At 49.0% G+C, this 72,089-nt stretch overlaps 1 pseudogene across 1 annotated transcript; it reads right to left on the minus strand.

Annotated features, from left to right (window-relative positions):
• Nucleotides 1–6,953: 6,953 nt before the first annotated feature.
• On the minus strand, nucleotides 6,954–46,874 carry LOC309567868 (leucine-rich repeat-containing protein 47-like; annotated as a pseudogene). The gene is made up of 7 exons (XR_014226123.1): nucleotides 46,429–46,874; nucleotides 32,163–32,603; nucleotides 30,304–30,420; nucleotides 22,967–23,082; nucleotides 15,664–15,766; nucleotides 13,134–13,223; nucleotides 6,954–7,211 (listed from the first exon to the last, which is right to left on the minus strand). The product of XR_014226123.1 is annotated as a leucine-rich repeat-containing protein 47-like (transcript).
• Nucleotides 46,875–72,089: the final 25,215 nt, after the last annotated feature.

Consider the following 72,089-nt stretch of genomic DNA (forward strand, 5'->3'; position numbering starts at 1 on the left):
ATGGGGGATCTATTGATGCGGTCTACAGGGAGATCTGTTGTTGCTGCTGGGGGTCTATTGTTCCTGGGGGTATTTTGATGTGGGTGGTCTATTGTTGCTAGTGGGATCTACTGTTGCTGAGGTGGTCTATTGTTTTTGGTTGCAGGGGATCTATTATACTGTTATTCTTGGTATTATTAACACATTCTATACAAATTACCTAGTATCACACAATAATACTTGGTTCTGTATTCTCTAAAAGGGGCGGTACTGGGAGGTGGGAAAGGGGTGGAATCAAGGAAAGGAAAGGAGGAAGGTAGGGGGCGGAGACAAGTGTAATTTGGAAAGGGGGAGTTCCTGCACCTATTCTCTGAGAAAAAAAGCCCTGATGATAATCATTAGCATTCTGTTGCATTGTCACAGCACAGCAGGCGGCTCTCTATGTCTCTCAGTGTCACAGATCTGTTGGGTGCTGACTGTGTTATGGCTGTGCTGTGTTATAGTCTGCAACACACAGCAGATCCATAGAGAACCCGCTGTGCTGTGAGCAACATAATCATCATCATCATCATCATCATCATCATCATCATCATCAGCACACAGTTAGATGCTACTTTACACTTGTGTTTAGGGTGGGGGATAGTAAAAACACACAGCTAAGCTACATTTTTGCCACCCCCTCAAACCACTCCCCTTTTAAGAACCTTTCACCCCAGCTTTCCAATTAGGTTTGCCTGTTAGTTTTTCTGGGGACTGATTGGAAGCTCCATGTAGGTCTAGCGATTCCCCATGTAAATGGGCTTGTGCCTGTTTACCCCCACTTACCCCCCCGCGCCAATTCAGGTCCAAAATAAAATGTGAAAAGTCCGGCGTCCTAAATGTGACCGATCAGAGTTATCCTGATGTAAGAGGACACAAGTCTGTGGTATATGTGGGCGCTCTCTGAACGGCATCCAAACACTGACATCTGTCCCATTCAGCACCAGTTATGATTGGTGGGGGCGCTGGGACAGATTCCAGGCAGGAAAGCTATGGGGGGTGGAGACTGGGGTCCGATCACTCCTGAGCTCCTCCCATCTAATTACCGCTTGTGATAAAAGTTCTAAGATAAGACAGAAGGCTCTGCTGCTTTATAATCGGTGTCATTCTACAATAGGAATGGTTATTAAAGGAGAAGTTCACCATTGGGAACATGTTACATCTTTCATCTGTTTTTAGGGTGGAATATGTAACATGCTCCTCCCACCCGTTTTCCTGATTTTACCCCCCCCCCCCCCGCTGTGACAGCATGGGGTCAGCGGTGAGGTGGAGGGGGGCCCTGTCAGGTAGGCTGTACGGGGCCCCATGATTTCTATCAGCGGCCCTGTATATATATATATATATACAGTATATAATGTGTATTATCCTAGTATATAATGTATATAATAGAAGTGTATAGATTGGTATATAAATAAGTTGGATGTATAGGAATAGAAGTCGGGGACTGCAGATAAATTGGGATAAGAGATTGTGATTGTTATATATTTGTATTATAAATGATGTAAGAACCATACTTTTTCCTACATTGGTAAATTACATGATTATAATTTATATTTTTGTTGTACAGACTTATCTCAAACCCTTAATAAAATAAAAAAAATAAAAATTGGTATATATATACAGTATATAATGTGTATTATCCTAGTATATAATGTATATAATAGAAGTGTATAGATTGGTATATATATATACAGTATATAATGTGTATTATCCTAGTATATAATGTATATAAGTATAAAGATAAATTGGTACATACTTTGCTATGATCAGTAGAAGTAAAGATGGCGGATGTCTCAGTGGAACGCAGAGAGATATGTTCACCAATCACACTTAGAGAACACTGGCTGATTCCAGCTCTGACTCTGCCTTTTATAGCCTGCCCAGCACTATGACAGTTAATGTGACTCCGCCCACAACACACTCAACCAATAGGCATCAAGCTTGAAGCTGATTGGCTGCTGAATACCATTTTTTTTTTTTTTCTCTGTGTAATTTTGTTTCAACTGTTTGGGCACAACAGTCACTTACTTTGGACTTGATATTTTCATATTTGATCACTATATGTTTATTACTACTATATATTGATTAATTTGTAATTGTAAAAGTCACAGATGTAAATTAGGATATTTATCACTTGTCATATATTATTTGCCTATTTTTTTTATTAATTTGTCAGTTTAGTGAACCATTACTTCATTTCACCACTAGGGTTACACTCAGCAAGCGCTGTAGCTGGCCTTATTATTAAGGCTGAATTTTCCTTTATCTCCTTACTCTATAGCTGCTGCTGCACCTTATACTTTAAATATCATAATTGCTAAAACACTCCTTGGCGCGGGGAATATACCTTGGTATATTTTTTCATACATTGATATATTAATATGAGAAGCCGCCAAATATCAGGAAATGTTCAGTGATGAGAATTTATTATAAAAAAGTAAATCAGACCGGATTTACTGTAACTGTCTCTGTAATTACTGAGCAGGTAACTGGCTCCGCCCTCTTCATATCAACGGTTATCACACAGAATTATAGAGCTGACCTCTGCAGTGCCGTTCTTCTGCCAATAGGTGTCCTCAGTCAGCACCGCCTATTCTAACTGGTTACCGGCGACAGCTATGAGGACAGCAGCTCCGCCCCCTCTCTAGCCCCACCCAGTGATTATCACTTGAAGGATGAACAGATGGGGGAGGGGAAAGGGGGGGGGCATGTTTTTGATTATTATGGGATGGTGATAAAAGGTTAAGGGAAAATTATACACTATTAAATGAAAACAAATTTGTCTTTATTTTTACTTGAAGAACAAACAGGTAGTGGAGGGGGCATGTTATTGGATATTATGGGATGGCGATGAAGTAATAATCATACATGGGTAGGGGGGGCATATTATTTATTATTATGGGATGGTGATAAAGAGTTAGGAGGCATATGTTGTATGGGGAGGGGTCCATGTTATAGTTATTGTATTAATCCTTTCTGTCTTGTATATCATAGTTATGAATGGCAACTACGCCTTTCTTGAAGATGAAAAGTGATGGGCGGGGCTTTAGGCGATAACATCATCCCACACAGGAGACCCGCCCACACCGATCAATGGTGGGGCCAATTCCTATACACTGCTGATTTTAAATCGAAAAGCACTTTATACTATGGTGCCCCCTTCTCCTTCATATGGTTTGCATAGATGAGAGTTATGATCCCTCTTATATCGCATCCACAGTCTCTGACCATCTCCTGTATCATGACTGCAGTCTCTGACCATCTCCTGTACCATGTCTGCAGTCTCTGTCTCCTGCCCATAGTCTGAGACTGCAGCCATGGTACAGGAGACGGTCAGAGACTGCAGCCATGGTACAGGAGACGGTCAGAGACTGCAGCCATGGTACAGGAGACGGTCAGAGACTGCAGCCATGGTACAGGAGACGGTCAGAGACTGCAGCCATGGTACAGGAGACGGTCAGAGACTGCAGCCATGGTACAGGAGACGGTCAGAGACTGCAGCCATGGTACAGGAGACGGTCAGAGACTGCAGCCATGGTACAGGAGAGGGTCAGAGACTGCAGCCATGGTACAGGAGACGGTCAGAGACTGCAGCCATGGTACAGGAGACGGTCAGAGACTGCAGCCATGGTACAGGAGACGGTCAGAGACTGCAGCCATGGTACAGGAGACGGTCAGAGACTGCAGCCATGGTACAGGAGACGGTCAGAGACTGCAGCCATGGTACAGGAGAGGGTCAGAGACTGCAGCCATGGTACAGGAGAGGGTCAGAGACTGCAGCCATGGTACAGGAGACGGTCAGAGACTGCAGCCATGGTACAGGAGACGGTCAGAGACTGCAGCCATGGTACAGGAGAGGGTCAGAGACTGCAGCCATGGTACAGGAGAGGGTCAGAGACTGCAGCCATGGTACAGGAGAGGGTCAGAGACTGCAGACATGGTACAGGAGACGGTCAGAGACAGTGGATGCAATACAAGAGATATAGTCTGACTGTCTCCTGCCCATAGTCTGACTATATCTCTTGTATCGCATGCAGTCTCTGACCGTCTCCTGTACCATGTCTGCAGTCTCTGTCTCCTGCCCATAGTCTGAGACTGCAGCCATGGTACAGGAGACGGTCAGAGACTGCAGCCATGGTACAGGAGAGGGTCAGAGGCTGCAGCCATGGTACAGGAGACGGTCAGAGACTGCAGCCATGGTACAGGAGACGGTCAGAGACTGCAGCCATGGTACAGGAGACGGTCAGAGACTGCAGCCATGGTACAGGAGACGGTCAGAGACTGCAGCCATGGTACAGGAGAGGGTCAGAGACTGCAGCCATGGTACAGGAGACGGTCAGAGACTGCAGCCATGGTACAGGAGACGGTCAGAGACTGCAGCCATGGTACAGGAGACGGTCAGAGACTGCAGCCATGGTACAGGAGACGGTCAGAGACTGCAGCCATGGTACAGGAGACGGTCAGAGACTGCAGCCATGGTACAGGAGATGGTCAGAGACTGCAGCCATGGTACAGGAGAGGGTCAGAGACTGCAGCCATGGTACAGGAGACGGTCAGAGACTGTGGATGCGATACAAGAGATATAGTCAGACTATGCCCAGGAGACAGTCAGACTATATCCCTTGTATCGCATGCAGTCTCTGCCCATAGTCTGACTATATCCTGTTGTGGGTCTCAGACTGAATAGTCACTGATTTTTATGTACGGCCCCCTGGTGATGTCAGAATCTGGAGTTGAGGCTCCGGTTCTCCCCCATACCAAAAAAAAAATAAAAAATTTGGCACCTCTGGGGTACATACGTCAACGTCACAGGGTGGACTTGATTAGTGTGATTCTATTGATAAGGAATATTTCTGAACATGGGATGATCACTTTCCTATAATCAGAAGAGGGTTTTATTAGCAGTGCTGCACCACTGAGGGGTGACTGGAGGGCTGTATAGATGCTTCATAATAACACAAACCGTCCCGGATTCCTGAGGAGAGATCGGTGATGAAGAGGATGCTGGAGCCAGACGTCATTGAAGAGTCCAGTAGGGATCGGTCCAGTCCCATTATTATAGACCCAAAACCAGACGGTAGTTGGAGGATTTGCAGAAAGCTTTGATCAGTGAGAAGATGTGACACTTACCCCCCATGGGCTGGGTAGATGGGACACTGAGCCCCCCCTTTGCTGGGTAGATGTGACTCTTACCCCCCCCCACGGGCCAGGTAGAGGAGCTCACAGACAGACCTGGGAAGGCCCCGTTATCTGACCACTGACCTGACAAAAGGATATCAGCAAATCCCCTTCACTGAAAGTACCGAGGAAAAGACGGCATTTGTGACCCCCGAGGGGTCGTTTCAAAAGAAAAATATGCTTTGAAGTTTACAAAATGCCCCCCTGACATCTCAGAGGACCAGAGAGAGAGAACCCTAATACCCTGCCAGCCGTATACAGCTATGTATCTGGAGGATATATGGACAGACTGGTAGCCTCACTTGCCCCGTGTCCAGGAGGTATTAGATGCTTTCTACAAGGAATGTATTCAATCAAATCCCAGAAAGTGCCATCGGTGTAGATCAGTGGTCTCCTAACTGCAACCCTTTCCTTGCCTTTATCCAGCCCTTGGGGCACTATTCCCCCCACTTACACCAATGGTGGGGCACTATTCCCCCCACTGACACCAATGGTGGGGCACTATTCCTCCCACTGACACCAATGATGGGGCACTATTCCCCCCACTGACACCAATGGTGGGGCACTATTCCCCCCACTGACACCAATGGTGGGGCACTATTCCCCCCACTGACACCAATGGTGGGGCACTATTCCCCCCACTGACACCAATGGTGGGGCACTATTCCCCCCACTGACACCAATGGTGGGGCACTATTCCCCCCACTGACACCAATGGTGGGGCACTATTCCCCCCCACTGACACCAATGATGGGGCACTATTCCTCTCCCCCCCACTGACACCAATGATGGGACACTATTCCTCCCACTGACACCAATGATGGGACACTATTCCCCCCCACTGACACCAATGATGGGACACCTCCCACTGACACCAATGACGGGGCACCATTCCCCCCCACTGACACCAATGATGGGGCACTATTCCTCCCACTGACACCAATGATGGGACACCTCCCACTGACACCAATGATGGGGCACTTTTCCTCCCACTGACACCAATGATGGGACACTATTCCTTTCACTGACACCAATGATGGGACACCTCCCACTGACACCAATGATGGGACACTATTCCTCCCACTGACACCAATGATGGGACACCTCCCACTGACACCAATGACGGGGCTGACACCAATGATGGGGCACTATTCCTCCCACTGACACCAATGATGGGGCACTATTCCTCCTACTGACACCAATGATGGGGGCACTATTCCTCCCACTGACACCAATGATGGGGCACTTTTCCTCCCATTGACACCAATGATGGGGGCACTATTCCTCCCACTGACACCAATGAAGGGGAATTATTCCTCATCCTACTGCCATACATGTGGAAGCCCCTTCCCCTTCTGAAAAGCAATTCACAGTTGTGGAATGCTTTTCAGAGGCGGTGAGGGGATGTGTCACCTCCTGACTTTGTTTTAACCTTAAAAAAGCTGCACCGCCACAAATTACTAACACACCATTTCTGAACTGCCATTTTATTTTGGCTGATATCACATTAACAGACAATGGCAGCGATATTTCAGATATCTGCACACGAGGAAACAAAACAGCCAACATATAAAAAAAATGACAATAAAAAATAAATTAGGATTCCTTGTGTTAGTGTATCTCTACAAGTGCTAAAACGCTGGAAATGAAGGATGAATTCAGAGTTTCCTGTACAGGCGCAAATCGTTCTTTCCACTCTCAGCAATCACTCCGTGTCCAATCGTCATTCTTCATTGACAACCGAAGGACGCGATTGGTTACTGGAGGAAAGGAGAAGACATTTCATACTAGCGGACAATCACAAAGGAGGAAGCGCTGAGGTTCAGGTCGGTCTTGGATGGGTACAGGACCTTCAGGTTGCCGTCCACATCAGTAACGCGCACTTGTTCCAGCACCAGCTGGGGGCGCTCCGGGGGTTCCAGGTTCTGAGACGCCAAGACCCCCGGATGTTCTGTATCGGAATCGACTTCCTCCTCTTTGTTCTCCATCGTGAATTTATTGAGTTCTGCCATTTTCTGTGTATAGGAAAGAAACAAAAAACACAAATTAATCATCATTAATAATAATAATAATAATATTAGAATAAAATACATTGTACCCCAAAAAATAATAACTTTCACTCCAAGAAAAAAATCTTTATAAAAGTCCAGACACATCCTCTATATACAAAGCGGACATAACCATTTGCTGACCCGGCTTTTTCTGGCATTTATGGTTTACAATTTTAAATCAGTATTTTTTGCTAGAAAATTACTTTGAACCCCAAAACAATGTACATTTTTTTTATAGCAGAGACCCGAAGGAATAAAATGGCGATTGTTGCAATTTTTTTATGTCACACAGCATTTGCGCAGCGGTTTTGCAAATGCCATTTTTTTGTAAAAAAAAATAAATAAAGTTACCTCAAATTTTTCGTGCAATATAAAAGATGTTACAGCATCGCCGAGTAAATAGATACCACACATGTCACGCTTTAAAATTGCGCACATTCATGGAATGGAAACAAACTACCGTACCTAAGAATCTCCATAGGCGGCGATTTAAACGTCTTTACAGGTGACCAGTTTAGCGTTACAGAGGAGGTCTGGTGCTAGAATTTTTGCTCTCACTTCAACGTTCCTGGCGATACCTCAGATGTGGTACCGTTTATATATGCGTTCGCTTCTGCACGCGAGCATAGAGTGATGGGAGCGCTTTAATTTTTTTTTTTTTTTTTTATTATTCATTTTACTTTTTATTTTTACACTGTCCCTTTATTTTTGATCACTTGACAATTCCTATTACAAGGAATGTAAACTTCCCTTGTAATAGAAAGAAGGATGATGGGTCCTCTTTTGAAGAGATCTGGGGTCAAAGAGACCCCAAATCTCTTCTTTACCTTTAAAAGAAAAAAAAAAAAATAGATTTTTGTACTTACCATAAAATCCTTTTCTCTGAAATTGGACAGACGCAGCTCCATATCTTCTTAGACCATTGGGTTATGCTCCTCCCATCAGGAATAGGAAACAGCTTTACCACGCCTATGGGGGCTGTCCCTGCAGGCATAACCCCACACACGCTGCTACAGCATTTAGTTTTGTTGCAAGCAGTGTGTAGAAGAAAAAAAAAACCCCATTCACTCAGAAGTAGAGGGGCGGGTGCTGCGTCTGTCGATTAACTTCAGAGGAAAGGATTTTACAGTAAATACTCCAGACACACAGCCCCCGCAGGGACAGGAAAGGACACACAGACCAGGGGGGATCTCTTGGGAGGCACAAATCCCATTATCCCCAGGGGAAGGCCCATAACCCCCAAAGGTCAGCAGGGGCAAGGGGGGCACAGTTACTCACCATACTATGGACTGGGTGGGCTCCGCTCCGGGCAGACTGCCTCCCACCCCGAAGTGGTTGCTGCCAGCCGAGGGGTACGCTACGACTCAGGGCGTTCCAGGTCATTGTGTCCCGGCGAGGCATCCGCTCGCAGGCACGTCCCCCTCAGGACAAGGGAGCACCGTCGACCATAAGGCTCTAGATTATCCAGTGCAAAGCCCCAGCCGGCATCGTTGCTTGCAGATCACCAGGAATTTCTTCCCTGAATACTAGCTAGCAAGTGAGTAAAGAAAAATAAAAAGAAAACATTTTCTAAAAGAAATAAAAAACGGAGACCGGAGTCCCAGCAGGAAACCTAGGTCCTACTCCTCTAGGCAGAAAAACTGATGTGCTGGGTTGTGCAGTGGGGGTTTATGCCTGGAGGGACAGCCCCCTGGGTGTGTATTTTCAAATTTTCCTGCCTAGACTACTCCTGATGGGAGGAGCATAAACCCACTCAGCTCTTGGAGATGAGGCTGCGTCTGTCGATGGATAGAGAAATCTAGTTTTCTCTATCGTTCATTGACAGACGCAGCTCCATATCTTAGACCATTGGGATGTCCCAAAGCAGTATTAATATAAGGGGTGGGAAGAAAAACGCAAAATAAGAAATTAACTCCCCAAAGGCTAAACATAGCCAACCAGGTAATGTGGAGCTCAACCAGGAACAACTGGTGCTCACCTAGTAAAAACAACCTCAAAGAGAACAAAAAAGATTCTCTTTATACAGCAGCCTGGAAGACCTTGCGGCCAAAGGAAGCATCTGAAGATGCCAACACATCAACTTTGTAGAATTTTGTGAAGGTATGCACAGACGACCAAGTCGCAGCCATGCAAACTTGCATCACCGATGCCTTATGGCGAAAAGCCCAAAAGGCACTCAGCGCTCCAGTAGAATGTGCCGTCACTGGGAAAGGAGGAACCTGACCCTTCAGTGAATAAGCCTGAACAACCGTCTGCCTGATCCACCTGGAAATGGTCACCGCAGACTAAGCCAATCCCTTACTAGGACCCTCAGTAAAGAAAAAAAGAGCATCTGACTTTCAGAAAGACTCAGTAACCGCCAGGTAAACCCTGATCACTCGAACCACATCCAAAGAATGCAAGGCAATTTCCTTAGGATGCTTGGGACGGAGTGAAGGCAGCACAATGTCTGAAAATCAGAAAGCACTTTAGGGAGAAAAGATTGATTTGTTCGGAGTACCACTTTATCTCTGTGGACCACCAGATAAGGCAAACAGCAGGACAACGCTGCAAATTCAGACACTGCAAGCGGAAGTGATAGCCACCAAAAAGGCAACCTTCTGAGACAACAAAAGCAGAACAAGCTCCCTAATGTTCGAAAGCAGAGAGGCTTTTGAAGAATAGATAATACCAGATTTAGATCCCACGGAGGTAGCGGGGACCGCCTCTGAGAAGCCAAATAGCGCATTCCCTGAATGAAGGTACAAATCAAGGCATGCATAGCTAACGGGTGTATAAAATATATCGCTAAAGCCGACACTTAGCCTTTGATAGTGCCCAAAGCCAACCGCTGTTCAACCCCTTCTTGCAGAAAGGCCAAAACCCTAGCAACCGAAAACAAGCGAGGGTGCACCTTCAGCGATTCGCACCATGAAATGTATGATTTCCACTTACGATGATCTATCTTTCTGGAAGTCGACTTCCTAGCCTTCAAGAGCGTATGAATCACAGAGTCAGCAAGACCTCCATCTCTCAACACCTGGTTTTCAACAGCCATGCCATTAAAGCCAGCGACTGTAAAGCAGGAGGGGAGATCGGACCCTGAGACAGCAGATCTTCCCTGAGAGGACGTCTCCAAGGAGCATCGGCGACCAACCTTACTAGGTCTGTGTACCAAGACCGGCAGGGCCAGTCTGGAGCCACCAGAATGACTGGAATCCCTTCCACCTCTATTCTGTGTAGAAGCCTCGGCAGAGGTTTCAGCGGAGGAAATGCATAGATCAGCCAATACCGACCCCAAGGATCCACCAGTGTGTCTGTGGCGTGGGCCAGAGGATCTCGAGATCTGCACCTTCTTGAGACGAGAAGCAAACAGATCGACCTTGGGTGTCCCCCACCTGACACACAGGAGATGAAACACCTCCGGATGTAGGGACCACTCCCCTTGATCCAACATCTGATGACTCAGGTAATCCGCTTGCCAATTCTCCACACCTGGGATGTGCACAGCAGAGAGGGCTGGGACAAACTGTTCTGCCCAGTCCAAAAGTTCGGCCACCTCCTTGGCCGTTAAGACACTCTTGGTGTCCCCCTGGTGATTAATGTAAGCCACAGCTGTGGCATTGTCCGGTTGAATCCGAACCGGACAAGCTTGGAGACGAGGCGTCCAGTGGCTCAGACAAAGCTGTATTGGTCTGAGCTCCAAAACATTTATCGGTAGTTTGGACTCTTCTACTGTCCAAGTTCCCTGAGCACAGAACCTCCCCAGAACCCTGCCCCAGCCCGACAGGCTGGCGTCCATGGTTACCACTGTCCAAAACATCGGGAGAAAGGACTTGCCCCGGCATAGTGCTGGAGAGTAAAGCCACCATAACAGTGCAGCTCTGGTGTTGCAGCTCAACTGAATCAAATTGTCTAAAGACTTTGGATCCTTGTTCCATATGACCAGAATCTCTTGTTGCAAAGGTCTGGTGTGGAACTGAGCAAACGGAACCGCCTCGAAGGTTGATACCATCAGACCCAATTGGCTGATGAGATTGTGTGTTCCTACTAATCAGGAACACGGATCTCTCTCTTACTGCAGTCAGTCCACTCCCCCCACAGTTAGAAAGCACTCCCTTTGAATGAGGGGTGAAATCTTCTCCTCTTTTCAGATACAACACTTTTTATTGAGTTTCTACTTTTCATCCATCCCCCCGCACCGTCCGCTGAGTTTACTGAACTCGCTGGGAACGGCAGATGTCGCTCTTTGCTAAACCCCCCCCCCCAAAGGAGGAAATTTTCCACTTGGTCGGAACGTCACTCACCATATCAAAAGAGATGAAATTTCACCCGTCACAGATTGTGAGAGATTTCCACCGAAAAGGAAACGGTTTCTATAAATATTCCTCCGCCGTTATCACAGGGAGAGGATTGCCATCGAGTGCCGGGGCGGCAAACTAAAGCGACTCTCAGGTGGATATCAGGCGGATCACTTTCACTGCTCCAGTTCACAACGACAATCCGCGTCATCACATCATCCAATAGTCACCCCGACCTACAAATAATTCTAATGGTCCCCATATACGTTACATTGTGTCCAGTCAGTCCGGCCTTTCCACTTCCACTTTATACTGGATATAAAGCCGACCATTCACTACACCATCGCCTTCACATCTACCACCAGCTCAGCAATGTAAAGTGCAATGTGATAGAGATTGGATTTAGAAGTTTGCACTCATTACACAATTTTTATAAACTTAACCACTTCTGGACCGGAAAGATTTACCCCCTTAATGACCAGGCCATATTTTGCGATTCGGCACTGTGTTAATTTAGCGGACAATTGCACGGTCATGCGACACTGTACCCAAATAAAACCGATGTCCTTTTTTTCCCACAAACAGATTTCTTTTGGTGGTATTTGATCACCTGTGGGATTTCTATTTTTTGCTCTATAAACAAAAAAAAAAAAAAGAGGACAATTCTGGGGAAAAAAAAATTATATATATATATATATTTTTTTCACATTCTGCTATATGACATTCTCTAAAAAAAATTTTTTTTTTTTTTTAAAAAATCAAAATTTTTCAACATTTTAGGCCAATTTGTTTTCTGCTACATATTTTTTGAAAAAAATAAATAAATCACAATAAGCGTATTTTGATTGGTTTGCGGAAAAGTTATCGCATCTACAAACTACGGGAAAGATTTATGTAGTTTTTATTGTTTATTTTTTACTAGTAATGGTGGCGATCTGCGATTTTTAGCGGGACTGCAACATTGCGGCGGACAGATCGGACCCCTAACTGACATTTTTGACCCTTTTGGGGGGACCAGTGACATTACTACAGTAATCAGTGCTATACATATGCACTGTCACTGTACTAATGACACTGGCAGGGAAGAGGTTAACAGTGGGTGATCAAGGGGTTAAATGTGAGCTTAGGGGCGTGATTCTAACTGTGGGGGAGGGGCTTGCGAAATGATCATAGAGACATGTGATCCTATATAGAAGGAGCTCTGTGATCATTCCAGAGAGAAGAACGGTCAGCTGTGTTTACAACATCCGACCGTCCTTCTCTCTCAGCGGGGAACGATCGCGGGTGTCAGACGGCAATCGGAGCCCCCTGCCCCGTGCATCAGAGTCCCCGCAGACGAGTGGGGACGGGAGTGCAGCTCGCCCCCTAGCTGCCTGCGATGGACGTAGGTGTACGCCAATTTGCGCAGCAGAGCCACATTGCCACAGTAAAAAGGCAGCGGCCGGTCGGGAACCGGTTAACAAACTTTTGCTGCCACGGATGTATTTTATTCATTGGCAGCGGAGAATTCTGCAACAGCTGGAGGGCCGCCAGTTTGAGACCCCTGATATAGCGAGATCCAAATGGCCCCAACTATCCAAGCAAAACAATGGAGATGGGCACTTACCTCAATCAGAGCGTCCATGACATCCTTACAGGTCTGCAGGCTGCTGCCACTGGTCACCTCCAACAAGAGGGCCTGGGTGGATTTGGTGATCTGTGGAAGAAGAACGATAGTCATTGTAATCCAAGTGTCTTCCAAATGAGATCAGTGTTCCTTTAAAACCCAACTCCAACCAATAGCTTTTTCGTTTAGGATAGAGTGGGGGAGGGTAGAAGCTATATCAGGGCTCTCCAAACTATGGCCCTCCAGTTGTTCAGGAACTACAACTCCCATCATGCCTAGTCATGTCTGTGAATGTCAGAGTTTTACAATGCCTCATGGGATGTGTAGTTCCACAAAAGCTGGAGGGCCGTAGTTTGAGGATCCCTGACCCATATGTTCTTTATTCTTATAGCGCCATTATTTTTATTATACATTATATGGCCAAAAGTATGTGAACCAACACCCCCCCCCCCCCCCACTACAATGATGGTGTTCAGGTGTCTCCAATGAAGGGTCCTGGTAATACTCCATCAAACATTGTAGGCCAATTGATTTCAACCACTGGGCTGTGGTCCACCGCCAGGCTGGAGCCTCCTCTCTCCTAGGCTTTCAGGCAGCTGAAGATCCCTTAATCTCCTGCAGGGTCCCCCAGCTTGCAAAGTGTCCCCCAATCTGCCATAATGACCCTCAAGTCTTCCTCAATGCCCCTCGCCTTTTCAGAGTTCCCCCAGTCCCATAAAAAACCCAGCCCCATCCAGAGACTTACAACTTTATTGTTTGGGCATGGAAGGTTCTGGAATCATTTACTGGGCACTGGTTTCAAAAAGTGGAGAACTTCTTGTTTAAAGAATTGTGTTCTTCCAACCTTATGGTAGCAGTTTGGTAAAGACCCTTTTCTATTCCAGCATTACCCCTGTACAAAGCCAGCTCCATAAAGACATTGTGTTCCTCCACACCAAACTGGTCTCACCAATGTCCTACACAGAGCCCTGACTGGTTACACCAATGTCCTACACAGAGCCCTGACTGGTTACACCAATGTCCTACACAGAGCCCCGACTGGTCTCACCAATGTCCTACACAGAGCCCTGACTGGTCACACCAATGTCCTACATAGAGCCCCGACTGGTCTCACCAATGTCCTACACAGAGCCCCGACTGGTCTCACCAATGTCCTACACAGAGCCCCGACTGGTCACACCAATGTCCTACACAGAGCCCCAACTGGGTTTACCAATGTCCTACACAGAGCCGCGACTGGTCTCACCAATGTCCTACACAGAGCCCTGACCTCAACCCTACTGAACACCTGATCTCCAAACAAGAGCAAATTCCTATAGACACTACAGTCATATAGAAAGTCTTCCTAAAAGAATGGAGGAACTCGAGACCTTGAGTGTGGAGGATGGTAAACCACAAAGGGGGCAACTCCATAAACACACGGTGTGACCAGTTTGGTGTGGAGGAACTCCAGTGGCCTGCACAGAGCCCTGACCTCAACCCAACTGAACACCTTTGGGATATATTGGAACTCCGACTGCGAGCCAGGTCTTTTTTTTTTTTTGGCGCCCAACGTGGCTCATCATGCGAGTCACCCAACATCAGTACCTGACCTCACAGATGGGCACAAATTCCCAAAGACACCCTCCAAAATCCTGCAGAAAATCTTCCCAGAAGAGTGGAGGAACTCAAAGAGCCCAAAGATCAACCCTCAACTCCAACACTTTTGGGATGAATTGGAATGCCGATAGTGAGCCAGGTCTTCTCACACATCAGTCATGTTTAGGAGGTTCATGATTAAAGAACTCAACCAATAATGGTAATGGGGTCACCCCACTAAAATGTAACACACAGTATACACCCCTCCAGAGTTCAGGTGTCCCCAGTGAAGGGTCCTGGTAATCCTCCATCGCACAAAGAAATTGTAGACAATTGGGCTTTTCCAGCCTTGTGGTAACAGTTTGGTGAAGACCCTTTTCTGTTCCAGCATGGCTGTGCTGCCCCCCCCCCCCCCACACCCACCCTGTACAAAGCCAGATCCATAAAGACACGGTGTGACCACTTTGGTGTAGAGGAACTCCAGTGTCCTGTAAAGAACCCTGACCTCCCCCCTACTGATCACCTGACCTCCCCCCTACTGATCACCTGACCTCACCCCTACTGATCACCTGACCTGATCACCTGACCTGATCCCTACTGATCACCCGACCTCATCCCCTACTGATCACCCGACCTCATCCCCTACTGATCACCCGACCTCATCCCCTACTGATCACCCGACCTCATCCCCTACTGATCACCCGACCTCATCCCCTACTGATCACCCGACCTCATCCCCTACTGATCACCCGACCTCATCCCCTACTGATCACCCGACCTCATCCCTACTGATCACCCGACCTCATCCCTACTGATCACCCGACCTCATCCCTACTGAACAAGTTTGGGACTGAGTCTAAAATACGGTAAGTAATGTAAAAGGGTCTAAAAAACACCTTTCTACTCCCTCTCTTCCTACTCCCATTTCTTCCTATAGGTTCGGGTATCTCACCTTCGTCTTGTCGCTGTTGGTGATTGGTGGGAAAGATATAACCGCATTTTCTGCATCCACCAAGCACGGGTAATTCTCTTTGCCGTCCAATAGATGAAGATATCTGTGAAATGGAATTTTTGTGAATTATTACAAAATTCCCCCAAACTGAAGGCAGCTATGGACACATAATCAATAATGAGGAGGTAGCAATATCTACAAACTAAATCACTTCCTTCATCAAACCACAATTCTCCACCCCAGGACAAACTCCACCCAGAACAAACTCCACCCAGAACAAACTCCACCCCAGGACAAACTCCACCCCAGGACAAACTCCACCCCAGGACAAACTCCACCCCAGGACAAACTCCACCCCAGGACAAACTCCACCCCAGGACAAACTCCACCCCAGGACAAACTCCACCCTGGACAAACTCCACCCTGGACAAACTCCACCCTGGACAAACTCCACCCTGGACAAAAATGACACCAAGTCCAGCAATGCTCTGCTCTTCTCTGGCACATGTACAGACACACTGGGGGGGGGGGGGTATTTTCCAGTTCTATCATGAATATGGAACGTGGTAGACCCCCATGGTGTGTCCATGCATGTGCTGGATCTCCGACACATGTACAGACATGTGCAGTCCTGGCAGACACCGCAGCGGCTTTTGCTCGCATACGGCATCCTCAAAACCCAAACCACCCCCCCTTATCTAAATCACGGGGTGGGGGGGGGGGTGCATATTCCAGCAGAACTGTATTTTAATTTAGTGTGGCTGTTTGTAGCTCCACCTGTACAGCCATGTCACCAAGGTCCGGATTGCTGAATGGAAATGACTACACGTCCAGTGTGCTATGCAGAGTGCTCTGGGGATCCCTCCTCCCCTATGCAGTCCTGACACAACATCCTCCCACCCCCCCACAGCAAGTCCGCTCCACCATACAGACCTGAGGCTGTGGGGGGTGGAGGGAGACATTGATAGAGCCACAGGAAAGGACTGTTCTGCTATGCAGACTGCTCTGGGGAACCCTTATTGCTATGTAGTCCTACCACATGGGCACAAGGCTCACTGTAAATAGGGCTACGGTGCCTGGCAGAGCCCAATGGCATGTCTGTACATTCTGTACATAGATCCGCTTCCCTGCACATGCAGACATACTTGGCAGAGCCCCCTGTGTGTAAGAGGGAAAGGGGGGGGGGTGGACATGCAGGGGAAGGGACCCTGAAAAAAGGGAGCCAAAGTCTGCTTTAAGTATCACTTCTGGGCAGAGTGACCCTTTTAAGCCAATTCTAACTTTTTAGACCATTTTTCATGTTACATCCATATTTGGCGTAAGACTAAGTCTTGGAAAGATTTCATCCAATATAAATCTGCCCTCCAAAAATACAATTCCAGCCTCAACACTGCCAAGCAGACCCAATTTATCACTCATTAACTTATCATCCAGTCCCCGCCAACTCTTCTTTACCTTCAACTCTCTACTTCATCCTCCACTGCCTCCACCTACTACCTCACTCACCGCCCAGGAGATTGCCAATCACTTCAAACAGAAGATCTCCTCACCAATTGTGTCAGATACCGTCCACACTTTACACTTCATGCCCACAAGTACAATCGCTACTTCCCTCATTCAACCCCACCACTATAGACGGAGGTTGCTAAACTACTTGCCAACATCCAGCTAACCACCGGCCCTCTGGACCCTGTTCCCTCGCCAATGCTACGTTCACCCTCTGCCTCTATTCTACACTCTAACCCACATCTTCAATCTCTCCTTCTCTTCTGGCATCTTCCAGAACTTAAAAAGCCCTCACTGGACCCATCCAATCTTCACAACCTACGTCACATTTCCTTGTTCCCCTTTTTATCCAAACTCCTTAAATGTGTGGTCTACAACCGACCAATGCCGAGAATAGCCTTCTTCATCCCCTCCCTTCAGTCTGGATTTGATCCTCAACACTCCACAGAAACCGCTCTCCTAAAACTAACAAACGATCTACTAGCAGCCAAAACCAATGGACACCATTCTGTACTCCTGGACCTTTCTGCTGCCTTTCATACGGCTGATCAAGAAAATCCACATCTTTGGTCTCCGTGATTGTACTCTTCGCTGGTTCTCCTTCTACTTATCCAACCACACCTTTATCATTACTGGCAATTCTACTTCCTCCTCTTCCCTTCTCTGTTGGGATCCCCCAAGGTTCTGTTCTTGGACCTCTCCTATTTTCAATCTACACCTCCTCTCTGGGTCAGCTGATTGCCTCCCATGGCTTCCAATACCATCTCTACGCTGACGATACCCAAATCTATTTCTCTACCCCTCAGCTCTCTCCCTCAGTCTCCTCACGTATCACTAATTTACTATCAGATACATCGGTCTGGATGTCTCACCACTTCCTCAAACTCAATCTATCCAAAACTGAACTTATAATTTTTCCTCCACTGCGAGCCCCTTCCCCCGATCTCTCGGTCAAAATCGATGGCACAAATATTAGCCCTTTCCTGTATGCCAAGGTCCTAGGTGTAGTCCTGGACTCTGAACTCTCCTTCAAGCCCCACGTCCAATCACTGTCTAAATCTTACTGCCTTAACCTCCGCAACATCTCCAAAATACGCCCCTTTCTAACCAATGACACAACCAAGCTCCTAGTTCACTCCCTGGTTATTTCTCGCTTCGACTACCGCAACTCCCTTCTCATTGGTTTACCTCTAGATAGGCTCCTCCCCCCTTCAATCCATCATGAATGCTGCTTCCAGGCTCATCCACCTTACTAACCGCTTAGTATCTGCTACTCTTCTGTCAATCCCTCCACTGGTCTCCATTCAGTGTCCTCCACCCCTCCCTGCCAATCCCTCCACTGGCCTCCATTCAGTGTCCTCCACACCCCTCCCTGCCAATCCCTCCACTGGCCTCCATTCAGTGTCCTCCACCCCTCCCTGCCAATCCCTCCACTGGCCTCCATTCAGTGTCCTCCACCCCTCCCTGCCAATCCCTCCACTGGCCTCTATTAAGTGTCCTCCACCCCTCCCTGCCAATCCCTCCACTGGCCTCCAATCAGTGTCCTCCACCCCACCCTGCCAATCCCTCCACTGGCCTCCAATCAGTGTCCTCCACCCCTCCCTGCCAATCCCTCCACTGGCCTCCATTCAGTGTCCTCCACACCCCTCCCTGCCAATCCCTCCACTGGCCTCCATTCAGTGTCCTCCACCCCTCCCTGCCAATCCCTCCACTGGCCTCCATTCAGTGTCCTCCACCCCTCCCTGCCAATCCCTCCATTGGCCTCCATTCAGTGTCCTCCACCCCTCCCTGCCAATTCCTCCACTGGCCTCTAGTCAGTGTCCTCCATTCTCCCCCGCCAATCCCCCAAACTGGCCTCCATTCAGTGTCCTCCACCCCTCCACTGGCATTCGCTCAGTGTCCTCCACCCCGCTCTGCCAATCCCTCCACTGGCTTCCGCTCACCCAAGAAATTAAATTCAAAATACTAACATCTTACAAAGCCATCCACAGCTTAGCCACCAACTACATCACCAGCCTCGTCTCAAAATACCAACCCAATCAATCAATCATCCTTCTTGTTCCTCTCAAGACCTCCTGCTCTCCAGCTCCCTTGTCACCTCCTCCCATGCTCACCTCCAGGACTTTTCCAGAGCCTCTCCAATCCTATGGAACTCCTTACCCCAATCTGTCCAATTATCTCCTACTCTATTTGCTTTTAGACAATCCCTGAAAACCCTCCTCTTCAGAGAAGCCTATCCTACCCAGATCTAACAACTGTACTTACATTTTCTCCATTAGCCCATCCCCCACAGTTATTACCTTTTTGTTACACTTGACCCTCCCTTCTAGATTGTAAGCTCTAATGAGCGGGGGCCATCTTATTTCTCCTGTATTAAATTGTATTGTAACTGTACCCTCATGCTGTGCAAACTGCTGGGGCTATATAAATCCCGTATAATATTAATATTTAGGGTGTCACATGAAGTGTGGTCAAAAGCCAAACCCCAACCCCCCCATTATATAAATCATGGGGGGGGGGCATCTTTATAAAAATTCCATCATTTTAATTTAGCACGGCTATGTGTAGCTCCACCCAGCGGCATCAAGGTCTGGGATCGCTCAATAGAAAATACGCAGAGCTATGCAGAGTGCTCCTGGGATCCCTTCTCCCCCCAACATCCTCCCGACCTATAACAGCAGGACCGCTCCTCCCATGCAGACTTAAAGATGGGGGATAGAAAATATGCAGAGCTATGTCGAGTGCTCCTGGGATCCCTTCTCTCCCAACATCCTCCCGCCCTATAATAGCAGGACCGCTCCTCCATACAAAGCTAAGGATTGGGGGGTGGGGGGGTTGGGACATTGCTAGAGCCCATACATTGCATCCAGGACGCACTGATGGTGGGTGCAATGCTCTGCAGGCTTTAGAGAATGCATATCAATCAGGAGATGTTGCTACATTCAAACATTGGACTGATCCTGTGAAACAGATTCTCAGTTTTGTATTCACACTGGGGCCAGGCTCACTGTAAATAGGAATAGCGCCCCCTTGTGATACCAGCCTGGGCATGAGTGAAAACTGGTTACTGGTTTGGGTGCCCAGGCTATGGAGTCCATCCAACCCAGACAGGCCAGGGCTGCACATGAATAAGGGATCGGCACAGGTTTTGCTGGTAACAATATATGGGGGGGGGGGGGGTTGTGATGACTATCCGGTGTCAGGTATATGATCTATACGCTCTGAGCACATGGATTAGGAATGGTATGTAATCCGGTATGTACAATATACGGGTGTGGGGAGAGGCGGCACACAATACTGGAGTACAGCCCGACCCTGAGCTCAGCGCTGTGCGTTCTCCTATAGAGGGAATGGAAAATCTTCCATCAGAAGACAAGAGGATTATGTAACTGACTCTGTACACACCTCATCCATTCATATTACCCGCATCGCCTCCTCAATGTACGATCATCACACCGCGTTACCCGCATCGCCTCCTCAATGTATGATCATCACACCGCGTTACCCGCATCGCCTCCTCAATGTACGATCATCACACCGTGTTACCCGCATCGCCTCCTCAATGTACGATCATCACACCGCGTTACCCGCATCGCCTCCCCAATGTACGATCATCACACCGTGTTACCCGCATCGCCTCCTCAATGTACGATCATCACACCGCATTACCCGCATCGCCTCCCCATGTATAATCATCACACCGCGGTCACATCACCGGACAATAAGACTGGTCATAGGACCTGGCCCTGCTGACCGATTCCAACACACTGATGATCCTTCCTGTAAGTGTGCGCCGATCCCCCGCCATTGTCTGCACCGCAGAGCCAGGGGGTTGTGAGTACAAAGAAAGGAAGGCCAATCCTGGAGGCCCCGGGACTACTACTCCCATCATGCCCCAACAATAGATTTCAGGAGCACTTGTAATGTACCAATAAAAACACAATACTGTGAAGTGGTCAGTTTCTGTAAAAGGTGAATTTGGCCTCTAAAGATGGAGTATGGAAGAGTTCAACCCGAGTCCGGCTTTATTGCTGTCTATGTCCCCGACACTCCTGTCCCGGAATCTCCCGACTACAACTAGAGCCTGTTGGTGACAGCTCAGTACCTGGCTGGGAGCCTGCAATAAGTGCGCTCTTATCATAGAGCCCCTCAACCACCATGGAAGTACACACCCACCCTCCACACTGCCGCACGTATTCTGTATACGGTCAGCAAAAGGTTAAAAAAAAAAATAATAGTTGTCACCACATGACAGGTGCACTTTACAGCCCCCCCCCAGCATGCAACATGACAGGTGCACTTTACAGCCCCCCCCCCCCACCAAGCATGCAACATGACAGGTACCCTTTACAGCCCCCCCCCCCCCCCCAGCATGCAACATGACAGGTGCACTTTACAGCCCCCCCCCCCACCCAAGCATGCAACATGACAGGTACCCTTTACAGCCCCCCCCCCCCACCCAAGCATGCAACATGACAGGTACCCTTTACAGCCCCCCCCAGCATGCAACATGACAGGTGCACTTTACAGATTCCCCCCCCCCCAACCTGCAACATGACAGGTGCACTTTACAGCCCCCCCCCCCCCCCCAAGCATGCAACATGACAGGTGCACTTTACAGCCCCCCCCCCCCGGCATACAACATGACAGGTGCACTTTACAGCCGCCCCCCCCCCCCGGCATGCAACGTGAAAGATGCACTTTACAGCCCCCCCCCCATCCCCCAAGCCTGCAACGTGACCGGTGCAATTTACAGCCCCCCCCCAAGCATGCAGCGTGACAGGTGCACTTTACAGAACCCCCCCCCCAACCTGCAACATGACAGGTGCACTTTACAGCCCCCCCCCCCCCCCCCAAGCATGAACATGACAGGTGCACTTTACAGCCCCCCCCCCCCCCCAAGCATGAACATGACAGGTGCACTTTACAGCTGCCCCCCCCCCCCCGGCATACAACATGACAGGTGCACTTTACAGCCGCCCCCCCCCCCCCCTGGCATGCAACGCGACAGATGCACTTTACAGCCCCCCCCCAAGCATGCAACGTGACCGGTGCAATTTACAGCCCCCCCCCCCCAAGCATGCAGCGTGACAGGTGCACTTTACAGCCCCCAGCCTGCAACATGACAGGTGCTCTTCACAGCCCCCCCCCCCCCCCAGCATGCAACATGACAGGTGCTCTTCACAGCCCCCCCCCCCCAGCATGCAACATGACAGGTGCTCTTCACAGCCCCCCCCCCCCCCCAAGCATGCAACATGACAGGTGCACTTTACAGCCCCCCCAGCCTGCAACATGACAGGTGCTCTTCACAGCCCCCCCCCCCCCAGCACGCAATATGACAGGTGCACTATACAACCCCCCCCCCCCCAGCACGCAATATGACAGGTGCACTATACAACCCCCCCCCCCCAGCACGCAATATGATAGGTGCACTATACAACCCCCCCCCCCCAGCACGCAATATGACAGGTGCACTATACAACCCCCCCCCCCCCAGCACGCAATATGACAGGTGCACTATACAACCCCCCCCCCAGCACGCAATATGACAGGTGCACTATACAACCCCCCCCCCCCCAGCACGCAATATGACAGGTGCACTATACAACCCCCCCCCAGCACGCAATATGACAGGTGCACTATACAACCCCCCCCCCAGCACGCAATATGACAGGTGCACTATACAACCCCCCCCCCCCAGCACGCAATATGACAGGTGCACTATACAACCCCCCCCCCCCCCCAGCACGCAATATGACAGGTGCACTTTTTGCCCCCCTCATGTGGGAATACTGACTTGTGCAGTCCGGAGACGTTTTGGCGTTTCTTCTGCTTTCTCTGTTCTTCCGCCTCGAATTGAAGTTGACGCACCAGATCCTTGGCGTTTATTTCCTTCCGATTCAGCGGAACAATCTGTAAAATAAGAAGAATTCCAGCGTCAGTGTATATGAAAAGCTCAGATCCCAATTGGGGGAGGGGAGGGGGGGGGGGGGGGTGAGAGGACGACATCCACACACTGTGCATGACCTTTGAGTCTAGCCTTGATCCTGACCTGGAACCCTATTCTGGCGATTCGATCTTCACATTATACAATTTTTATTCTTATTACAATATTTCCTCTAGGGAGGAGAAAAATACAAATGAATCCTTTTCTCCATTCAAGAGGAAAAAGAAGAGTAAAGGGGCGGGCTGTAGAGTGACCAATCACTGGGATCATGTGATTGAAAGGCGGTCCTCCCAGTGTACAACCTTTAGTAGAAGACGTTGGGCCCAGTCTCTGTGTTGGGGAGTGCGCAGCGTGGCGCGTTCCCAGTACAAACCAGTACACACATGTGCGGCTCCACAGGAAAAGACCCAATTCAGCATGCGCGCGTGTGCGTGTGCGTGTGTGTGTGTGCGCCCACTCAGTGGGAAGGGGGTGACTTTTTTTTTTATCAAAGCTAGCTCAAGAGTCATTTTTTTTCTTTTTAAATTAACCCCTTTGCGCCGATCGCACACATATATGCGGTCTCATGGAAGTGAGCTTTTTTCCGTGGGGGCCGCGTATATGTGTATCTCCCTTTGTGCTGGGAGAGAGCCGCACAGAGAGGGGGAACCCTGGGTCACCTGCCAACGATCCGGACCCGGGACTGTCAGTTACGGGTCACCTGATCGCTGTGATAGCCTCTGATTGGCTATCACAGTGATGAGTCACTGTTAGCCCAACCCCTGGCTTTCCTTCCTCTTCTGAAAAGAAAAATAAGTTGTATACATACAGAATCCATCCTATAATACATTGTATACATACAGGATCTATCCCATAATACATTCTATACATACAGATACATCCCATAATACATTCTATACATACTGTGCGTGGCTGGCTTGGCAAGGTGCACCCTGCTGGGGGTTGGTAGCTGGCAAGGTGCACCATGCTGTGAGTGGGTGGCTGGCTGGCTAGGAGCACCCTGCTGGGGGTTGGTAGCTGGCAAGGTGCACCATGCTGTGAGTGGGTGGCTGGCTTGGCAAGGTGCACCCTGCTGGGGGTTGGTAGCTGGCAAGGTGCACCATGCTGAGAGTGGGTGGCTGGCTGGCTAGGAGCACCCTGCTGTGGGTGAGTGGGTGGCTGGCTGGCTGGCTAGGAGCACCCGGCTGTGGGTGAGAGGCTGGCTGGCTAGGAGCACCCTGCTGTGGGTGGCTGGCTGGCTAGGAGTCCCCTGCTGTGGGTGGCTGGCTGGCAAGGTGCACCATGTTGTTGGTTGGTGGCTGGCTAGGAGCACCCTGCTGTGGGTTGGTGGGTGGCTGGCTGGCTAGGAGCACCCTGCTGTGGGTGGCTAGCTGGCTAGGAGCACCCTGCTGTGGGTGGCTAGCTGGCTAGGAGCACCCTGCTGTGGGTGGCTAGCTGGCTAGGAGTCCGCTGCTGTGAGTGGGAGGCTGGCTAGGAGCACCCTGCTGTGGGTGGCTAGCTGGCTAGGAGCACCCTGCTGTGGGTGGCTAGCTGGCTAGGAGTCCGCTGCTGTGAGTGGGAGGCTGGCTAGGAGCACCCTGCTGTGGGTTGGTGGGTGGCTGGCTGGCTAGGAGCACCCTGCTGTGGGTGGCTGGCTGGCTAGGAGCACCCTGCTGTGGGTGGCTGGCTGGCTAGGAGTCCGCTGCTGTGAGTGGGAGGCTGGCTAGGTGCACCATGTTGTTGGTTGGAGGCTGGCTAGGAGCACCCTGCTGTGGGTTGGTGGGTGGCTGGCTGGTTAGCGTGTCTTCTCTGGTCCAGTTCCGCCATTCGGTGGCATGCACTGTCCCAGGCGAGGGAGGCGATGGCCTTTGCCCTATCCAGGTAGAAGCCGCCAGGACTTTCAGTGCAGCAAACTCTCTCCAGAAGTTCAGTGAGGATCTCTGAATGATCCAATGTTGACCTAAATGATTAATGATGATAAATAGAATCCACCTGTGTGTAATCAAGTCTCCGTATAAATGCACCTGCACTGTGATAGTCTCAGAGGTCCGTTTAAAGCGCAGAGAGCATCATGAAGAACAAGGAACACACCAGGCAGGTCCGAGATACTGTTGTGGAGAAGTTTAAAGCCGGATTTGGATACAAAAAGATTTCCCAAGCTTTAAACATCCCAAGGAGCACTGTGCAAGCGATAATATTGAAATGGAAGGAGTATCAGACCACTGCAAATCTAGGAAGACCTGGTCGTCCCTCTAAACTTTCAGCTCATACAAGGAGAAGACTGATCAGAGATGCAGCCAAGAGGCCCATGATCACTCTGGATGAACTGCAGAGATCTACAGCTGAGGTGGGAGACTCTGTCCATAGGACAACAATCAGTCGTATACTGCACAAATCTGCCCTTTATGGAAGAGTGGCAAGAAGAAAGACATTTCTTAAAGATATCCATAAAAAGTGTCATTTAAAGTTTGCCACAAGCCACCTGGGAGACACCAAACATGTGGAAGAAGGAGCTCTGCTCAGATGAAACCAAAATCAAACTTTTTGGCAACAATGCAAAACGTTATGTTTGGCGTAAAAGCAACACAGCTCATCACCCTGAACACACCATCCCCACTGTCACACATGGTGGTGGCAGCATCATGGTTTGGGCCTGCTTTTCTTCAGCAGGGACAGGGAAGATGGTTAAAATTGATGGGAAGATGGATGGAGCCAAATACAGGACCATTCTGGAAGAAAACCTGATGGAGTCTGCAAAAGACCTGAGACTGGGACAGAGATTTGTCTTCCAACAAGACAATGATCCAAAACATAAAGCAAAATCTACAATGGAATGGTTCACAAATAAACATATCCAGGTGTTAGAATGGCCAAGTCAAAGTCCAGACCTGAATCCAATTGAGAATCTGTGGAAAGAACTGAAAACTGCTGTTCACAAACGCTCTCCATCCAACCTCACTGAGCTCGAGCTGTTTTGCAAGGAGGAATGGGCAAAAATTTCAGTCTCTCGATGTGCAAAACTGATAGAGACATACCCCAAGCGACTTACAGCTGTAATCGCAGCAAAAGGTGGTGCTACAAAGTATTAACTTAAGGGGGCTGAATAATTTTGCACGCCCAATTTTTCAGTTTTTTATTTGTTAAAAAAAAAAAAAAAAGATTGAAATATCCAATAAATTTCGTTCCACTTCATGATTGTGTCCCCCTTGTTGATTCTTCACAAAAAATTACAGTTTTATATCTTTATGTTTGAAGCCTGAAATGTGGCAAAAGGTTGCAAAGTTCAAGGGGGCCGAATACTTTCGCAAGGCACTGTACATGGGATTTTTTCCTTTTTATTTTCAAATAATTTGTAAAGATTTCAAATAAAATTATGGGGGATTGTTTGTAGAATTTTGAGGAAAATAATGAATTTAATCCATGTTGGAATAAGGCTGTAACATAAAATGTGGAAGAAGTGAAGCTCTGTGAATATTTTCCGGATGCTCTGTGAATACAACAAGTGAGGATTTCCAGTGATGACTAAACATCTTGGTGCCGTGCCCGGGGGGTGGGGTGGCTCTGTGTACAGCCTGCACCGCGCTCCTCATAGAGTGAGAGGAAATCAGAGGAGCCATTGTGGGAATACAAAGCAGTGCGGAGAAGTCAGACATTATTAGGACACCTGTCTGCCTCCATAGTAGAGGCTGTGCCCATCCTCCGCCGTTTCTACAACACGTCCTCCGGAGAGAAGGTGACGCCGGCTTCTTTATATCCAGGAGCTCCATGACTGACAGGCCGAGTAAACTGATCCCCTCCTCCGCACAGATAACAGGATCTGTAATTGCATCGGGTGTGAGATTGCGGTACATTGTCCTGTATGAGAGGCTGCCGGAGGCTGAGCAAAGTTCACAACACGAGGCGCTCATTTCACAGGAGCCCCTCACCCACCAATAGGAGGACCTACCTGTATAGTCCATACCTGGGAGCCCGGACACAGGCTGAGTGTACATAGACCCCGGGTATAGGCTCATACCTACAGGTGATTGGACATTGGTAAATGCTTTGCTGGGCACATACCCCAGGTGTCTTCCCCCCGCCCCCCATTTCATAGGTCCTTGGTATAGTAGCACAAACACACAGGAGGACAGCCCATGTCTTACACCGAACTCCAAGATATAATATTTACAGGAAAGTTAAAATTCCTTTTATCTTAATTGTACAGTAAGATACCACCACCCCAACAACCAACCACCACCACCCCAACAACCAACCACCACCACCCCAACAACCAACCACCACCCCAACAACCAACCACCACCACCCCAACAACCAACCACCACCACCCCAACAACCAACCACCACCCCAACAACCAACCACCACCACCCCAACAACCAACCACCACCCCCCCAACAACCAACCACCACCCCCCCAACAACCAACCACCCCCCCAACAACCAACCACCACCCCCCCAACAACCAACCACCACCCCAACAACCAACCACCACCACCACAACCACCACCCCAACAACCAACCACCACCACCACCACAACTGCCACCACCACAACTGCCACCCCAACAACCAACCACCACCTCCACTACAATCACAACCAACCACCACCTCCATCACATCAACACCAACAACCAACCACCACAACCATTACCACCCGCACCACAAACCACAACAACCCCCTCATCAATCAACAACTCCCACCACAATCACAACCAACCACCACCCCAACAATCAACCACAACCATTACCACCTCCACCAAAATAACAATCCCAACAACCATAAAACCACAACAACCACCCAAACCATCACAACAGTTACCACCTCCCCCACAACAACCATCCCAACAAACAACCACCAATGCCATTACCACCTCCACCACAATAACAATCCCAACAACTCTAAAACCACAACAACCATCCCAACAACCACCCAAACCATTAACCACCACAACAGTTACCACCTCCCCCACAACAACCTCCCCAACCAACCAACCAACCAACCACCACCACAAACCACAACAACCACTACCAACTCCACCACAAACCACCACCATACAGGCGGATTATTCATAGATCCTGGGATGTCCCCAAGAAATAAAAAAAAAAAAAAAAAAAAACTAGGCAAACAGAGCTGTGCCAATAAGCCCAACACCACCAACACAGGTCAACAGTCCCTGAAAGAAGCTCGCAGTCAAAGGCCTGGACACCTACCTGGTAAAACTTGAAGAAAGTAAAACCTGAAGGCCAGGCGGTGACCCTACAAAGCTCAGCAACAAGAAGGTAAAAGGATTGTGCCAACAGACCCAACAACAAAAGTCAGTAGACCCAACTCAGGGTGCCACGGAAAGAACTTGGCTGTCTGCACATTCTCCTGGTAAAACTTGGAAGTATGAACTGAAGGCCAGGTGGTCTTACAAAGCTGGAGGACAGATGCATGATGGATAAATACCTAGGAAATGCCGACTGATATGGAGGACTAAGCATGTATAGGTATTGGAGGAACCTTGTCCCTCAGAGCAGGGGTGTCAAACTATTTCATCACTGGCCAAATCAACATTCTGGTTGCCCTAAAAGGGCCGGTTGTATCTGTAAGACTACATAAAACGTATCCAGGGCTTTTTTCATAGAGAACAAGTGCAGGAACTCACACACCCCCTGCTAAACAGCAGCAAATGGTAGGTGTGGCCAAACTGCAGTATTAGAGGGAAGAAGCTAAAGGGACAATAAATACCAGGAGTGCATTATGTGTGGAGTTCAGGGGTGCGCCCCGCATACAGCGTGCAGGGTTACGGGCCGCGCACAGCATGCAGGGCCGCGCCACATACTGGGTTCCAGACCGCGCACAGGGTGCAGGGCCGTGCCACATACTGGGTTCCAGACCACGCAAAGGGTGCAGGGCCGTGCCACATACTGGGTTCCAGACCGCGCACAGCATGCAGGGCCGCGCCACATACAGGGTTCCAGACCACGCAAAGGGTGCAGGGCCGTGCCACATACTGGGTTCCAGACCACGCACAGGGTACAGGGCCGTGCCACATACAGGGTTTCAGACCACGCAAAGGGTGCAGGGCCACGCACAGACTGCAGGGCCGCGCACAGGGTGCAGGGCTGTTCACATCTCACTTTCACCGCTCCCCAGCTCTGACCTCTGCACCCTCCCCCCCACCTCTGTACACATCTCTCTCCCCAGCACTCATCTCACCTACCAGGCCAGGCTCTAGTACCTCCCAGCTCTCTCACTCACTTGCAAGAAGATCACTGGATGGTACCCGGGCACAGATGGGGGTCACAGTGAAGCTTATGTGATGCCCCATCCCATACTGCACCTCCCTTGTCCCCGCCATGAGTGCAGAGCAGACAGGGATCAGTGAGCCGTGGGGAGGAAAGCCGTCCTTGTACATATGGAAGGTTTCTGTAATTACAAGTGTCGGGGGTGAGCGGAGGGCCGGAGGTGGCGGAGTAGGGGAATGATTCAGATGTGTGAAATTCTGGCCCTCTGTACTTCTATTGTCCGTTACCGGTCTGGGAATCTATTTTATCTGCTGTGTGCATAGATGTGACAAAGTCGCCCTCTGCTGGTGAATATTGTTACTGCACTGCTACAAAATAAATTCACAATAGACATCGAATTCATTTTCCAGCTTCCTCTGCTGACTACAAAACACCTCCCCCATATGTCATAAAGAGGAAAGGGAGAGATGCGTGATGAGATTGCTTTTCAGAGACATTTGACAGGTGGTGGGAGGTAGCAATATATCCCACCACCTACTTTAACCCTGTAAATGCCACATCTCCTTGCTGCAACTGTATTACACATGGTTGCAGGGCGGCCCCATTCACTTGAATGGGTGGTAATGCCCATCAATTGCGGCAGCGGGTTTAAGTTTTGATGTGGCATACATGTGTACACCCCCGTTCAGTTGCCTGTGCAGGGCAGTGCCGCGTACAGGGTGCAGAGTCCAGGGTGCAGAGTCGCGGGCCCCCCTCCCCCCAAGTGTGGAATTGCCCCTAGGCTGATGTCCTATGGTTGGATGTGTTACTGGCAGGATCACTATGTGGAAATAAATGGAAAACATCTTTGGGTTTTGATACATTTCATTGGTTACTTTACAAAACGTCTCCATAGGTTACAAATTATCTCACAGATTCCCAGACCCCGGCGGGACCCCTGACCTCCGACCTCCCTGCAGAATGTAATACAGTCACAGCTCACCTTGAACTCTTTGGGGGGTCTGGCATCGTACAGAAGGGGCCCCTTCACCAGCTGCAGGTCATGGGTGGCAATGGTGGCCAGCGTCCTCTTATCACAGATCTCATCATGGAGTTTGGTCTGAAAAAGAAAATCATCAATGTAACCAAAAACAACAGAGCAGAGAAAACCGAGGACAGAAGAGACATATTGGGCGAGAATGGCGTTATCTGACCCTTTGCGGCTCCATGTATGGCCCGCCCCCCCCCTTGCGGCTCCATGTATGGCCCCCCCCTTGCGGCTCCATGTATGACTCGCCCCCTCCCCCTTGCCGCTCCATGTATGGCTCGCTCCCCTTCGGCTCCATGTATGGCCCGCCCCAACGTCTTGATATATGGCTCGCCCCTCCCTTTGTGGCTTGATGTATGGCCCTCCCCCACCTTGTGACACGATGTATGGCCCTCCCCCCTTGCGGCTCGATGTATGGGCCTCCCCCCCCTTGCGGCTCGATGTATGGCCCTCCCCCCCCCCTTGCGGTCCAGTTTATGGCAGCACCTACCCCCTTGTAGCTCGATGTATGGCCTGCCCCCCCCAATGGTCTTATGACCCCCCTCCCCCCCCCCCCCCCCCGTGGCCCAATGTATTGCCCCTGAGGGTGGTCCCGCTATGCCTGTTGCATTCTTTTAACTTTAAATGAAGAGCCAGAAATTGGCAAAGACCGTGCCCCCCCCCCCCCCCCCGTAAGAACACCTGGAGAACAAAGTGCAGCGATCTCACCACTGCGGCCAAGAAATCACACGGAAATGGCGCCAATCCTAACAGAACGGACACAGCGATGAAGGAAGGAAGCCAATGCAGACCCCGGAACAGTGCCAGGAGGTCAGCAGGTGCCCGGGGCAAAATTGTCCCCAATGTTCTACCCCTGTGTGGCGTAGTGGGTGGGGCAACCATTGTGAGCTGAGCTATGCTGGAACACACTTCAAGGTGTAGAGGTGAAATATTCACAGATCCCCAACACCAAGGAGAGCCGGGGGGGGGGGGGGGGCGATCAGAGGGGACCCCTTCCCTCTATCCAGGAATACTGACCCCCTACAATGGGAGACTCCTGAAGGGGAGGAGCGCTGGATCGCCCATTACAACGCAAAGGGGGTGATCAGAGGGAACCCCTCCCTCCTATCTAAGAATACTGACCCCCTACAATAGGAGACCCCCTACAGGGGAGGAGTTTTGGGGGGTGATCAGAGAGGAAACCTTCCCATTCATCCAGGAATACAGACAAATACAGGGAGACCCCCATTCAGGAACCCCTTTCCTTCCTCCAGTAGGAGACCCCCATATAGGAGTTCAGGGAGGTGATCAGTGGGAGCCCCCATCCAGGAACACCCCCATTACATTTAAAGCAGTGCCCTGGCTAGGAGTGCAGGGGGGGGGGGGGGTGATATGAGGGAACCCCAATACAGGCTCTCTGCCACCTCCCTCCAGTAACAGATTACAGGACCGGGGGGGGACCCCAAACAGACAAGAACAGGGAGACCCCCATCCAGGAATATAGGAAGACCCCCTTCCTCCAGTTGAAAGAACCCCCCCACCACCTCCCTCCAGTAACAGACCACAGGCCAAGACTGCAGGGGGGGGGGGTTGGGGTGATCAGAGGGGACCCCTTTCCAATCCAACCAGGAATACAGACAAGGACAGGGAGACCCCCATTCTGGAATATAGAAAGACCCCCCCCACCACCTCACTCCAGTAACAGACCCCTGGCTAGGAGTGCAGGTAGGTGCCCCCCACCACCCTCTACATAATAAAGTTGCGCCCAGGGCACACATCCCTCCCCCCCCCCCCCCCAAGCCCTGCAGGCAAAAAACATTTTGGGATATTCCTACCTGAGCGGTCAGGAAGCGTTTCAGGGCGTTGCCGGGCTTCAGATTCATCCCCTTCACCACGCAGCACACGATATACGGTCGGACATCTTTGATAGTTGGACTGACGCTGACGGCGAGGGGCAGCGAGTTCTCCGCAATGTGCAGAACTCTCAGCATCATCTTACTGACGTCCTCCACCTCCTCCTTCTCCCCTCCGCTCTCCTTCTGTCTCTGCTGCTTCTTCTTCCTGCGCTCCTTGGGGTCCTCCTTCACCGCGTTCTCTGCCTTCCCCTTCCCCCCACCCCGGCCCCCCACCCGCAGGTACTCCAGGATGGACTTGGTCTGGCAGCCGTTCACCATCTTCTCCAGTCTCTTGTCTTTCAGTTTGATTTCCTTCAGCTTGGCGCAGTCGGCGAGTTGGAAGGGGATTTCGGTGAGCTCGTTGTTGGAGAGGTCCAGAGTCTGCAGGGGAGAAGAGAGAGAATGTGAATACGGGTCAGCAAACCCACATAGAATGCTGGAGACACGAAAATCTAACTAAAGTACAACAAAAATTCTATCTATTGAAGTTTAGAAACTTTTGTATTATGTTTCGTTACATTTAGTCCCCATAAAGTCCTTCGAATCATTCCAGAGATCACCGTCTGCATCCATTTCCTGTAGGCCTACAATTAGTCTTCCTTTCTGATCTTCTCCCTTTGTAGCCCTCCATTCAGAAGCACAGAGCAGAGAGTAGAAGTGATGAGGAGTGATGAAAACACATCCCCGGCATCCCTTTAGACAAGCGGTCTCTCGGCTGGTTGGCCATGACGCTGAGAGGCCACATATGTGCCTACCAAAAGGTGAACAAACCTGTGCCAAGAGCTTTCCAATCATGTGACAGCCAATCACGGTGGTCATATGATCATAAACCCCCCCCCCCCCCCCCAAGCATTGGAAACCCCTTACAGCAGTGGTCCTCAGGACCCACTAACAGGCCAGGTTTGCAAGATAACTGAAATACATCCCAGGTGATATAATTTGCTGCTCAGTGATTGCAGTATTCTAGTCTGCATCTCCCCAAGGTAATACTTAATATCTGGCCTGTTAGTGGGCCCTGAGGACCGGAGTTGAGGACCACTGCCTTACAGCAGTGTTCCCCAACCCCCGGGCTGCGGACCGGTACGTGGATCAAACGGTACCGGGCCGCCCGAGGAACTTTAAACTATTTTACTGTGGCGGCCGGGGGGGGGGGGGGGGACCACTCTGCGCCCGAGCCCGCCCATTGTGAAACATTAGCGAATGAAAATTTGCTATTGTCACACCGATCCTCCTCCTGGCCAATCAGGGAGCGGGTCCTCTGTGCATTGATTGGGGGCAGGCTGTGGGCACTGTGCATTGATTGGAGGCACGCTGTGGCCACTGTGCATTGATTGGGGGCAGGCTGTGGGCACTGTGCATTGATTGGGGGCAGGCTGTGGGCACTGTGCATTGATTGGAGGCACGCTGTGGCCACTGTGCATTGATTGGAGGCACGCTGTGGCCACTGTGCATTGATTGGAGGCACGCTGTGGCCACTGTGCATTGATTGGAGGCAGGCTGTGGGCACTGTGCATTGATTGGGGGCACACTGTGGGCACTGTGCATTGATTGGGGGCACGCTGTGGCCACTGTGCATTGATTGGGGGCACGCTGTGGCCACTGTGCATTAATTGGAGGCACGCTGTGGCCACTGTGCATTGATTGGGGGCACGCTGTGGCCACTGTGCATTGATTGGGGGCATGCTGTGGGCACTGTGCATTGATTGGAGGCACGCTGTGGCCACTGTGCATTGATTGGAGGCACGCTGTGGGCACTGTGCATTGATTGGAGGCACGCTGTGGGCACTGTGCATTGATTGGAGGTATGCTGTGGGCACTGTGCATTGATTGGGGGCAGGCTGTGGGCACTGTGCATTGATTGGGGGCAGGCTGTGGGCACTGTGCATTGATTGGAGGCACGCTGTGGGCACTGTGCATTGATTGGGGGCAGGCTGTGGGCACTGTGCATTGATTGGGGGCACACTGTGGGCACTGTGCATTGATTGGGGGCACGCTGTGGGCACTGTGCATTGATTGGAGGCATGCTGTGGGCACTGTGCATTGATTGGGGGCACGCTGTGGGCACTGTGCATTGATTGGGGGCAGGCTGTGGGCACTGTGCATTGATTGGGGGCAGGCTGTGGGCACTGTGCATTGATTGGGGGCACGCTGTGGGCACTGTGCATTGATTGGGGGCACGCTGTGGGCACTGTGCATTGATTGGGGGCAGGCTGTGGGCACTGTGCATTGATTGGGGGCACGCTGTGGGCACTGTGCATTGATTGGAGGCACGCTGTGGGCACTGTGCATTGATTGGAGGCACGCTGTGGGCACTGTGCATTGATTGGGGGCACGCTGTGGGCACTGTGCATTGATTGGGGGCACGCTGTGGGCACTGTGCATTGACGTCAACCCCCCCCCCCCCCCCCCTCAGCAGAAAAATTTATCAAACGTTGACCGGTCCGCGGCGATAAAAAGGTTGGGGACCACAGCCTTACAGAGCCGGGAGGCGCCGGCCATTGAAGCGGTTGTAAACCCGCCGATAAAAGAAAAAAAACCTGCAAGATAAAAGGCATAATGTGCTAGCATGCATCTTCTACCGTCCCTTCTTTCAGGATCACGGCTCCGGTGCTGTAGGTGGCCGCAGCCACGATGACGTCACACCCGCACATGTGTGAAAGCTCTCCATTCCGGCACTGTAAGCCGGACCTTCAGAGCGCATGCAGGGTGAATATCTCCTAAATTGTACAGTTTTAGGAGATATTCATTTTACCTGCAGGTATCGGCCTTATTATAGGGTTACCTGTAGGTAGAAATAAGAAAGCGGGGTATACAGCTGATGTAATGGGTTCATTGCTGTTCCAGGAGCAGCTCTGAGAATGGAATAAAGCAATTGATGAAATGTCTGATCTCATAAAAACGTGCAGTGCCAATTCATTACAGATAAAAGTTATGTGATAAAAAATGGGTCCTTTAAGGCCGTTGGGAGGAAGTGACGTATGACATTGCTCTGGTCCTCCAATGCCATAGAGTGGAGTGGGGGCCATCTTGCCCTCACTCTGACTGAGTGCATACTATACTGTACATGGCAGAGCAGAAAGTGGTGACTGACAGTCTGAAGCTCTCTGCTCGGGAAGCTGTCAGAACCGAGTGATTGGCGGTGTTTGATCGCTCGGTTCTCAGTGTAGAGGTGTCGGGGGAGGACGCTGCATCCACTGAGGAAAGTATTCAGAAAGAAAAACCCACACATCTCTTAACTTTTCCATGATCTTCTAATTTTACGAGATTCACCTTTATTACTTCTCCCCCCCCTGGCCCTACGGGTCACCTCACCCCATCCCTCCGTCCTACGGGTCACCCCATCCCTCCGTCCTACGGGTCACCCCACCCCTCCGTCCTACGGGTCACCTCACCCCATCCCTCCGTCCTACGGGTCACCCCATCCCTCCGTCCTACGGGTCACCCCACCCCATCCCTCCGTCCTACGGGTCACCCCATCCCTCCGTCCTACGGGTCACCCCATCCCATCACTCCATCCTACGGGTCACCCCATCCCTCCGTCCTACGGGTAACCCCACCCCTCCGTCCTACGGGTCACCTCACCCCATCCCTCTGTCCTACGGGTCACCTCACCCCATCCCTCCGTCCTACGGGTCACCCCACCCCATCCCTCCGTCCTACGGGTCACCCCACCCCATCCCTCCGTCCTACAGGTCACCCCATCCCATCCCTCCGTCCTACGGGTCACCCCATCTCATCCCTCCGTCCTACGGGTCACCCCACCCCATCCCTCCGTCCTACGGGTCACCCCATCCCATCCATCCCTCCGTCCTATGGGTCACCCCACCCCATCCCTCCGTCCTACGGGTCACCCCGCCCCATCCCTCCGTCCTACGGGTCACCCCATCCCTCCGTCCTACGGGTCACCCCATCCCTCCGTCCTACGGGTCACCCCATCCCATCCCTCCGTCCTACGGGTCACTCCATCCCTCCGTCCTACGGGTCACCCCACCCCATCCCTCCGTCCTACGGGTCACCCCATCCCTCCGTCCTACGGGTCACCCCACCCCATCCCTCCGTCCTACGGGTCACCCCACCCCCTCTCTCCATCCTACGGGTCACCCCATCCCTCCTTCCTACGGGTCACCCCACCCCATCTCTCCGTCCTACGGGTCACCTCACCCCATCCCTCTGTCCTACGGGTCACCCCACCCCATCTCTCCATCCTACGGGTCACCCCATCCCTCCGTCCTACGGGTCACCCCACCCCATCTCTCCATCCTACGGGTCACCCCATCCCTCCGTCCTACGGGTCACCTCGCCCCATCCCTCCGTCCTACGGGTCACCCCGCCCCATCCCTCCGTCCTACGGGTCACCCCACCCCATCCCTCCGTCCTACGGGTCACGCCATCCCATCCCTCCTACGGGTCACCCCACCCCATCCCTCCATCCTACGGGTCACCCCACCCCATCCCTCCCCATCCTACGGGTCACCTCATCCCATCCCTCCGTCCTACGGGTCACCCCACCCCATCTCTCCATCCTACGGGTCACCCCATCCCTCCGTCCTACGGGTCACCCCACCCCATCTCTCCATCCTACGGGTCACCCCATCCCTCCGTCCTATGGGTCACCTCACCCCACCCCTCCGTCCTACGGGTCACCCCGCCCCTCCGTCCTACGGGGCACCCCGCCCCATCCCTCCGTCCTACGGCTCACCCCACCCCACCCCATCCCTCCGTCCTTCGGGTCACCCCATCCCATCCCTCCGTCCTACGGGTCACTCCATCCCATCCCTCCTACGGGTCACCCCACCCCATCCCTCCGTCCTACGGGTCACCCCATCCCATCCCTCCGTCCTACGGGTCACCCCACCCCATCCCTCCCCATCCTACGGGTCACCCCACCCCATCCCTCCCCATCCTACGGGTCACCCCACCCCATCCCTCCCCATCCTACGGGTCACCTCATTCCATCCCTCCGTCCTACGGGTCACCCCACCCCATCTCTCCATCCTACGGGTCACCCCATCCCTCCTTCCTACGGGTCACCCCACCCCATCCCTCCTTCCTACAGATCACCCCACCCCATCTCTCCGTCCTACGGGTCACCTCACCCCATCCCTCCGTCCTACGGGTCACCCCACCCCATCCCTCCGTCCTACGGGTCACCCCACCCCATCCCTCCTTCCTACGGGTCACCCCACCCCATCTCTCCGTCCTACGGGTCACCCCATCCCAACCCTACCCGTCCTACGGGTCACCTCATCCCATCCCTCCCCATCCTACGGGTCACCTCATCCCATCCCTCCGTCCTACGGGTCACCCCACCCCATCTCTCCATCCTACGGGTCACCCCATCCTTCCTTCCTACGGGTCACCCCACCCCATCCCTCCCCATCCTACGGGTCACCCCACCCCATCCCTCCCCATCCTACGGGTCACCCCACCCCATCCCTCCCCATCCTACGGGTCACCTCATCCCATCCCTCCGTCCTACGGGTCACCCCACCCCATCTCTCCATCCTACGGGTCACCCCATCCCTCCTTCCTACGGGTCACCCCACCCCATCCCTCCTTCCTACGGGTCACCCCACCCCATCCCCCCGTCCTACGGGTCACCCCACCCCATCCCTCCTTCCTACGGGTCACCTCACCCCATCCCTCCGTCCTACGGGTCACCCCACCCCATTCCCCCGTCCTACGGGTCACCCCACCCCATCCCTCCTTCCTACGGGTCACCCCACCCCATCTCTCCATCCTACGGGTCACCCCATCCCTCCGTCCTACGGGTCACCTCACCCCATCTCTCCATCCTACGGGTCACCCCATCCCATCCCTCCGTCCTACGGGTCACCCCGCCCCATCCCTCCGTCCTACGGGTCACCCCATCCCATCCCTCCGTCCTACGGGTCACTCCGCCCCATCCCTCCGTCCTACGGGTCACCCCACCCCATCCCTCCGTCCTACGGGTCACCCCATCCCTCCATCCTACGGGTCACCCCACCCCATCCCTCCGTCCTACGGGTCACCCCATCCCATCCCTCCGTCCTACGGGTCACCCCATCCCATCCCTCCGTCCTACGGGTCACCCCATCCCATCCCTCCGTCCTACGGGTCACCCCATCCCTCCGTCCTACGGGTCACCCCACCCCATCCCTCCGTCCTATGGGTCACCCCACCCCATCTCTCCGTCCTAAGGGTCACCCCACCCCATCCCTCCATCCTACAGGTCACTGCAGCCCATCCCTCCGTCCTACGGGTCACTCCACCCCATCTCTCCGTCCTACGGGTCACTACACCCCATCCCCCCGTCCTACGGGTCACCCCACCCCATCCCTCCGTCCTACGGGTCACCCCACCCCATCCCTCCGTCCTACGGGTCACTCCACCCCATCCCCCCGTCCTACGGGTCACCCCACCCCATCCCTCCGTCCTACGGGTCACCCCACCCCATCCCTCCGTCCTACGGGTCACCCCATCCCACCCTTCCGTCCTACGGGTCACCCCATCCCTCCGTCCTACGGGTCACCCCATCCCATCCCTCCATCCTACGGGTCACCCCACCCCATCCCTCCGTCCTACGGGTCACCCCGCCCCATCCCTCCATCCTACAGGTCACCTCACCCCATCCCTCCGTCCTACGGATCAACCCACCCCATCCCTCCATCCTACAGGTCACCCCACCCCATCCCTCCGTCCTACGGGTCACCCCACCCCATCCCTCCATCCTACGGGTCACCCCACCCCCATCCCATCCCTCCTACGGGTCACCCCACCCCATCCCTCCGTCCTATGGGTCACCCCATCCCATCCCTCCATCCCACGGGTCACCCCACCCCACCTCTCCGTCCTACGGGTCACCCCACCCCATCCCTCCGTCCTACGGGTCACCCCACCCCACCTCTCCGTCCTACGGGTCACCCCACCCCATCCCTCCGTCCTACGGGTCACCCCACCCCTCCATCCTAGGGGTCACCCCGCCCCATCCCTCCGTCCTACGGGTCACCCCATCCCTCCGTCCTACGGGTCACCCCACCCCATCCCTCCGTCCTACGGGTCAAACCATCCCATCCCTCCGTCCTACGGGTCACCCCATCCCATCCCTCCGTCCTACGGGTCACCCCACCCCATCCCTCCCCATCCTACGTGCCACCCCATCCCTCCCCATCCTACGGGTCACCTTACCCCATCCCTCCCCATCCTACGGGTCACCTCATCCCATCTCTCCATCCTACAGGTCACCCCACCCCATCTCTCCATCCTACGGGTCACCCCATCCCTCCGTCCTACGGGTCACCCCACCCCATCTCTCCATCCTACGGGTCACCCCATCCCTCCGTCCTACGGGTCACGCCATCCCATCCCTCCTACGGGTCACCCCACCCCATCCCTCCGTCCTACGGGTCACCCCACCCCATCCCTCCCCATCCTACGGGTCACCCTACCCCATCCCTCCCCATCCTACGGGTCACCTCATCCCATCCCTCCGTCCTACGGGTCACCCCACCCCATCTCTCCATCCTACGGGTCACCCCATCCCTCCGTCCTACGGGTCACCCCACCCCATCTCTCCATCCTACGGGTCACCCCATCCCTCCGTCCTACGGGTCACCCCACCCCATCTCTCCATCCTACGGGTCACCCCATCCCTCCGTCCTACGGGTCACCTCACCCCATCCCTCCGTCCTACGGGTCACCCCACCCCTCCGTCCTACGGGGCACCCCGCCCCATCCCTCCGTCCTACGGCTCACCCCACCCCACCCCATCCCTCCGTCCTTCGGGTCACCCCACCCCATCCCTCCGTCCTACGGGTCACTCCATCCCATCCCTCCTACGGGTCACCCCACCCCATCCCTCCGTCCTACGGGTCACCCCATCCCATCCCTCCGTCCTACGGGTCACCCCACCCCATCCCTCCCCATCCTACGGGTCACCCCACCCCATCCCTCCCCATCCTACGGGTCACTCCACCCCATCCCTCCCCATCCTACGGGTCACCTCATTCCATCCCTCCGTCCTACGGGTCACCCCACCCCATCTCTCCATCCTACGGGTCACCCCATCCCTCCTTCCTACGGGTCACCCCACCCCATCCCTCCTTCCTACAGGTCACCCCACCCCATCTCTCCGTCCTACGGGTCACCTCACCCCATCCCTCCGTCCTACGGGTCACCCCACCCCATCCCTCCGTCCTACGGGTCACCCCACCCCATCCCTCCTTCCTACAGGTCACCCCACCCCATCTCTCCGTCCTACGGGTCACCCCACCCCATCTCTCCGTCCTACGGGTCACCTCATCCCATCCCTCCCCATCCTACAGGTCACCTCATCCCATCCCTCCGTCCTACGGGTCACCCCACCCCATCTCTCCATCCTACGGGTCACCCCATCCCTCCTCCCTACGGGTCACCCCACCCCATCCCTCCCCATCCTACGGGTCACCCCACCCCATCCCTCCCCATCCTACGGGTCACCCCACCCCATCCCTCCCCATCCTACGGGTCACCTCATCCCATCCCTCCGTCCTACGGGTCACCCCACCCCATCTCTCCATCCTACGGGTCACCCCATCCCTCCTTCCTACGGGTCACCCCACCCCATCCCTCCTTCCTACGGGTCACCCCACCCCATCCCCCCGTCCTACGGGTCACCCCACCCCATCCCTCCTTCCTACGGGTCACCTCACCCCATCCCTCCGTCCTACGGGTCACCCCACCCCATTCCCCCGTCCTACGGGTCACCCCACCCCATCCCTCCTTCCTACGGGTCACCCCACCCCATCTCTCCATCCTACGGGTCACCCCATCCCTCCGTCCTACGGGTCACCTCACCCCATCTCTCCATCCTACGGGTCACCCCATCCCATCCCTCCGTCCTACGGGTCAACCCGCCCCATCCCTCCGTCCTACGGGTCACCCCATCCCATCCCTCCGTCCTACGGGTCACCCCGCCCCATCCCTCCGTCCTACGGGTCACCCCACCCCATCCCTCCGTCCTACGGGTCACCCTTTCCCTCCATCCTACGGGTCACCCCACCCCATCCCTCCGTCCTACGGGTCACCCCATCCCATCCCTCCGTCCTACGGGTCACCCCATCCCATCCCTCCGTCCTACGGGTCACCCCATCCCATCCCTCCATCCTACGGGTCACCCCATCCCTCCGTCCTACGGGTCACCCCACCCCATCCCTCCGTCCTATGGGTCACCCCACCCCATCTCTCCGTCCTACGGGTCACCCCACCCCATCCCTCCATCCTACAGGTCACTGCACCCCATCCCTCCGTCCTACGGGTCACCCCATCCCTCCGTCCTACGGGTCACCCCACCCCATCCCTCCATCCTACGGGTCACCCCACCCCATCCCTCCGTCCTACGGGTCACCCCACCCCATCCCTCCATCCTACGGGTCACCCCATCCCTCCGTCCTACGGGTCACCCCACCCCATCCCTCCGTCCTATGGGTCACCCCACCCCATCTCTCCGTCCTACGGGTCACCTCACCCCATCCCTCCGTCCTACGGGTCACCCCATCCCATCCCTCCATCCTACGGGTCACCCCATCCCTCCGTCCTATGGGTCACCCCACCCCATCCCTCCGTCCTATGGGTCACCCCACCCCATCTCTCCGTCCTACGGGTCACCTCACCCCATCCCTCCATCCTACGGGTCACCCCACCCCATCCCTCCGTCCTACGGGTCACCCCACCCCATCCCTCCGTCCTACGGGTCACCCCATCCCTCCGTCCTACGGGTCACCCCACCCAAACCCTCCGTCCTACGGGTCACCCCACCCCATCCCTCCGTCCTACGGGTCACCCCATCCCTCCGTCCTACGGGTCACCCCATCCCTCCGTCCTACGGGTCACCCCACCCCATCTCTCCATCCTACGGGTCACCCCATCCCATCCCTCCATCCTACGGGTCACCCCACCCCATCCCTCCAATCCTACGGGTCACCCCACCCCATCCCTCCGTCCTACGGGTCACCCCACCCCATCCCTCCGTCCTACGGGTCACCCCACCCCATCCCTCCGTCCTACGGGTCACCCCATCCCATCCCTCCGTCCTACGGGTCACCCCATCCCTCCGTCCTACGGGTCACCCCACCCCATCCCTCCGTCCTACGGGTCACCCCATCCCTCCATCCTACGGGTCACCCCACCCCATCCCTCCGTCCTACGGGTCACCCCAACCCTCCGTCCTACGGGTCACCCCATCCCATCCCTCCGTCCTACGGGTCACCCCATCCCATCCCTCCATCCTACGGGTCACCCCATCCCATCCCTCCATCCTACGGGTCACCCCATCCCTCCGTCCTACGGGTCACCCCACCCCATCCCTCCGTCCTACGGGTCACCCCACCCCATCTCTCCGTCCTACGGGTCACCCCACCCCATCCCTCCATCCTACAGGTCACCCCATCCCATCCCTCCATCCTACGGGTCACCCCATCCCTCCGTCCTATGGGTCACCCCACCCCATCCCTCCGTCCTATGGGTCACCCCACCCCATCTCTCCGTCCTACGGGTCACCTCACCCCATCCCTCCATCCTACGGGTCACCCCACCCCATCCCTCCGTCCTACGGGTCACCCCACCCCATCCCTCCGTCCTACGGGTCACCCCATCCCTCCGTCCTACGGGTCACCCCACCCAAACCCTCCGTCCTACGGGTCACCCCACCCCATCCCTCCGTCCTACGGGTCACCCCATCCCTCCGTCCTACGGGTCACCCCATCCCTCCGTCCTACGGGTCACCCCACCCCATCTCTCCATCCTACGGGTCACCCCATCCCATCCCTCCATCCTACGGGTCACCCCACCCCATCCCTCCAATCCTACGGGTCACCCCACCCCATCCCTCCGTCCTACGGGTCACCCCACCCCATCCCTCCGTCCTACGGGTCACCCCACCCCATCCCTCCGTCCTACGGGTCACCCCATCCCATCCCTCCGTCCTACGGGTCACCCCATCCCTCCGTCCTACGGGTCACCCCACCCCATCCCTCCGTCCTACGGGTCACCCCATCCCTCCATCCTACGGGTCACCCCACCCCATCCCTCCGTCCTACGGGTCACCCCATCCCTCCGTCCTACGGGTCACCCCATCCCATCCCTCCGTCCTACGGGTCACCCCATCCCATCCCTCCATCCTACGGGTCACCCCACCCCATCCCTCCGTCCTACGGGTCACCCCACCCCATCTCTCCGTCCTACGGGTCACCCCACCCCATCCCTCCATCCTACAGGTCACTGCACCCCATCCCTCCGTCCTACGGGTCACCCCACCCCATCCCTCCGTCCTACGGGTCACCCCACCCCATCTCTCCGTCCTACAGGTCACTGCACCCCATCCCTCCGTCCTACGGGTCACCCCACCCCATCCCTCCGTCCTACGGGTCACCCCATCTCTCCGTCCTACGGGTCACCCCATCCCTCCGTCCTACGGGTCACCCCACCCCATCCCTCCGTCCTACGGGTCACCTCACCCCATCCCTCCATCCTACGGGTTACCCCATCCCTCCGTCCTACGGGTCACCCCACCCCATCCTCCCGTCCTACGGGTCACCCCACCCCATCCCTCCGTCCTACGGGTCACCTCACCCCATCCCTCCATCCTACGGGTTACCCCATCCCTCCGTCCTACGGGTCACCTCACCCCATCCCTCCATCCTACGGGTCACCCCACCCCATCTCTCCGTCCTACGGGTCACTCCATCCCATCCCTCCATCCTACGGGTCACCCCACCCCACCCCATCCCTCCGTCCTATGGGTCACCCCACCCCACCCCATCTCTCCGTCCTACGGGTCACTCCATCTCTCCGTCCTACGGGTCACCCCACCCCATCCCTCCATCCTACGGGTCACCCCACCCCACCCCATCTCTCCGTCCTACGGGTCACTCCATCCCTCCGTCCTACGGGTCACCCCACCCCATCTCTCCATCCTACGGGTCACCCCACCCCATCTCTCCGTCCTACGGGTCACTCCATCCCATCCCTCCGTCCTACGGGTCACCTCACCCCATCCCTCCGTCCTACGGGTCACCTCACCCCATCCCTCCATCCTACGGGTCACCCCACCCCACCCCATCTCTCCGTCCTACGGGTCACCCCACCCCATCCCTCCGTCCTACGGGTCACCTCACCCCATCCCCCCGTCCTACGGGTCACCTCACCCCATCCCTCCGTCCTACGGGTCACCCCATCCCATCCCTCCGTCCTACGGGTCACCCCATCCCTCCGTCCTACGGGTCACCCCATCCCATTCCTCCGTCCTACGGGTCACCCCACCCCATCCCTCCCCATCCTACGGGTCACCCCACCCCATCCCTCCGTCCTACGGGTCACCCCATCCCTCCGTCCTACGGGTCACCCCATCCCATCCCTCCATCCTACGGGTCACCCCATCCCATCCCTCCGTCCTACGGGTCACCCCACCCCATCCCTCCATCCTACAGGTCACTGCACCCCATCCCTCCGTCCTACGGGTCACCCCACCCCATCCCTCCGTCCTACGGGTCACCCCACCCCATCCCTCCGTCCTACGGGTCACCCCACCCCATCTCTCCGTCCTACAGGTCACTGCACCCCATCCCTCCGTCCTACGGGTCACCCCACCCCATCCCTCCGTCCTACGGGTCACCCCATCTCTCCGTCCTACGGGTCACCCCATCCCTCCGTCCTACGAGTCACCCCACCCCATCCCTCCGTCCTACGGGTCACCTCACCCCATCCCTCCATCCTACGGGTTACCCCATCCCTCCGTCCTACGGGTCACCCCACCCCATCCCCCCGTCCTACGGGTCACCCCACCCCATCCCTCCGTCCTACGGGTCACCTCACCCCATCCCTCCATCCTACGGGTTACCCCATCCCTCCGTCCTACGGGTCACCTCACCCCATCCCTCCATCCTACGGGTTACCCCATCCCTCCGTCCTACGGGTTACCCCACCCCATCCCCCCGTCCTACGGGTCACCTCACCCCATCTCTCCATCCTACGGGTCACCTCACCCCATCCCTCCATCCTACAGGTTACCCCATCCCTCCGTCCTACGGGTTACCCCACCCCATCCCCCCGTCCTACGGGTCACCTCACCCCATCTCTCCATCCTACGGGTCACCCCACCCCATCCCTCCGTCCTACGGGTCACCTCACCCCATCCCTCCGTCCTACGGGTCACCCCATCCCATCCCTCCGTCCTACGGGTCACCCCACCCCATCCCTCCCCATCCTACGGGTCACCCCACCCCATCCCTCCCCATCCTACGGGTCACCCCACCCCATCCCTCCCCATCCTACGGGTCACCTCATTCCATCCCTCCGTCCTACGGGTCACCCCACCCCATCTCTCCATCCTACGGGTCACCCCATCCCTCCTTCCTACGGGTCACCCCACCCCATCCCTCCTTCCTACAGGTCACCCCACCCCATCTCTCCGTCCTACGGGTCACCCCACCCCATCCCTCCTTCCTACGGGTCACCCCACCCCATCTCTCCGTCCTACGGGTCACCTCATCCCATCCCTCCCCATCCTACGGGTCACCTCATCCCATCCCTCCGTCCTACGGGTCACCCCACCCCATCTCTCCATCCTACGGGTCACCCCATCCCTCCTCCCTACGGGTCACCCCACCCCACCCCATCCCTCCGTCCTACGGGTCACCCCACCCCATCCCTCCCCATCCTACGGGTCACCTCATCCCATCCCTCCGTCCTACGGGTCACCCTACCCCATCTCTCCATCCTACGGGTCACCCCACCCCATCCCATCCCTCCATCCTACGGGTCACCCCACCCCATCCCTCCGTCCTACGGGTCACCCCACCCCATCCCTCCGTCCTACGGGTCACCCCATCCCCCCGTCCTACGGGTCACCCCACCCCATCCCTCCGTCCTACGGGTCACCCCACCCCATCTCTCCATCCTACGGGTCACCCCACCCCATCCCTCCATCCTACGGGTCACCCCACCCCATCTCTCCGTCCTACGGGTCACCCCATCCCCCCGTCCTACGGGTCACCCCATCCCATCCCTCCGTCCTACGGGTCACCCCACCCCATCTCTCCGTCCTACGGGTCACCCCATCCCCCCGTCCTACGGGTCACCCCATCCCATCCCTCCGTCCTACGGGTCACCCCATCCCTCCGTCCTACGGGTCACCTCACCCCATCTCTCCATCCTACGGGTCACCCCATCCCTCCATCCCATGGATCGGTACCTTGAGGCCGGTGAGAAGCGCGATGTCGGGACCGAGTTCCTGGATCTGGTTGTCGGAGGCGATGATTTCGGCCAGTAGGGGGAGCTGTGAGCTCAGCACTCCTGGGGGGAGGGTCTTCAGCCTGTTCCCTGATAGGTGGAGGGCGGAGAGTCGGGTGCACTGGCCCAGCCCCCGCGGAGGTTCCCGGACACATTGAGGGAGCTGAGATCCTCCGGGAGATTCTCCAGCTCATTCCCTTCAATCCCCACCGGGAGGACCCGCAGCCGGTTCCCGCATCTCCTCCGGAACCTCCCGGTGTTCTGACAGACTGGGTGCAGACGTGTGTGCTGGGCGGAGAAGGGGGTTGGTCCTCCAGGGGGCGGAGCTCCGGGAGTTGTGCCGATTTCTGTTTCCCCAGTGATCGGAACTCCGCCCACCGCAATCCAGCCCTCCCAGCAGCCGATCATTGCTCCGCCCATTGTCTCTCCCGGCTCCGCCCATTGTCTCTCCCGGCTCCGCCCATTGTCTCTTCCGGCTCCGCCCATTGTCTCTCCCGACTCCGCCCATTGTCTCTTCCGGCTCCGCCCATTGTCTCTCCGGTGAATGTATTTACAAAACATTACCTCCTGACCCCGCCCCCGTGCGCGCCCCCGATGCAGCCATTCAGTTTGGGGATAACAGTGAGACATGAAACACATGTGTATGAGAGGATATAATTACTACACATACATGTTACATGTATATGAGAGGATATAATTACTACATACATGTTACATGTATATGAGAGGATATAATTACTACATACATGTTACATGTATATGAGAGGATATAATTACACACATACATGTTACATGTGTATGAGAGGATATAATTACACACATACATGTTACATGTATATGAGAGGATATAATTACTACATACATGTTACATGTGTATGAGAGGATATAATTACACACATACATGTTACATGTATATGAGAGGATATAATTACACACATACATGTTACATGTATATGAGAGGATATAATTACACACATACATGTTACATGTGTATGAGAGGATATAATTACATACATACATGTTACATGTATATGAGAGGATATAATGGCACACATACATGTTACATGTGTATGAGAGGATATAATTACACACATACATGTTACATGTATATGAGAGGATATAATTACACACATACATGTTACATGTGTATGAGAGGATATAATTACATACATACATGTTACATGTATATGAGAGGATATAATGGCACACATACATGTTACATGTGTATGAGAGGATATAATTACATACATACATGTTACATGTATATGAGAGGATATAATTACATACATACATGTTACATGTGTATGAGAGGATATAATTACACACATACATGTTACATGTGTATGAGAGGATATAATTACACACATACATGTTACATGTATATGAGAGGATATAATTACACACATACATGTTACATGTGTATGAGAGGATATAATTACATACATACATGTTACATGTATATGAGAGGATATAATGGCACACATACATGTTACATGTGTATGAGAGGATATAATTACACACATACATGTTACATGTATATGAGAGGATATAATTACACACATACATGTTACATGTGTATGAGAGGATATAATTACATACATACATGTTACATGTATATGAGAGGATATAATTACTACATACATGTTACATGTATATGAGAGGATATAATTACACACATACATGTTACATGTGTATGAGAGGATATAATTACACACATACATGTTACATGTATATGAGAGGATATAATTACACACATACATGTTACATGTATATGAGAGGATATAATTACACACATACATGTTACATGTGTATGAGAGGATATAATTACATACATACATGTTACATGTATATGAGAGGATATAATGGCACACATACATGTTACATGTGTATGAGAGGATATAATTACACACATACATGTTACATGTATATGAGAGGATATAATTACACACATACATGTTACATGTGTATGAGAGGATATAATTACATACATACATGTTACATGTATATGAGAGGATATAATGGCACACATACATGTTACATGTGTATGAGAGGATATAATTACATACATACATGTTACATGTATATGAGAGGATATAATTACATACATACATGTTACATGTGTATGAGAGGATATAATTACACACATACATGTTACATGTGTATGAGAGGATATAATTACACACATACATGTTACATGTATATGAGAGGATATAATTACACACATACATGTTACATGTGTATGAGAGGATATAATTACATACATACATGTTACATGTATATGAGAGGATATAATGGCACACATACATGTTACATGTGTATGAGAGGATATAATTACACACATACATGTTACATGTATATGAGAGGATATAATTACACACATACATGTTACATGTGTATGAGAGGATATAATTACATACATACATGTTACATGTATATGAGAGGATATAATGGCACACATACATGTTACATGTGTATGAGAGGATATAATTACATACATACATGTTACATGTATATGAGAGGATATAATTACATACATACATGTTACATGTGTATGAGAGGATATAATTACACACATACATGTTACATGTGTATGAGAGGATATAATTACATACATACATGTTACATGTATATGAGAGGATATAATTGCACACATACATGTTACATGTATATGAGAGGATATAATTGCATACATACATGTTACATGTATATGAGAGGATATAATGGCACACATACATGTTACATGTATATGAGAGGATATAATTACACACATACATGTTACATGTATATGAGAGGATATAATTACACACATACATGTTACATGTATATGAGAGGATATAATGGCACACATACATGTTACATGTGTATGAGAGGATATAATGACACACATACATGTTACATGTATATGAGAGGATATAATGGCACACATACATGTTACATGTATATGAGAGGATATAATTACATACATACATGTTACATGTGTATGAGAGGATATAATTACACACATACATGTTACATGTGTATGAGAGGATATAATGACACACATACATGTTACATGTATATGAGAGGATATAATTACACACATACATGTTACATGTGTATGAGAGGATATATTTACATACATACATGTTACATGTGTATGAGAGGATATAATTACATACATACATGTTACATGTGTATGAGAGGATATAATTGCACACATACATGTTACATGTGTATGAGAGGATATATTTACATACATACATACATGTTACATGTGTATGAGAGGATATAATTGCACACATACATGTTACATGTATATGAGAGGATATAATTACACACATACATGTTACATGTGTATGAGAGGATATAATTACACACATACATGTTACATGTGTATGAGAGTATATAATTGCACACATACATGTTACATGTATATGAGAGGATATAATTACACACATACATGTTACATGTGTATGAGAGGATATAATTGCACACATACATGTTACATGTGTATGAGAGGATATAATTACACACATACATGTTACATGTATATGAGAGGATATAATGGCACACATACATGTTACATGTATATGAGAGGATATAATTGCACACATACATGTTACATGTATATGAGAGGATATAATTACATACATGTTACATGTGTATGAGAGGATATAATTACACACATACATGTTACATGTATATGAGAGGATATAATTACACACATACATGTTACATGTGTATGAGAGGATATAATTACATACATACATGTTACATGTATATGAGAGGATATAATGGCACACATACATGTTACATGTATATGAGAGGATATAATGGCACACATACATGTTACATGTATATGAGAGGATATAATTACACACATACATGTTACATGTATATGAGAGGATATAATTACATACATACATGTTACATGTGTATGAGAGGATATAATTACACACATACATGTTACATGTGTATGAGAGGATATAATCACATACATACATGTTACATGTATATGAGAGGATATAATTGCACACATACATGTTACATGTATATGAGAGGATATAATTGCATACATACATGTTACATGTATATGAGAGGATATAATGGCACACATACATGTTACATGTATATGAGAGGATATAATTACACACATACATGTTACATGTATATGAGAGGATATAATGGCACACATACATGTTACATGTGTATGAGAGGATATAATGACACACATACATGTTACATGTATATGAGAGGATATAATGGCACACATACATGTTACATGTATATGAGAGGATATAATTACATACATACATGTTACATGTGTATGAGAGGATATAATTACACACATACATGTTACATGTGTATGAGAGGATATAATGACACACATACATGTTACATGTATACGAGAGGATATAATTACACACATACATGTTACATGTGTATGAGAGGATATATTTACATACATACATGTTACATGTGTATGAGAGGATATAATTACATACATACATGTTACATGTATATGAGAGGATATAATGGCACACATACATGTTACATGTATATGAGAGGATATAATTACACACATACATGTTACATGTATATGAGAGGATATAATGGCACACATACATGTTACATGTGTATGAGAGGATATAATGACACACATACATGTTACATGTATATGAGAGGATATAATGGCACACATACATGTTACATGTATATGAGAGGATATAATTACATACATACATGTTACATGTGTATGAGAGGATATAATTACACACATACATGTTACATGTGTATGAGAGGATATAATGACACACATACATGTTACATGTATATGAGAGGATATAATTACACACATACATGTTACATGTGTATGAGAGGATATATTTACATACATACATGTTACATGTATATGAGAGGATATAATTGCACACATACATGTTACATGTATATGAGAGGATATAATGGCACACATACATGTTACATGTATATGAGAGGATATAATTGCACACATACATGTTACATGTATATGAGAGGATATAGTTGCACACATACATGTTACATGTATATGAGAGGATATAATTACACACATACATGTTACATGTATATGAGAGGATATAGTTGCACACATACATGTTACATGTATATGAGAGTATATAATTACACACATACATGTTACATGTATATGAGAGGATATAATTACATACATACATGTTACATGTATATGAGAGGATATAATTACATACATACATGTATATGAGAGGATATAATTGCACACATACATGTTACTTGTATATGAGAGGATATAATTACACACATACATGTTACATGTATATGAGAGGATATAATTACACACATACATGTTACATGTATATCAGAGGATATAATTGCACACATACATGTTACATGTATATGAGAGGATATAATTGCACACATACATGTTACATGTATATGAGAGGATATAATTGCACACATACATGTTACATGCGTATGAGAGGATATAATTGCACACATACATGTTACATGTATATGAGAGGATATAATTGCACACATACATGTTACATGTATATCAGAGGATATAATTGCATACATACATGTTACATGTATATCAGAGGATATAATTACACACATACATGTTACATATATATGAGAGGATATAATGGCACACATACATGTTACATGTATATCAGAGGATATAATTGCACACATACATGTTACATGTATATGAGAGGATATAATTGCACACATACATGTTACATGTATATGAGAGGATATAATGGCACACATACATGTTACATGTATATCAGAGGATATAATTGCACACATACATGTTACATGTATATCAGAGGATATAATTGCACACATACATGTTACATGTATATGAGAGGATATAATTACACACATACATGTTACATGTATATGAGAGGATATAATTACATCCATACATGTATATGAGAGGATATAATTGCACACATACATGTTACATGTATATGAGAGGATATAATTACATACATACATGTATATGAGAGGATATAATTGCACACATATATGTTACATGTATATGAGAGGATATAATGGCACACATACATGTTACATGTATATGAGAGGATATAGTTACACACATACATGTTACATGTATATGAGAGGATATAATTACACACATACATGTTACAGGTATATCAGAGGATATAATGGCACACATACATGTTACATGTATATCAGAGGATATAATTGCACACATACATGTTACATGTATGTGAAGATGCAGACAATGATCAGACATACAAAGTGTTGTCACCCTCCCTGCACTCTCTCAGTAACTCTGCTGCGGTCACATTTGGTTTCTCCAGCTTTTCAAGGGTTAACCCCTTCATGTCCTTTTCTGACATTTGCTGCTGGAAAGAAAATCTCTGTATTTTTGGGTAGAGAATTACTTAGAACCCCAAACATTATATTTATATATTTTAGCCTAGAGAATAAAATGGCGGTCGTTGCAATATTATATGTCGCACAATATTTGCATAGCGGTCTTTCAAACGCAATTTTTTGTGAATAAATTCACTTTCATGAATTAGAAAAAAACAAAACTGTAAAGTTTGTCCAACTTTTTGTATAATGTGAAAGATGATTTTACAGCGAGTAACGAGATACCTAAAATGTCACGCTTTATAACGGCGCACATTAGAGGAATGGCGACAAACTACGCTGCTTAAAAATCTCCATAGGCGACGCTTTAAAAAATTGTAATGGTTACCAGTTCAGAGTTAGGGTTCTTTCAGACGGTCCGCCTCCGTAGGCGGATCCATGCTGCTCAGCGGGGATCGATCCGCGATCCCCGCTGAGCCGGCGGATGACAACTCCGTCTCCGCTTGCATTGCAGAGATGGAGGTGTCTCAGCCCCCGCTGCCCTCTATGGGGGATCGGATGAGAGCGGACCGCCTGTCCCATCCCATCCAATCCGATCCGATCCCCAGGACGGATGGCAAATAGGGTTTCCATCCGTCCGGATTTCACGGACCGGATCGGATGCGGATGTCAGCGGGTGTCAGAGGACATGTCACCGCTGACATCCGCTGCTCCATAGGGCTGAATGGGGCATCCAATCAGATCCACCTAAAAAACTGACAGGCGGATCTGATTGGATCGCCCGTGTGAAAGAGCCCTTACAGAGGAGGTCTAGCACTAGAATTATTGCTCTCACTCTAATGATCGCAGACAATACCCATGTGTGGTTTGAACGCCGTTTACATATGCCGGTGCAAATTAACTGCTTCCGGACCAGCCGCAACATTTTACTGCGGCAGGCTGACTCTCCCACGCGTACCGCCGTAGTATTACCGCGGCTCGCGGGAGCGGTACTGGGCACGTGTATCACCGGCGGCACAATCCCGCACTCATTCTCCTCCCCCGCAGCTCGGCTACGGGATCACAGGACTTCTATGTTAACTATCTGCCCCCCCCCCACAGTTAGAATCACTCCCTAGGTGCACATTTAACCCTTTGATCACCCCTGGTGTTAACACCGTCACTGCCAGTGCCATAATTACTGTAACAGTGCAACCCCCAAAAGTGTCAAAAATGTTAGTTAGGTTTCAGACCTTTCCGCCGCAATGTCACAGTCCCGCTAAAAATCGCAAATCGCCGCCGTTTTATAGTAAAATATAAAAAGGACAAATCTTACCCCTAGTTTGTAGACACGATAACTTTTGCGCAAGCCAATCAAAATACACTTTGGGAATTTTTTTTACCCAAAATATGTGGCAGAATACTAATTTGCCAAAAATGATGAAAAAATTTGATTGTTAATTTTTTTTTTTTATTGTGAATGTTATATAGCAGAAAGTGAAAAATACGTTTTTTTTTTTTTTTCAAAATTGTCGCTCATTTTTTCTTTATAACACATGATCAAAAAATCGCACAGGTCATCAAATACCACCAAAAGAAAGCTCTGTTTGTGGGATAAAAAGGACATCAATTGTATTTGGGTACAGCGTCCCACGACCGCGCAGTTGTCAGTTAAAGTAACGCAGCGCGGAATCACAAAAAGTGGCCTGGTCATTAATGGGACAAATCCTTCTGGTCCAGAAGGGGTTATATATGCATTCGCGGACGACGCACTTTATCATTATTTTTTTTTTTTTTTACATGGTCCCTTTATAAAAAAAAAAAAATGTTTGAATCACTTTTATTGCTGTCAGAAGGAATGAAAACATCCCTTGTGACAGTAATAGGAGTGACAGGTACTCTTTATGGAGGGATCGGAGGGAATGTGACAGTAATAGGAGTGACAGGTACTCTTTATGGAGGGATCGGGGGGGGGGGGGGGAATGTGACAGTAATAGCAGTGACAGGTACTCTTTATAGAGGGATCGGGGGGAATGTGACAGTAATAGCAGTGACAGGTACTCTTTATGGAGGGATCGGGGGGGAATGTGACAGTAATAGGAGTGACAGGTACTCTTTATGGAGGGATCGGGGGGGAATGTGACAGTAATAGGAGTGACAGGTACTCTTTATGGAGGGATCGGGAGGAATGTGACAGTAATAGGAGTGACAGGTACTCTTTATGGAGGGATCGGGGGGGAATGTGACAGTAATAAGAGTGACAGGTACTCTTTATGGAGGGATCGGGGGGAATGTGACAGTAATAGGAGTGACAGGTACTCTTTATGGAGGGATCGGGGGGAATGTGACAGTAATAGCAGTGACAGGTACTCTTTATGGAGGGATCGGGGGGAATGTGACAGTAATAGGAGTGACAGGTACTCTTTATGGAGGGATCGGGGGGATGTGACAGTAATAGGAGTGACAGGTACTCTTTATGGAGGGATCGGGGGGATGTGACAGTAATAGGAGTGACAGGTACTCTTTATGGAGGGATCGGGGGGATGTGACAGTAATAGGAGTGACAGGTACTCTTTATGGAGGGATCGGGGGGATGTGACAGTAATAGGCAGTGACAGGTACTCTTTATGGAGGGATCGGGGGGAATGTGACAGTAATAGGAGTGACAGGTACTCTTTATGGAGGGATCGGGGGGAATGTGACAGTAATAGTCAGTGACAGGTACTCTTTATGGAGGGATCGGGGGGAATGTGACAGTAATAGGAGTGACAGGTACTCTTTATGGAGGGATCGGGGGGAATGTGACAGTAATAGTCAGTGACAGGTACTCTTTATGGAGGGATCGGGGGGAATGTGACAGTAATAGTCAGTGACAGGTACTCTTTATGGAGGGATCGGGGGGAATGTGACAGTGATAGGCAGTGACAGGTACTCTTTATGGAGGGATCGGGGGGAATGTGACAGTAAAAGGAGTGACAGGTACTTTTTATGGAGGGATCGGGGGGAATGTGACAGTAATAGGAGTGACAGGTACTCTTTATGGAGGGATCGGGGGGAATGTGACAGTAATAGGAGTGACAGGTACTCTTTATGGAGGGATCGGGGGGAATGTGACAGTAATAGCAGTGACAGGTACTCTTTATGGAGGGATCAGGGGGAATGTGACAGTAATAGGAGTGACAGGTACTCTTTATGGAGGGATCGGGGAGGAATGTGACAGTAATAGACAGTGACAGGTACTCTTTATGGAGGGATCGGGGGGAATGTGACAGTAATAGCAGTGACAGGTACTCTTTATGGAGGGATCGGGGGGGAATGTGACAGTAATAGCAGTGACAGGTACTCTTTATGGAGGGATCGGGGGGAATGTTGTAAGAATATTTAATAATAAATATCTTGCGCTCGTACTTATGTCAGAATATTTATACTGCTCTGAATATAGCAGTGTATTTATGGTTAATAAGCAAAGATCTATGAAAAAGGAGAGTCTTCACCTATTGCCATAAATCAATGTCGAGAATTCTTTTTAATTGATTAATTTCTTTTTAAAAGCATATACCAATCTTAGTGAGTACAGTCTACAGCGTGGAATATATATAAAAATATTTATTCTCAAGACATGCAAACACGATATATGATCAAACAAGAAATGACACAAAAAGATAACTTCTACAGAAAAATACTAACTTCAAATAATCAATGCAATGTGATGTTTAGCTCAATAATGAAAGTGAAACTAAAACAAAGTGAAAGTAAAACGAAAGTAAAACGAAAGCAAGATTACCATTTCTTCCCAGGTATAGTATAAGCCATAAATTAATGTTCTATATAAACAGACTACAATGGTCTGCGAATCACACGGCCCAAAGTCATTCCACTGCAGAAGGAATGAGAATAAGCCATGCAAAACGGAAGACTTAAAATTGCAAATAATGCACTGAATCTGATATTAATAAAAAATGTATAAAACAAAAATCAGCTTTTTAGAGAAAAATCTACTATGGCTTATACGGCTAGGATTGTAATCTCATTACCCTTAAATATGCAATATAAAACATATAAGGAAAGAATAAACAATTGTTGAATAAAATCAAATAATACAGCAAGGCATAATTACCACACTTAAGATGGTGTTACCAGAGTCCTAAGATGGATGCCAGTGAGGGAGGAGTTTCCTCCAAGTTTCAGATGAATGATGTGGACAAATATGGAGTATGTCTGGATGAGTCTGTTAAGGAATCTAATAGCGTGTGTGGTGTAAGTGTGAGGTGTGTTGTCAGTAGTGTAAAGTGTGTCCTCTCTCTCATCTGGGTTGGTCTTTTATATGGTAAGAACAAAGAGCTATAAAAATTACCATAAGTAAAACCCAGAGGGATGAAACATTATCCCTATTGGTCTAATAAAATTAAGGATGATTTCTCTATATGTGAGATTAATCATATAACACAACATAAAACTTTCTCCAGACTCCCAGTACATACATAAATGTCCACCTGTATTTCCATAATTCACCTGTGCAAGTAATGCCATTCCAATAATTATATTATTTAACACAATATAATATTTTTATATGGAAATCTGAAATTATCTCAAGACTGCACCTGGTATTTTGTCTCCAGAGGGCAGTGTCGTACCGTTCATTAGATTTTGTATTTAACATAATTTGAAACAATTACCCATCCTTCTTATCTCATGACCTCTTGACCTCTAGCTAGTGAATAGCCATTACTTATTTGGATTGTGACATAGGGCTGTCAGACATAGTCTAGGTTTGGGAATATTTACGACACCTTGAGCACTTAGACTAGACTTCTCTGAAATGAGGTAACTAGTGACGAGATACATATGTCCTTACACTTATTAGAAAAAGAATTCTAAGTAAGATTATTACTATGAAAATATAAACCCAAAATGTGATACAATATTCCTAAATATATATGTATATGGCTTACATAATATAATAACATAATTATAGCTAATATCTTCTCACATATAATCATGTATCTATGAAAACTTATATGGTTCATCTTTAAATGTATGCTGAAAAACACTGAGCCATTGTCTATTGTTAAATACTTATAGACAGACTGACACTACCATCCCCTTAACTTCTGTTATCTGATAGAGGTGTCAATGTATAAGCTTATTTATGACAAAAGAAAATAGAAATGTCTGCTGAAAGTATAGGACCCTATTGTTGAAATTCTATGCTCTCTTGTAAGCTTGTACGAGACATTTTGTTTAACAAGTATATATATGAACTTTGTTTCACCTTAAAAACAAGATGGACGCCATCCTGTTCAGAATCTCTTATATGCATAATATGAAATATACATGGCTTTTAAAATCATTTTTCTTTTTACCTATTATTATTTTAATAACCCCCAACAGGCCCGACATATCCCCCCCCCTTTCTTCCCAGTAGACAAGTGAGCAACTTAGGCCTATCTGGAAAGAAAGCTTTTTAAGGAGTAGTGGAAAAAAAAAAATGTCTTGTTCTCTTTTTGTAAGAGAATAGTTCATATTGGGAATTGTTCATAACTTTTAAGTAAATCGGTAAAATAAAAAAAAAATGAGAAGAGAAAAAAAAATCAGTTCAAAATGTCAGTTCGTAGCGACTTTGCAATGTTAGCTATGTCACCAACTGTTCCTTATTAGTCTCTTTGAATTCTGATCTCCTGGTAAAGAAACTCAAATGTTCCTTGAAATCTGCATCATCAGTTTGCAAAGTGTTAATGGAGACAGAAATTAACTGCTGCAATGGCATTAGCAACTACCATTCAAAGCGCAGTAAAACAATGTTGGCAATCAGGAATCTGAGAAATCTGTTTGGACATTCAACCTTGGATGTTGGTTGGATAATGAATGGTTTCAGCATGGTCTAGAGTGTCATACACCCAGACTGAGGTTTGCTCATATGTGCAATGCACCATTCTCACATCTCCTTCAACTGAAAACAGGAGGTAGTGCGATTCCTCTTAATGGATTTCCTCGGATCAAATGTACAAAGATCTGTAGAAACAAATATTCCTCTCCGTCAACAAGAATCTGGGGCGTCTCGCAGCTTGATTCCTGAAGAGGGATCCGATTCAATGAGGGGTTCCGTCCTGAGCTGTGCTCTAGGGAGAGATGACCCATCCGATCGCTGTGTCTTTTGGCAAACATCATCGTCTGTACCAATCAACGACCTGGCATGGAAGGTTAATCTCTTCCTATTGAATGAAACATACAGTATGAATATATATATTCCCCTCAATTGATATTTCAATGCGATGTTGGTACCCTAAGCTTACTCAGAGTTCTCCTTTACTCCACCGTGTGATCAGTCTTTATATGAGCACCACGGAAGGTGAGACTATATATGCGACCTTTCCTAGGGTGACTGGTCTCTGGGGCTTATTAACATGGTGATGTATTTATCGCCATGGATACTACGCATTGGACAATGATACAATGATACAATGTTTGGTTAAAATTTACCTACTACTTAGGAGAAAAAAAAATATATATATATCTCCCCCTATGGGGCATCAATGCAATTTATTGTAGGCAATAAAACTACCTGACATTGAGGATTCCTTCTTGGTTACCGTATACAACCTTTAACCTCTTGACTGCATTACGTCATTAGGGTTTGATCCTCCTTGGTATCACCGTCATTGGCGATTTTTCAAAATGTGCCCGCTTTAAGCGACCTGTTTGAGTCAGAGGGATGAAGTGACCACTGAAAAATAGGAGGGTAGTTAGTATCTCACAACCAAGATCCCCCCCTGACAGGGATTTCAGGATCCTCAATGCTGTGACCTGGCATAAAAGGGTGTTAGAATCTCTGCATCCTATACTTCTATTCAGTGTATCGCTTTGATTCCTGCCACTTGGGCATTTAAGGATTTTATGGCCTTTGGCTGGCCACAGGATTTGTTCCTAAAGATGGATTTATGTTTTAGTTCTGGGCTACAGTGCCCTGAGGGAACCAAGTGATCAACTGATCAATTTGGCATCTACTCAGCTGAAAACTTTTACAGAATTGAATTATTGGCTCCGCCTCCTGCGGTGCCTATGTCTCTCGGGTTCAGACAGATGGGACAGATCCCCATCAGAACCAGTTACTTGGTTCTGGCGTGAGGTCTGGGCCTAAATGGCTCTTGATCTTCCCGAGGATTTTGGGGAACCCTAGGATGGGGCAAATCCCTATTTATTTGCGGGTGTCCCCCCCCCCTTGTTAATGGGATGTCCGGTGTCCTCCTTAAGGTATCCGGTGTCCCCCTTGGGGCCTAGGTGGCATATCTTGCTCCTTTGCCAAACTTATTATTACGTACATGGGCAATGCCTCAAAGCACAGGGATTTAAATTCCTGATGGTTGTACTCAGGCTCTTTCATTGAAGGGTGTTAGGCACTTTTGAGTACAGTAAAAAAAAAATCAATGGGGCCTTGGTGCTGTGTACATTTTAAATTGTAGATAACAGCTCTAGCAGCAGTAAAGTTTTTGCGTGGGCTGACTTTTAAATTACATCCTGCAGGCACAACACAGAAAGTTGTTTTTATAGGCCTCAAGATGATCAATAATGTTTAAGGACCTTTTCGTGACAAAAATCAGGACAGTACTCTTTTTAAAACTTTTAAAAAAAACTGGAGGTGCATGGTGTCTTTTTAGGGGTGCTAGTCTTTTTGCAGTGACCTGATATGACTCATACCTATTTATGCATGGCTGCCCAATTTCTGCCCTCCTATATTAGGAATATGGCTGGGGTAGGATATGGACTCTTTGCCTGACTATCCCCCCTTTGTCTGGGTCATAACCAACAGACTGGGAGTCATATCTGGGTCTATGATTAATTATTTCATATTTAATAATGCAGGACTAATAAACATTGCCCTTTTTGCATGACAACCATGACCTTATGGAACTCTGCTATGTATTTACTGATGAGTTCCTGTCATGAATTGAACTGTTACATTTTTATTTATTTTTATTTTTTTAAAATTTTCCACTGCTGATTACTCGGCAACTTTTTGCTAGAAAACATTTTTCCTTGCTCAAAACTTCCAAATTATTGCATTAATCATTTACATTTCTCTTTCACATAGTTACTTTCATTGCAGCTTTCTTGATAAGACTTCTGCCACAGTTCTACTTTATTTTGCAGTTTCACGCTACATTCTCTTAACTTATGTGTCCCAATAGAGGTTACTTTCACCTGCTCAAGGAGGTTCCTAATCTCATTCTCTCATTTATTTGGAGTTGAGATTGAAACTTTACTAAACTCCTTTTTGCTGAGCCTTCTGGTGCAGTTCCTCATAAAGATACAGTAAGATTGGCCATGACTCTAAAAGTATGTGATCACACTTCCTGACGTCTTTTGGTGTTAGATAAGCTATTGGTGAGTTCATACATACAGGTTGTCCTCTACCCATGTCAGATGCCCTTTATTGGCCCGACTTCTGAGGATTTTGATATATGACTCTAACCAGCATTTACATATTCCACCATTTCAGACTCAGAGAGGTGTTTCCACACATTTATGATCTGTGCCAAATCTACTGGGGTTGTGGCATTACCACTAGGGACTCACACCTTGCCAGAGTTGGCAGCGTGAACATTACCTGCTGTTGACATTTTTAATTAAGGCATTTCTATCACATTACACAATTAAAAAAAAATTCCAAAAAAAAAATTTTTTTTTATTTTTTTTTTTTAAGTTATTGATTATGTCACCTGATCAATATTTATGATTGGCATATGTAAGAAATCAATAATTATCTCGGTGGGGCCTCCATTATATGTAAGAATATTTAATAATAAATATCTTGCGCTCGTACTTATGTCAGAATATTTATACTGCTCTGAATATAGCAGTGTATTTATGGTTAATAAGCAAAGATCTATGAAAAAGGAGAGTCTTCACCTATTGCCATAAATCAATGTCGAGAATTCTTTTTAATTGATTAATTTCTTTTTAAAAGCATATACCAATCTTAGTGAGTACAGTCTACAGCGTGGAATATATATAAAAATATTTATTCTCAAGACATGCAAACACGATATATGATCAAACAAGAAATGACACAAAAAGATAACTTCTACAGAAAAATACTAACTTCAAATAATCAATGCAATGTGATGTTTAGCTCAATAATGAAAGTGAAACTAAAACAAAGTGAAAGTAAAACGAAAGTAAAACGAAAGCAAGATTACCATTTCTTCCCAGGTATAGTATAAGCCATAAATTAATGTTCTATATAAACAGACTACAATGGTCTGCGAATCACACGGCCCAAAGTCATTCCACTGCAGAAGGAATGAGAATAAGCCATGCAAAACGGAAGACTTAAAATTGCAAATAATGCACTGAATCTGATATTAATAAAAAATGTATAAAACAAAAATCAGCTTTTTAGAGAAAAATCTACTATGGCTTATACGGCTAGGATTGTAATCTCATTACCCTTAAATATGCAATATAAAACATATAAGGAAAGAATAAACAATTGTTGAATAAAATCAAATAATACAGCAAGGCATAATTACCACACTTAAGATGGTGTTACCAGAGTCCTAAGATGGATGCCAGTGAGGGAGGAGTTTCCTCCAAGTTTCAGATGAATGATGTGGACAAATATGGAGTATGTCTGGATGAGTCTGTTAAGGAATCTAATAGCGTGTGTGGTGTAAGTGTGAGGTGTGTTGTCAGTAGTGTAAAGTGTGTCCTCTCTCTCATCTGGGTTGGTCTTTTATATGGTAAGAACAAAGAGCTATAAAAATTACCATAAGTAAAACCCAGAGGGATGAAACATTATCCCTATTGGTCTAATAAAATTAAGGATGATTTCTCTATATGTGAGATTAATCATATAACACAACATAAAACTTTCTCCAGACTCCCAGTACATACATAAATGTCCACCTGTATTTCCATAATTCACCTGTGCAAGTAATGCCATTCCAATAATTATATTATTTAACACAATATAATATTTTTATATGGAAATCTGAAATTATCTCAAGACTGCACCTGGTATTTTGTCTCCAGAGGGCAGTGTCGTACCGTTCATTAGATTTTGTATTTAACATAATTTGAAACAATTACCCATCCTTCTTATCTCATGACCTCTTGACCTCTAGCTAGTGAATAGCCATTACTTATTTGGATTGTGACATAGGGCTGTCAGACATAGTCTAGGTTTGGGAATATTTACGACACCTTGAGCACTTAGACTAGACTTCTCTGAAATGAGGTAACTAGTGACGAGATACATATGTCCTTACACTTATTAGAAAAAGAATTCTAAGTAAGATTATTACTATGAAAATATAAACCCAAAATGTGATACAATATTCCTAAATATATATGTATATGGCTTACATAATATAATAACATAATTATAGCTAATATCTTCTCACATATAATCATGTATCTATGAAAACTTATATGGTTCATCTTTAAATGTATGCTGAAAAACACTGAGCCATTGTCTATTGTTAAATACTTATAGACAGACTGACACTACCATCCCCTTAACTTCTGTTATCTGATAGAGGTGTCAATGTATAAGCTTATTTATGACAAAAGAAAATAGAAATGTCTGCTGAAAGTATAGGACCCTATTGTTGAAATTCTATGCTCTCTTGTAAGCTTGTACGAGACATTTTGTTTAACAAGTATATATATGAACTTTGTTTCACCTTAAAAACAAGATGGACGCCATCCTGTTCAGAATCTCTTATATGCATAATATGAAATATACATGGCTTTTAAAATCATTTTTCTTTTTACCTATTATTATTTTAATAACCCCCAACAGGCCCGACAATGTGACAGTAATAGGAGTGACAGGTACTCTTTATGGAGGGATCGGGGGGAATGTGACAGTAATAGACAGTGACAGGTACTCTTTATGGAGGGATCGGGGGGAATGTGACAGTAATAGGCAGTGACAGGTACTCTTTATGGAGGGATCGGGGGGGAATGTGACAGTAATAGCAGTGACAGGTACTCTTTATGGAGGGATGGGGAGGAATGTGACAGTAATAGGAGTGACAGGTACTCTTTATGGAGGGATCGGGGGGAATGTGACAGTAATAGGCAGTGACAGGTACTCTTTATGGAGGGATCGGGGGGAATGTGACAGTAATAGGCAGTGACAGGTACTCTTTATGGAGGGATCTGGGGCCTAAAAGACCCCAAACCCCTCCTCTGCACTTAAAAGTCTTCAAAACACCAAGTTTTGCTGTTTTGAATGCTGGAACTTTTTTTAAAATCTGGGGACCTTAAGGCTCCAGTAACCGAAAGTCCTGTCATGACATCGCACCCCGGTTTCTACATGGGAGACCCGATCAGAGCCCTAATCTGGCTTTGTTTGGCCCTTTGGCCAGCCGGTGGACATGCCAGCTGGTAGCTCGCTTCCCCCGGTGGGACTGGAGAGCCGGGCAAGCTGCGAAAGGGCGTGGGGGGATTGTCCCCGCCCATTCCCTTTAACAACAACCAAGCGGCTACTCAGCCACATCGGTTATTATTGCAGGAAAGCCAACCGCCGCTTCCAAACAACGGTACCAGGGTGATCCCTGTAGCTGCAGGCATAACCCCGGTACAACCCCTTGAAACCAAGGCTTCATATTTGCAATCCCTCGGCGTGAAGGGGTTAAACCAATTCGGACCCCCTCCCCTTACCTGAGTGGCCATCACTTGTGCCACCCCAACTAAAGTATGCTCACCCTTTTTCCCCTTCCCAGGACTCATTCTGGGGAAGGAAAGCAGGGAAACTCACAGAACCATTTGTGATATCAGATCTGGTTCCCCACCCCCAATCGAGCTCCCATGGCACTTGATGGGTGAAAAACACTTGTATATGGTTTCCCTGACTGCTCCATACTCCGTATAGACCATAAGGACTCTTCCTTCTTTCCCTGGACCCTTTCTGTCCAGGGGAAACCGATTTCGATAACAAGTTGCCTATTGCTATCAGATCTGGTTCCCCCCCCCACCCCCACCAATAGACCAGGGACCGTGTCAGCGGAACGCCATTGCATAGACCTGGGACCGTGTCAGTGGAACGCCATTACATAGACCTGGGACCGTGTCAGTGGAACGCCATTACATAGACCTGGGACCGTGTCAGCGGAATGCCATTGCATAGACCTGGGACCGTGTCAGCGGAGTGCCATTGCATAGACCTGGGACCGTGTCAGTGGAACTCCATTGCATAGACCTGGGACCGTGTCAGTGGAACGCCATTGCATAGACCTGGGACCGTGTCAGTGGAACGCCATTGCATAGACCTGGGACCGTGTCAGTGGAATGCCATTGCATAGACCTGGGACCGTGTCAGTGGAACTCCATTGCATAGACCTGGGACCGTGTCAGAGGAATGCCATTGCATAGACCTGGGACCGTGTCAGTGGAATTGCATTCAATAGACCTGGGACCGTGTCAGTGGAACGCCATTGTATAGACCTGGGACCGTGTCAGTGGAACGCCATTGCATAGACCTGGGACTGTGTCAGTGGAACGTCATTGCATAAACCTGGAACCGTGTCAGTGGAACGCCATTGCATAGACCTGGAACCGTGTCAGTGGAACGCCATTGCATAGACCTGGAACCGTGTCAGTGGAACACCATTGCATAGACCTGGGACCGTGTCAGTGGAACGTCATTGCATAGACCTGGAACCGTGTCAGTGGAACGCCATTGCATAGACATGGGACTGTGTCAGTGGAACGTCATTGCATAGACCTGGGACCGTGTCAGTGGAACGCCATTGCATAGACCTGGGACCGTGTCAGTGGAACGTCATTGCATAGACCTCGGGCCGTGTCAGTGAAACTCCATTGCATAGACCTGGGACTGTGTCAGTGGAACGCCATCGCATAGACCTGGGACTGTGTCAGTGGAACGCCATTGCATAGACCTGGAACCTTGTCAGTGGAACGCCATTGCATAGACCTGGGACTGTGTCAGTGGAATGCCATTGCATAGACCTGGGACCTTGTTAGTGGAATTGCATTGTATAGACCTGGGACTGTGTCAGTAGAAGGCCATTGCGTAGACCTGGGACCGTAACGCCATTGCATGGACCTGGGACCATGTCAGCGGAACGCCATTGCATAGACCTGGGACCGTGTCAGCGGAACGCCATTGCATAGACCTGGAACCGTGTCAGTGGAATTGCATTGTATAGACCTGGGACCGTGTCAGTGGAAAGCCATTGCATAGACCTGGGACTGTGTCAGTGGAACTCCATTGCATAGACCTGGGACCGTGTCAGTAGAACGCTATTGTATAGACCTGGGACCGTGTCAGTGCAACGCCATTGCATAGACCTGGGACCGTGTCAGTGGAATTGCATTGTATAGACCTGGGACCGTGTCAGTGGAATTGCATTGTATAGACCTGGGACCGTGTCAGCGGAACGCCATTGCATAGACCTGGGACCATGTCAGTAGAACGCCATTGTGTCGTGTCAGTGGAACGTCATTGCATAGACCTGGGACTGTGTCAGTGGAACGTCATTGCATAGACCTGGGACCGTGTTAGCGGAACGCCATTGCATAGACCTGGGACCGTGTCAGTGGAACGTCATTGCATAGACCTGGGACTGTGTCAGTGGAACGCCATTGCATAGACCTGGGACCGTGTCAGTGGAACGTCATTGCATAGACCTGGGACTGTGTCAGTGGAACGCCATTGCATAAACCTGGGACCGTGTCAGTGGAACGCCATTGCATAGACCTGGGACCGTGTCAGCGGAGTGCCATTGCATAGACCTGGGGCCGTGTCAGTGGAACTCCATTGCATAGACCTGGGACCGTGTCAGCGGAACGCCAGTGTATATACATGGGACCGTGTCAGTGGAATTGCATTGTATAGACCTGGGACCGTGTCAGTGGAACGCCATTGCATAGACCTGGGACTGTGTCAGTAGAACACCATTTTATAGACCTGGGACTGTGTCAGTGGAACGCCATTGCATAGACCTGGGACTGTGTCAGTAGAACACCATTGCATAGACCTGGGACCGTGTCAGTGGAACGCCATTGCATAGACCTGGAACCTTGTCAGTGGAATTGCATTGTATAGACCTGGGACTGTGTCAGTAGAACGCCATTGCGTAGACCTGGGACCATAACGCCATTGCATAGACCTGGGACCATGTCAGCGGAACGCCATTGCATAGACCTGGGACCGTGTCAACGGAACGCCATTGCATAGACCTGGGACCGTGTCAGTGGAATTGCATTCAATAGACCTGGGACTGTGTCAGTGGAACGCCATTGTATAGACCTGGGACCGTGTCAGTGGAACGCCATTGCATAGACCTGGGACCGTGTCAGTGGAAGTCCATTGCATAGACCTGGGACTGTGTCAGTGGAACGTCATTGCATAGACCTGGGACCGTATCAGTGGAACGCCATTGCATAGACCTGGGACCGTGTCAGTGGAACGCCATTGCATAGACCTGGGACTGTGTCAGTGGAACGTCATTGCATAGACCTGGGACCGTGTCAGTGGAACGCCATTGCATAGACCTGGGACCGTGTCAGTGGAACGCCATTGCATAGACCTGGGACTGTGTCAGTGGAACGCCATTGGAACTGACACTGGGCACTGAGTGAGACGATACTACTTGTCTTTATCGATACCGGGTGGAAGACACCCATTTCCCCGTTTTCGTATCTTTCTCACCCAGTGCCATGTATACCAATCACAATTAATTTTGTGTGGTTATATAAACAATTTTGATTTGATTCAGGATTGTGTAACGAATATACGATTTTCAAACAAGAAAAACCCACACTTCTTCTTCCTGGTCATATACCCCCTTTTTTTTTTTTTATTGTGTCCAACTATGTTCAAGGGTAAGAACTTTGAGAGCATTCTCTCTTCTTATAGGGAACAAGGCAAAAGAGAAGCTCAGGAGTCCGAATTGGACTCTCTGTTCTTCCAACTCAAGAAAACAGTTGAGAAAAAAACCAACCTACATCTACACATTGAGAACTTCGAACAATATGTCAGAGAAGACATCAATCCGTTTGGTCTGCGCATCCAGATCTTCCCCACGATGGAGGATCTGGATGAAGCATTCAAAAAACGGTGGGAATCAAACTTACAGATTTGTACTAAAAATATGATGCTGTTGTTAGTAGAGGAGTACAACAAACGCATAAAATTATTGGAGGGTAAGATTGATAAAATATACGAGAAACTAACACCATTTCAGGACTCACCGAGATACAAAAATCACGAGTCCAACATCAAGACACAATTAGACAAAATTATTAGCGAAAACATCTCTAAAAAAGAACGAAAAATCTGCAGGGATAGAGTGGCATTCCGTGACCACGTAGCGTACAAATGGTCTAACTCTTCAACACATCAACCCCCCAGAGGCCTGAGACCCTCTAGAAACCAATATGGCTCTAATTCATCCCTTAACTCATCCGTCTCCTCTTCGTCCTTTAAACAGGATGCCCCTAGAAAATCCGTCAAAAATAAACGTAATTCACCCAATAGACAGGTAAAAAATCCATCTAAAAAACAAATAACGGAAGGGGGTCGAGTACTCCCTATGGCGGCCGGGGCATACAGTACCCGCCAAAATCGTAATACGTCCAATGCATTGGACCATACCAATGCATCATCAAAACAACTAAAACGCCCAAATACCAACATAACCCAAACGGAGGTAGGGTCAGAAAACGAAGAGGATTCAGACGGTTTTTTAGAAACTGGAGACCAGGAAATATAAGAGGGTTCTCAGATCCTGGTCTACAATCAATGACCTCGGTGCAATGTACGTCATTGCACTCAGATTCCATTGATAACGACTCTGTGCAAGACCATAGTGACGTTATTAATCTCACGGACTACCCCATTACCGATGCAGAATTGTCTTTACTCTCAAAAGGTTTAAGTTTCTGCCCTCAAAGTAAACCGGACAAATTCTCTATAATAAAAGACCTACATTTGTTCGCTAGAAAGGTTCTCCTTAAATCCCAATATGACAAAAAGACACGAACTCCATCTCCCCCTACACATATAGACAGTAAAACCACCAAAGAGAAAGAAGCCCTAGATTGCCTTATATCGCTCCTTGAGGAACAGGAGGAAAGGGACTTAATTGACAATATCGACTTGGACTCACTATTAAATCTAGTTGAGACCGACCAGGATCAGTCGATTGTCCAGACAACGCCCATATTTCGGAAAAAATCTGACATGTTTCCGTCTTTAAATCTTAATTCAAATCTGGCGGCATTTGTCTCCTTGACTACACAGGAGATAAATAAAATAAAATTTTCCACTACTACTTCCAATCTGTCTGTTGAAGAAAAAAGAGCTTTAAAAACCCTAGTAGAACAACATGACCTTACGATTAAACCGTCAGATAAAGGCGGGAACATTGTCATACTATCTAACATTCAATATAGGGAAATGTGCCTTCATATCCTCAACAACAGGGAGTGGTACAGGCCTATCTCAAAGGGGGCCATCGACAGGTCCAATTTGGAGTTTTACACTATGGTTGACCATGCCTACCTCTATAACACTATCGACAAACCCACATGGGACTTTTTACGTACCAAGTTTCCAGTTGTTCCCACATTTTACAGCCTACCAAAAGTCCATAAACATTTGTCCAAACCTCCTGGTCGCCCGATAGTGTCTGGATGTGGGAGCATATCAGAGAATTTAAGCAAGTTCATTGATTCCAAATTACGTCCCTACGTACAAAGCTTACCGTCATACGTTAGGGACACAATTCATCTACTCCAGATGTTGGAATCCACTGTGGTTCCTCCGGATGCCCTGTTGGTGGCTATCGACGTAGAAGCACTCTACAGTTCGATACCACACCAACAGGGCATCCAGGTAATTCAAAAAATTCTGTCCCAGTCTGACAGACATCAGAGCGACCTCAACGGGTTCCTCGTGCGGGGCCTCGAATTCATACTCACCAACAATATTTTTTCATTCGATGGCTCCCACTACCTCCAGGTGCAGGGGGTAGCGATGGGGACCTCATGTGCCCCATCATATGCCAACCTGTACCTGGGGGAGTGGGAACGCCAGTTGCTATCAGACGATTCGCCTACAAGTTGGACAAGTCATATTTTGACTTGGCACCGCTACATCGACGACGTTCTGGTCATTTGGGGCGGCTCTGCGGATGAGCTTGTTGAGGGTATTGCTCTGATGAATACTAACAATTTTAATCTGAAGTTTACTATGAACTTTGACTTGAATTCCATTAACTTTCTCGATGTCACCATCGAGAAGGATACCCTGGGCAGCTTACAAACTACTCTATATCGCAAACCCACATCCGCGAACACCATCTTGCATGCGACCAGCACACACCCCACACCACTTGTCAGATCCATACCTTTTAGTCAATATCTCCGGGTACGCAGAAATTGTTCAAACGATACACAATTCAGGATTGAGGCCAATAATCTAAGGAAACGCCCATCTAAAAGAGGCTATTCTAAAACCTGCCTCAGAAAAGCGTTTAACCGGGCAAATTCATTTACGAGACAAGAACTACTATTTAAAAATAAAAAAGTGAAGTCAGGTATGGTCGATGCGAATCTCCCTCGCATCATAATGCAATATTCAGAACAACATCAACAAGTGGTTAAGGCGATTGAAAAATATTGGCACATGCTGAGCTGTGACCCCCAGTATTGGCCCACATATTACTAAAAAAACAGCTATTACGTACCGCAAGACGAAAGCGTTAAAAGATTATCTCACACGCAGTGAATTCGTTGGTAAATATCGGAAAGACCCATGTAAAAGATTCGGGACCTTCACTTGTGGAGGGTGTAACTATTGTCAGTATATGAATCGAGACTCTAACATCCGCCTCCCTAATGGAAAGACATTTAAAGCACACCACTTCGTAAATTGCAAAACAGCTGGGGTGGTATATTTACTTTCCTGCCCCTGTGGATCTTACTATGTGGGGAAAACCCAGTTACCGTTTCATAAACGGATTTACCGACATGTACTCAGCATGCAAAAGCGAGATCCGGATCTACCACTTGGTAGACATGTACGGGACATACACATGGGAATTCCTCCGACACCCAAGTTCTTAGCTTTAGATAGGGTCCATCCCAGCCCCCGTGGTGGGGACTGGAACAAGACCCTTCTACAGCGGGAAACAAGGTGGATTCTAGACCTCAATGCTACTACAGCCCCAGGTCTTAATGACGTTGTCAGCTTTTGACCCTTTTTAGAGGGCTTTGCCTCAGGGGGATGGGAACAATAGCAGTAGTAACAATTTCTTTCGGCATGGGCCATGTCCAGCCAACTGATATGAATACAGTAATTATAAATTTCCAACTATACTGTCCATCTCCATGAGTGGGCTTGAACACACTAACATCCAAATGTACCATCCATTGACAAATAAATAGTCCGTCATGGAACTTAAAAAACCCCCCAAAAAAAACCCCTCTACCAAAAACACTAAAATCCCTTCCCCCCCCCCCCCCCCTCCCCGGACCTTATACCAATCTCATACCGTTTTATCTATATCTAACTCTTTCCATGGACGTGTCCCTTACAGCGATAACATATGAGTTACACATAGTTGGTGCCTCACTTTTTAGGATATCCATCAATTACATATATGACATACATGGGCTTCATATAGCTCACGCTGCCTGCTATAGATATAATTATGTCTGTGATAATTGGGCCAAACATACCCACTAAATCTAATAACACAAGGGATATAAGTTAACGTACTTTGGATGATTGTCCTGATATGCTTATATGTGGAGCTAATGCCGATATAATAGAGTATACATAATGATATGCGCTATATAATTCAATATACTGCGTATGATTGTCATGCTACGCCTAAATGTGGAGCCAATACTGGTACAAGAGAGTATACATAACAATATATGCTATATGACTCTATATATGCCTCTCTGTATTTATATGGGACACTGTAATATTGATATGGAACTGCCGTGTCGTGTATATGTATATATCATACACCAGTTTGTTACATGTAATTGATAGACCGATACCGATCCACCACCGTGATCTCCGTTTATTGGAATCTGGACTTTTTAGTGCTGGGATCTGGATACAACTAATCTGGTTCCAACTATTTTCAAAATTTTAATTATTCGTGCCCTGCCTTGTAGGTGTTCCCTAATTCTCTTACTATTTTCTTGCTATTTCCAATTTTCTTTCTCTTGTCTCTTTTCTTGTCCTTTCGTTTCCTCTCTCTCTTTTCTCTAAGTCAGTTCTTCACTGACTTCTATGTGGAGTTGCCT

Source organism: Pelophylax lessonae (assembly GCF_965119305.1).
Source record: "Pelophylax lessonae genome assembly, chromosome: 12".
NCBI classification, from domain to species: domain Eukaryota; kingdom Metazoa; phylum Chordata; class Amphibia; order Anura; family Ranidae; genus Pelophylax; species Pelophylax lessonae.